At 37.7% G+C, this 72,089-nt stretch overlaps 1 protein-coding gene, 1 long non-coding RNA gene and 2 pseudogenes across 7 annotated transcripts, besides 1 other annotated feature; 2 read left to right on the top strand and 2 right to left on the bottom strand.

Moving 5' to 3' along the window:
• On the bottom strand, window positions 26,590-27,192 carry LOC100420289 (TBC1 domain family member 3C pseudogene; annotated as a pseudogene).
• On the top strand, window positions 30,840-31,037 carry YWHAEP4 (tyrosine 3-monooxygenase/tryptophan 5-monooxygenase activation protein epsilon pseudogene 4; annotated as a pseudogene).
• On the top strand, window positions 35,114-69,421 carry MAP9 (microtubule associated protein 9). Of its 6 annotated transcripts, none has more exons than NM_001039580.2 (14): window positions 35,114-35,308; window positions 36,165-36,303; window positions 37,058-37,142; window positions 38,623-38,943; window positions 43,267-43,493; window positions 49,938-50,031; window positions 51,664-51,911; window positions 54,560-54,630; window positions 56,195-56,363; window positions 56,919-57,008; window positions 58,739-58,900; window positions 59,022-59,167; window positions 59,351-59,483; window positions 64,174-69,421. In NM_001039580.2, the coding sequence occupies exons 2-14, from the start codon at window positions 36,229-36,231 to the stop codon at window positions 64,294-64,296; spliced, it is 1,944 nt and encodes a 647-aa protein (NP_001034669.1). In that variant the 5' UTR covers window positions 35,114-35,308; window positions 36,165-36,228; the 3' UTR covers window positions 64,297-69,421. The 6 variants fall into 6 exon arrangements, with proteins under 6 accessions (NP_001034669.1, XP_011530557.1, XP_011530556.1 ...); XM_011532254.2 differs by having other exon boundaries at window positions 35,209-35,520; XM_017008616.2 differs by having other exon boundaries at window positions 35,242-35,703; window positions 43,270-43,493.
• Window positions 35,232-35,661: an enhancer, noted in NCBI's record as "active region_22081". NCBI's record gives its function as "activates an Ori minimal core promoter by ATAC-STARR-seq in GM12878 lymphoblastoid cells {active_cell/tissue: GM12878}" and the evidence as "EXISTENCE:reporter gene assay evidence [ECO:0000049][PMID:35858748]".
• On the bottom strand, window positions 51,618-57,863 carry MAP9-AS1 (MAP9 antisense RNA 1). The gene is made up of 3 exons (NR_125937.1): window positions 57,706-57,863; window positions 54,877-54,990; window positions 51,618-51,794 (listed from the first exon to the last, which is right to left on the bottom strand). It is a non-coding gene; the product is annotated as an MAP9 antisense RNA 1 (long non-coding RNA).
• Window positions 69,422-72,089: the final 2,668 nt, after the last annotated feature.

Below are 72,089 nucleotides of genomic sequence, written 5' to 3'. Positions count from 1 at the left end.
CATTAGTGTTTTTTATCAATAATGTATTTTTTAAGGTATGTCCAGTTTTTTAGACAAAAAGCCATTTCACACTTAATAGACTACAATATAGTATAAATATAAGTTTTATATGCATTGGCAAGCCAAAAATCTTGTGTGACTCACTTAATTGTGACATTTCCTTTATTGTGGTGGTCTGAAACCAAATCCACTATATCTGAGTGTGCATGTGTTTTTGCTTTAAATGAATCCTCTATGTAAAAGCCAGGACTGTTAATAGTCTGTGAACATTAGCCAGTCTTTTTCAGCCACCACAGTGTTTGCCCAAAGGAATCCTGAATAAGTGGCTGTCGCAGCCAGGATGGAGGTTATGCATGAGCTAGCAAATTAAACTCACCTTCGTCATGGCTGATTTGACTATTTTTACTACTGAATGCCTAACCTTGCAACAGCAGACACTAACACCAAGTCTTTGCTAGGGCACCATATGCAGAGGTGACCAATTGGCCACCTTTATTCAGTATGGTTGTTTTGAATTGTACCCATCATGGAATGAGTTGATATTTGTGCTCAATAGAATATGCATATTTATTCTGTATCTGGATTTGTCTTCTCTGTTTAGATTCCTGTGTCAGCGTCACCACCCATTTGAGGAATTCCTTTTACAGAAGAAATCAGGGATGCACTGGCCTGACCCCATGAGATTCATGGTTGTATCATGAATCTCCTTACTGCAAAGCAACGTGCCTAATATTGCAATTGAATGTCTTATTGAAGATTCAATGGCTGCATTGATCAGGGCAGGGTGCTCGCCTACAAGAGGCAATGCATGCCGTGAACCAGTTCTGCTATCTATGGCTGATTCTCCCAGAGGTAAGTCAGGTTCAGGAAAAAAGGGTTGAAGTAGAAATGAATAAATAATCTGAACACTTTGTGCTTTCTGTATCTGAAACATTAGGTTCTGCTCATATGAAGATCTTGTTTCCTAAAGGATTAATGCTTGTATAACTAGACAAAACAATGGTTCCATTGAACTGGAAGCCGAGACTGTGACCTGGCCATTTTGGACTACTTTTGCCACCACAAAAACACTGGAGTGATTTATCTTAATTATCAAGGGGAGAAATAGGGTTGTTTCTACACAATAGAGACAGGGAGGGGTTCATCTGGAACCTACAGTATGTATTATATGACATAGAATAGGTGATTGACTATGTAATAAAAAACACATAAGGTATGTCACACATAAATATTTATTCACAAGTCCATAATACTCATTGACTCTTCATGCTATGCATCAGGGGAATGTGTTACACGTTTATCTCCTTTAACTTTTTGACACCAGTCAGAAACAGATATTTCCAATTTTTTTTTCTGTTTTGCAGAAGAGGACACTGAAGCTCAGAGAGGTTGAGTAACTTACCCAAAGTCACAAAGCTACATCATGGAAGAGCCAGGGTTTGAGCACAGGGTCCTGATCCTAAAGCCAAAATTTATTTAATACATTCACAAAAACGAAGTCTCACTATTTAAGACACACAAACACAGTGGCAACTTGCAACTTCTTGTTGAAATTCCAGATGTAAAGAAAAGTAATAATATAAAACAAGTATTTAAAAACAGAAATTATAAAACTATAATTTTATATATAGTCATAGAAATTACAAAAAGAAAAAACATCAGGAAAACAGTGGATTTAAATCTATTGAGATAATAGCAGAAATTAATGAATCAGGACCAAACATGACATAAATCTAAGATCTGGTTCTGTGAATAAATGAAATTTGATAAATTTAAATCTAGTTTTGACAAGGATCAAGAAAATTTATAAAACTGTCCACTGATTTAAGAACAAAACAGTTGGTGACAGAGCGACAGGTGTAGTGTAATCTGTACAATATTATTTCTGTTCATTGATTACAATTCTTCCATCTCTGACATTGATTTACAACCTTGCTTATTACCTTCCTTCTGATCTTTCCCTCTCTAAAATATAATTTAATTCATTTTTCTTGCAAAAATATATTTTCTTCTACTTAATGCCATAAACGTCCAACAATAAGAATATTCTAAACTTGAAGGGAACGTTAGTAATTCATGCCATCTTTGAAACACACACAAGACATTCTGTCTTGAGATCTCTCTTGGCTCCCTGAAAGAGTAATATTAGCACCTACAAATAAATAAGTAAAATCCAGAATACAGAAAGATAAGCAGAGGCAAGTTCACAGATTTTTAAATAATTCATGCTGAAAAAGATATGAAGTACAGATTACTGAAATAGGCATGGAGCTGATTGAAGAAATAGTCTGTTTCTTGAAGACAAAGTTAGCACCATTATTATCATTACCATAATCTAAAAGTACTTAAGCTCTCATAAATTCATTGCACTCTCCTGGGAAAAGACTGTTAAAGTTTACCCCTCTCCACTAAGAAATACAAAACTGAAAAGAAATACAAATCGTATATAAAGTAACATTTAACTAAAGAGACATGTAACTACCTAAGATTTACAGCACACATACACACCACACATACACACACACACACACACACACACACACACCAACACTCCACATAATATCACTTAATTACATCAAAGTTATATATAAGAATTATTTTGCCTTCCTCTATAAATGCCCCCATATATTAGAGATTAAATGATAGAATCTCTTTATTTTAAGATTAGGACAGCAAGGAATAAAGATGGATACACACAGAGAAATTATCATACCATATTGGGTTAATAATGAAAAGTTTCCTGGAGGATGAGAAATGGGAAAGGCTTTTGAATGATAGTATGTAGGAAGATTGGAATAAGAGATATTTCTCTTTAAAAAATGCTTCCAAAATGAAGTATATGTACAACAATAAAGCATAGATTGTCCAAAAAGAGTGAGACAGCAGGATCAGAAGCAGTTTTGCAGAGAGTTATATATTTCTTTTAATGTTCATTTACAATTTTATTACTATAATTTACATTGACTCATGGGAGATTAGTTATTTGTAATGTTTAGTCCATTTCCAGTTACAAGGTGTCACAGGAAATGAAATTGTCTTTTAGTAATAGTAGACAAATTAAGTATTATGGTGTTAGGGAAACTAGTTTTCAGGTTTCACAAAACCCCAGGAAATTACTTTAACTTTCTTTTTCTGTTCTCATTGAAAAGAGTAGTCTATATTCAACACCTCAGTGGCTATCAACATTTTTGTCACTGAATACTGTAAAAAATATATTTTATACCACAACCCAAGTGCACCTATATACATATACACATAAATGTATCTTATATATGCACGTAAATGTACATGATCTATTTTACATACACAGTTTATTTTTATATATGGAAACAAAGTCTTTCTGAAATGGTCCATACCTTTTCAATTTGTAATGCACTATTTTTGTATTAATCTAGTCTAGTTTATGCTAGAAACTTCTTTTTAATCATGATTCCAATTAAATAAGTGTGATGACACACTAGATGGCCCCCACTCTTAATTTGAAAGATGTTGCACCTCTTAGTACAGCACTCACTGGTTTAGTCTACAGCATTTTCTTTCCACCCTCGGTGCATTACTCTGCAGTTTTCAAGCTCTTCTTCTATCCGTACATATCCACATTGCTTCTGTTTTAAGTATACAGGTTAATCAATATCAAATCGGTTTGTTGAACATATGAGGTAATCATCAATTTTTCTTTTTTTGTATATAGTCTGACTGCTCAACTACACTGACTTTCTAGAGAGTAATAGCAACTGTATTACAGCTTTCACTGCATTGCTCCCAATTCTATTCATATTGAAAGTGTTAAAAATTTAAAGCACTCCATATATTTCCTTCTTTCAAGATTTAGACTTATTAGCCGGGTGTTGTGGCGGGCGCCTGTAGTCCCCGCTACTCGGGAGGCTGAGGCAGGAGAATGGCGTGAACCCGGGAGGCAGAGCTTTCAGTGAGCCGAGATCGCGCCACTGCACTCCAGCCTGAGGGACAGAGCGAGACTCTGTCTCAAAAAAAAAAAAAAAAAAAAAAGATTTAGACTTATTTTGACATGGATATAGAACATATGCTTGAGTTTTTATAGGAATAAATACAATAAAGGTAGTATAATAGAAACATGGCAAAATCTAATTCCAGAAAATAGAAAGCAATGCCTAAAGTGACAAATACTTTACATAGCAAGAGTAGAATCCTATTTAAAAACTGGTAAAGTTTTTCTGTGTGTGTAACAAAAGCATAATCATGAAATCAAGCAGAGATAAATATTCTCACCAATAACAAAATGTCTAAAGTTAAAAAATAAAATAAATGGGAACACATTTATTGGTGTTTCCTGTAATAGAAATGTAGTTTATTCTGGGATTTTGGATAATTCAGTATGTAATACTCCAAAAAAGAATGCTTACATTCCATGAAATTTAGTCAGCTAAGTCTATCACTGTCTCCTAATTAATCTTAAAACCATTCGGACTATTTCCTTTTGCACTTTTACTCCATGCCTAAATGCTTTATTTGCTAAAATAAAAGAAAATTATTCATGCCTTTTAATAGTTCAATTACTGAAATGTCTAGTAATAGTAACCTTTTGTAGTGCAATTCTGTCCTCCCCAAAAATACCTTAATCAAGTTTTAAATATAATAGAGTTCAGGAACTTTTAGAAAGAAAAAGCACCTTCCAAAAAATCACAGCAGAGAGTGGGCAGATCACCTCAGGTCAGGAGTTTGAGACCAGCCTGGCCAATATGGTGAAACTCCATCTCTGCTAAAAATACAAAAATTAACTGGGCATGGTGGCATGTGCCTGTAGTCTCAGCTACTCGGGAGGCTGAGGCAGGAGAATCACTTGAACCCTGGAGGCGGAGGTTGCAGTGAGCCAAGATTGCACCACTGCACTCTGGACTGGGCAACAGAGCGAGACTCTGTCTCAAAAAAAAAAAAAAAAAAAAAAGAAACCTCATCAAATAAGATGAGATTGTCTTCCTAAGAAAGAATTCTTCGCAATAGAAATTGAATCTATTTCTGAACCACAATCTATTCCTTCGTTCCCTTTGCAGCATAGCAATATCAAGGCTTACTTAGACTTGATTCTCTTTTCCTTCAGCAGCCATTGCCAAAGACAAGAGAACCAAGCCTAAGTAAGCCCTGATATTGCTATGCTGCCTTGGGAAAGAGGGAAAAGATTGTGGTTCAGAAATAGATTCAACTTTTCTAAAATTGTCCCACAGAAAATAGCAAAATCACCTTGCATTGAACCTGATTAGAAATGTACTCATGGATGTGGATAAATTAAATATCCTAATATTCTTTTTAGTAATGACTTGTATAAACACGTGCCAAGCAGATATACTTGTAACATTTAAATATGAAACTGAAAAATAGTATGTTGGATGATAAAATAGAACTCAATAAGTTACCTATAGATTGAAAGATTGAAAAAGAGATGTCCCAAATCAAAAACAGTCTTTAACACATTAAAATTTAAAATCCTACATTTGAGTTTAAAGAATATTTGAATCCTATGGGATCTGGATAGCTTTAGCATTTTGGTTGATTACACGTACACAAGGTAAACGAAGAGTGGAGCCTATCTGCCAGGAAGATGCTAATGTAAGCTCAGGCCATGTTAGCAGTGTCCATACCTAAAAAAGGGATTATTCCTTGTTCAGGTTAAATAATATCTGGGTTACTCTGTTTACCTTAAGGTACAACTCTTAAGGGATGAAATCAAATGGATTATCCAAAAAAGCACAACCAGGATGGTGATGGGTTTTGAAATTATGAGGAACATGAGAAACAGCAGTAAAGGAAAATGGTAAAGTGAGGGCAGTGTGCTAATAATTAACATAAATCTTTCCCCAAATGAAAGTTTTGTCATGTGAAAGGAAGATTAGATTTATTCTCTATGACCCTGCAAAACAAAACTATGGTCAGTGTACAGAAAAATGGAATGCATACTTTGATTAAGTATAAAGAATAAAATTGTGATAATTAGAGCTGTCCAATAATGGAACACGTGCGTCATACGCTGATGTATTCATTCCATGTCCTGCAAAGTATTCAAACAGGTCCCATAATATTATCCAAAGGATCCATGTACCAAGAATTACATTATTTCCATGGCATTCTAGGATTCTAACTACATACAAGTGAGTGTAGCATAGTTCATCTAGACAGTAGAACTCTCTAGCTGAGACATAATATTCTTGAATTGCTTTGTCTAAAACAAAATAGTCTAAAGCACATTTGAATATGACTGATGTTCATAAGCTAGATGCAAAATCATGTCTCATTACTTCATTGTCTAACTTCATTTAAAACAGTGAGTTTTTAAAATGTGGGTCCAAACTTTCAAAAGATTTGGCTTTTGAAATATAAACCCTCTCAAAAAAAATTTGTACTATCTATACCTTTTCAGATATTACAGATTTTTTTCTCAACACCTACCAATCTCAGACACATATCACTCCAAGTTTTAAAACAAAACAGAAAACATTAAAATAAAAAAAAAAAACAGAAAGAAGCAGATTTGCTGTTAGATAATAGGGAAAATTTGTCTTATCTAACAGATATAATATTGACTTTTCAAAAGAAAATATTCGTGGGCTTTAATCACAAAGAGAAGGAGACGTAATATATAATGCAGGAAAAATAAGTTTGTACAAAATTTTTACAGGGCACATTCTTTGTTCTTTGTCCATACTAGAAAAAATTAGTTGGCTATGAGTTGCAAAGAACATGCTGTTATAAAACGAAAAGTTGACATCTGGATCCAGCCCAAAGAATAAAAGCATCACCCTATAATATTTACTTAAGAATCACAGAAGTTCATTTTAAGGTTAAGAAACTTGCATAATAGAAAATTTTTATCAAAGTTTACTCAAGTTTGGCTACAGTGTATGTATATAAAATGCCTAAAATGGAGTACGTGATTGGGCAATGTAGTGCCTTTGAAGTTACATATTTAGTAATGCCTTAGCATTATTGCCTGTTTTAAATATAAAGAGCTTTCATGTTAGTTCCTGTGACCTAATGAATTTCCTCAAGAGTACTTTATTAAATCGTATCTTCCTAATGCTAGGAATAATAGCTACAGGAATAAATTAAATTTAAAATGATTTATTTTTGCCCACAAAAGAGCATTTCCCAGTTACACTTAAATAATGTCTTTTTTCTTTAATGTTTCACTTTGAAAACAAAATAAAATAACATTTTACTTTTATGTTTTTATTTCATATCTAGTTTTTACTTTGAGACAATAGATGAAAGGATGTTTAAAGGAGACAGTAAGTAGAGTTGCATAAAATAAAATGAGAATAAAATTTGGGAAATAAAATTCCATCTTCTAAGCGTGAAATAAGGGTATCTAATGAGTAAATTTAGGTAAAAAACCATTCTCATGATATTCACAGGAATGTATATTGTAAAGACTTTCCTGGAAGGCATTTTGGCAGGAAGGATAACTGCAGTTAATTTTCATATACTTTAACCTGATTATTCTACCTCTAGGATGTATTCTAAATAAACAACTACATGTACCACAAGGCTGCTCATGCAACCTGAAAACAACCATACTTATAAATATATACATAAAATTATATAACCATAAAATAATGCACAATTCAGTTTTTGATTAACATGGAAAGATTTTCAAATGGCAAGACCAGGTTATAGAATAATATATGTAATATGACCATTTTTGTGCATAGAGGATAAAAGTATGGGAAAGAACCCTAACTATGAACAATGATCCTGGTTGAGTTTGGGCGGGTGGGGAAAGGATTGGGAGGTGAGCAGCTTACATTAAGTCTTTTAAAAACATGGATTTAAACAATATTTTCTTGACACATTAAACTAGTAAATTTCTACTTTCTAATATAAAGAAAAAGCTAATCATTCAAAAAGCTTTATTAAATGATGTAAATAGCTTTGTTTCAATGTAACTTTTAATCACTATAAGCAAAATGAAGTATCTCAAGAATACTAATGATTACATTCATGTTTCCTCTGGATAGTAAATCCTTTGCTGCCATCTTCTGGAACTTGATTATTAACGTATACTCTGGGCTTCCCAGAAGAGACAAAAGAATAATTACATCCTTACATGAGCACAATGCTGACGCCAAATTAGCTGTATGCACGTGCTAAATCATTTCTTTTATTCTCATTAACCTACAGTCGGGCTCTGGACTTCCCTTGAGAATCCTGAATGGGATTATTTTTTTACAAAGAAATTCCCACTAAGTAATGCCTGGGCTTTCTTCAGTGCTGGATTTTAATTCCACAAAAACTCATAATCTTACAAATGCATATAATGATAACAGATAAAATAGAACAATTTGAATAAAGAGTAACGTGTAAATAAGTGATTAAAAAAACTTGAAACTATGTTTACCCTCCCCCCCCCTTTTTTTCAAACATTAGTTTGGGGCCCTTTATTTAGGAAATCTTAATCAGAAATCCAACATACAAACAAAGAGAACTGGGCATCCACTTGTATCCTTCTTCAAAAAAGTGCCTAAAAGTATATTTGCATTCGTGTGTGAAACTAGATTTGTCTTAAAGGGATCATGTACAAAGCAGGAAGGAGCCAAGCAATTCCAGAAAGGTGGATGAACAGAGGAGCTACACATGGGAGAAATGATGCAAAAAGACAGTGTGTGCTAATCGATCAGGAAAGAAGGAAAGCACTGGGTTAATTTCTTACATAACAATAATGTGGTTTTATATATGTGAGATGCCATTAAAAGTAAAGATTCCTTAAAACTTCAGTGATACAATAGAGGCTATATAATCAATCTTGTCTGGGACATTTCCAGGAAAAAGCAATGTTCTTTCAAACCTATCTGGGTCTTAAGATGTGACTGTACTGTGCGCTTTCCCTTCACCACTCACGTCTGGAAAGATAATGAACTCCCTCAGCCCCACTTCCTTATCTCCCATTCACTTGCAGACTTAATCAGTCATGCTTCAGCTTTCTTCTCTCCCAGTTGAAGCTGGTGAATGTTTAACTCTTGGGATGGGGAAGGATGTGAGAAGGGAACACCCTGATTTGTAGCATTGTAGCATTTGCTGATTTCAAGTAATTCCACCATCACTGATCTAAAGCTGATGTCATTGAATGCAGAGCTGGGCTTGGATGTGCACAAGAGACTCTCCTGAGTAGGTATGAGCTCCAGTGCACAAGGGCCTCTGCTGAGTAGGTGTGAGATCCAGCACACCTCTCTCTAATCCCTCTATTGAAACTGCTCTTACCTAGGCATGGTACAGATCCCAGTGACCTCCTAAGGAAAAATCTAGTTTGCTTCTCTACTTGACTAACAGGCAGCATGAGCCACTCCCTTATTGGTGAGCCATTCTCCTCTTTGGTTCTCTTCCTATTTCCCTGGCAATTTCTTGCCTTTCTGTGCTACGTACAACCTCTGCCCATAACTTGATAGATGCTTCCTAGGGTCCTATCCTCTGCTCCCTTCTGTATTCACTCCCCTTATAATCTCAGCCCCTCAACCACTCCCATATATCACAGGCACCTCCAACTCAGGGAGTCCCAGTCTGACATCATGCTGTCCCCTCTTCCTTTTTTACCTGCACCCGGCACACACTTCAATCGTACTATTTACCATAGTTTAAAAATGTATCTATTCCTCTCTATATTCACTGATATTGCCTAATTTCATCTGCATGTCATATCTCTCCTGAGCAAATGCCACAGCTTTTTGGGTGATTTTTTTTTGTCTACCCTCCTTTCAAATTCTTCTCCCCACAACCACCATTCATCTTCCAACTCAACTGTCAAAATTACACTTCTTTGGCACAGTCTAATTACATTTCCTGCTTTCTCCCATTTTTTCTCTAGGTTAAAATATTAATTGCACAGGCCATAATCAATCCTGCTTCCCTGCCATGTGTAGGAGGCACCAACAGAAATACAACTTATTAACATAAAGTTGTATGTTTTTCCCATTCTGAGCACCAGAATCTTGACTGAAAAAGTCAGGTATATGAAAATATAGTGTAGGGGTTATATGAATATCTGATTGCTGCCATAGTCATTTACTGTCTTACAACACCATCTCCAGACAGTTCTAGAGACCACAAGTCTGAAATGCATGAGCAGGGATGCACTCCTTCTAGAGGCTTTAGGGGAGAATCCGTTCCCTGCTCCTTCCTAGCTTCTAAGGGCCATGACCCTGCATCACCCCAACTTCTGCTTCCATCGTGGTCACACCTCCTCTCTGATTCTTACCCTCTTGTACTCCAATTGTATGGACCCCTGTGACTACACTGGGCCCACTCTGATAATCCATAATCTCCCCATTTTGAGATCTTTAATTTAATCACACCTGCAAAGTCTCTTTTGAAATGCAAGTTAACACATTCACAGGTTCTGGGAATTAGAACATGGACTTTTCTGAGAGTTAACTACAGGGGTTAGTTAAGAACGCTGGCTCTGGGTCCAATCCTGGTTCAATTAATTAAAAGCTACTTGCCTGGATTTGAGTGATCTGTCAGCCACAAGTTTACAGAACTGCCCCTTAGAGGTGGAGAAACTTTTTTTTTTGTTTTTAAGAGACAGAGTCTGGCTCTGTTGCCCAGGTTGCAGTGCAGGGGTGCAATCAAAGCTCACTGCAGCCTCAGACTCCTGGGCTCAAGCAATCCTCCTGCCTCAGCCTCCAAAGTAGCTAGAACTACAGATGCATGCCACCACATCTGACTAATTTGTAAATTTTTTGTGGCAACGATGTCTTGCTATGTAGCTTAGACTGGTCTCAAACTCCTGGCCTTGGCCTCACCCTCCCAAAAATGCCAGGATTACAGACACGAACCATGGCAACTGGCCAAAATAAGGATTCTTAAATAATCCCTTCATTCATCCTTTTAACACTCAGTAAGCATTCATTAAGTGCCGTTTACATGGCAGGCCCTATTCTAGGCTCTGGAAAAGAGTAGTGAACTAAATAAAGCTTCTTACCCTTAGAGAATTTATATTGTGGTGAGAGAAAACAGACAAATAGATAAACAGAATGCACAGTGTATCAAGTGCTATCAAGTGGCATGTCATTGAAGAGAAGGGAGACAGGGAATATGGCCTTTACAACTTTGAATGGAGCTATTTTAGAGAGTGGGGTTGTCAGCTCTGTCTCTGAATTGCTCTATGAACTTGGGCAAGTTTTATATGGCCTTGGGCAAATCTCCTAATCTGGTAGCACAGCTTCTTATGTGCAAGATGGTGATAATGTTTTATGAGGATGAACAGATTATATAATACAAAGTGATCATCATAAAATAAGCACTCAGCATATTTATTTATTTATTCGATAAATACTTACTATGTATTTACTTACACTGTTCCAAATGCTTATTAACTCGTTGAGCTATGTGTTACTTTGTTCTCCACCTTCCACCTAGAATGAATCTCTTCTAGTTAGATGAATTCATCTATTATGTGTTGATTCTTGGTTTCAACATCATCTCCAGGTTCTTGAGGCTGTTTCTGAGGCACTCCAGTAGAGAAAGTCTGCTTATTCCCTCCTTCCTCCCCTCTGCCTCAGGCACTTCCGTTAGTATTTCCAGCTTGTGTGCATCCAAACACCAACAGCAGTGGTGGGAGCATTTTCGTGCACAGGCCCGAGGAACATGAAAAGCTTACTCTGTGCCAGGCTGTGGGATAGGCTCAGACTGAAGGAAACTGAGTCCTTATCCATGTGGAACATACTTGGTTGAGGAGGGAGGACGGGAAAGTAAAGTCGACCAATAGATTACCAAAATAAACTGAGAATGATAAGTGCTATGAAGAGGGGAAAAAAAACAAATAGCTGAGAGTCTCTGAGAGCTAAGGTACTTCACTAGGTGAAGTGGTCTGAGAATTATTATCTGACCATTGAACTAAGACGTAAATAAAGAAAAGCAAGCCATGTGGAATGTTCCAGGAAAGGAGCATTTGGAGCAGTGGGAACATCGTGTGCAAAGGCCCTGAGGCAGGAGCAGCTTGGCACACTCCAGAAACAGAATGAAGGCCAGGGGAGCCACAGCAAGATGAGGGAGAGGAGCAAGGGCTGGACATGATGTGGGAGAGCTGGGCAAAGGCCAGATAAAGTAGGACATGGGAAGGAAGTTTGCATTTCTTTCTAAGTCTTTGTTACTCCTAATGTGGTCCAAGAGCAGCAGCAACTGCATTGCCTGGGAGCTTGTTGGAAATGCAGTCTTGAGCCCAACCCCAGATCAACTGAATCACAAACTTCATCTAAGCAAAATTCCCACATGACTCTGAAAATATATTAAATTTTTGGAAGCACAGTACTCTTAAGTTCATGGAAAGAAAGCCACATTCTTTGGAGATGGGGAGTTGCTTTTTTTGTTTTGTTTTGTTTTTTGTTTGTTTTGTTTTTTGAGGTGGAGTATTGCTCTTGTCACCCAGGCTAGAGTGCAATAGTGCAATCTCAGCTCACTGCAACCTCCACCTCTTGGTTTCAAGTGATTCTCCTGCCTCAGCCACCCCGGTAGCTGGGATTACAGGCATGCACCACCACGCCTGGCTAATTTTGTATTTTTAGTAGAGACGGGGTTTCTCCATGTTAGTCAGGCTGGTCTCAAACTCATGACCTCAGGTGATCTGCCCACCTTGGCCTCCCAAAGTGTTGGGACTGCAGGCATGAGCCACCGTGCCCAGCCCAGGTGGAGAGTTTTAAAGATCCCTCAGGCTGCCACATGAAGAGCAGATGGTAGAGATACAAGGGCAGAGCCAGCACTCTGGTTTTGAGATGGTGTGGTGGCCCAGGCCAGGTGGGAGAGCAGGAACCAGGTGGGAGTGGAGGAGATGGAGGAAATGGAGGGGACAGAGGTCATGTTTTGGAGACAGAGTCAACAGGACAAGCAATGGAAAAGGAAGAGATCCGGCCATCCTGGCAGTGTAGCCTCCACTCCTCCAAAGACACTGCAGGGCACTGCGGGAAGAGCCCTACCCTGCAGCCCGGTGTGGCCACACCCTCAGGTACCAAATCCACTCTCCCTTACCCCTCCGTACACCTAGCATCATCTCAGGACTCAGTGGATTTCTATTAGAGCCTGAAGCCGTGCAGGGGGAGCTTGGGGTTCATGGATTTCACCTTCAATTAAATCGGTCAAGAAATGCACGAAGTTGCCCTGGAGAGATACACTCTTTTTATTGTTATTACATGCACCTGTGCTCATTCATTCATTTACTTCTTCATTCATTCAACAAACATCTACTGAACCTCCAATATGTCCTCAGCACTGTGCCCTACTGGGAATACGGCAGTAAATAGCACATCATGTTATAGTCTATAAAAGGACTTTCCATCTATTTCAGCTCACAGTAACCCTGTGTTGTCTTCCTAAGGCCCATTCCATGTTGCTCCCAGCTAGAAAACCCATGGGTTCCCTGTCAACCTCAGAGTGAAGTATGAATTCCTGAATCGGGGTACAAGGTCCTGCATTCCAGGGCCCTGATGATGTCTCCAAGTTTATCTGCTACTCAAGGCTGTTTTGAGTGAATATCCCAGTTTTAAGAATCTGATGAAAATAAAAAGCCTCTCTCCAGAAAAAAAAATAGACATCCACAATTATGTTAAAACGTCTGGAGGTTTGTGGGCCCCCCTTGAGGCTGTCCATGAACCCCAGGCTTATAGACAATCTTGTCTCTGCCTTTAACTCAACAATCTTTGTTACACCATGGAGTTTCATGTAGTGGTGTCTTTGCTCAGGCTATCACTTCTGCCTGCGGTCCTTCCTCTCCATCTCCCCATGTAAATTTCTACTCATCCTGGGGGCCTAACACACATGCACAACACCACCTCTCCCACAACAGGAGTAATCTTTCTAACTTCCATATTCCTATACAATTCTGTACACCAACTTACTTTTTATTCTTTCCCTACCTGATTCTTTCCCTAACTGGATGGTGAGTCTCCCTGGACTCAGATAGACCCTATATGACCTCGGCAAAGGTTTTCAGCTCTCTGAGCTTTTATTTCCTCATCTGTAAAAATGAGTGTAATAATCCGTCTCCACATTGCTTGAGCCCAGGAGTTCAAGACCAGCCTGGGCAACATAGTGAGACCCCATCCCTACAAAATAAAAAGTAAAAATAAATAAAAAATGATAATTCTTCTCCCTCAGGGTGGCTGAGAAATGTAAGGAAAAGAAAGAAAATAGGCCTGTCACACAGCGATGTTTCACACATGTTTGAATAGACAAATGATGGAATGCATTTTACAGGAGAAGAAACCAAGGCTTCTCTCTAGGGACAAGACTCCCGTGTGGCCCATAGGTGCTTGTTCCAGAAGACACATCACTACCACCTGTGCAGTGCAGTCAGAACCAGGCTGTGGACCAGGCTGTAAGGAGGAACAAAGTCCAAAAATGGTCTGATCAGCCTTAAAACTGAAGCCACCAAAGTTGTCATGGGCTTTTTCAGGCAACCTGGCAATAGATAGAACGGCTCTGAGAGATGTAGGGGAGAAACATCCTGGGAAGGCCAGGAGGGGATGTGGGTACCCTCTTTTCATTCAGTTACCTTCTGAGCCATTTGTCTTCCTCCACTTTCAAAACCCATGCCCGTCTGTCGCCAACAGGGTACACCCTGTGCTCCCTCAGTTGCAGTTTCTTGCACTCATCTTCCAATCATCTCAACTCATTTATCATGGGCTCTAGCTTCCCCTCCACACCAGGCTTTATCAGAGCCTCCAATCCACTTTCAGTATCACCTTTTTCACTACCACACACTCATGTCCTCACTCCCCTCCTAACCTCATGTTGTTAAGTCGAACCATGGCAAATCAGAACTGTGTGTATGTATAGATCTATAGATAGATAGAATACAATAAAATTGATAAATTAGACTTCTTCAAAATTCAGAACTTTTGCACTTCCAAAGACACCATGAGGAAGTCAAATTGTCCCTGTTTGCAGATGATGTGATTGTATATTTAGAAAACCCCATTGTCTCAGCCTAAAATCTCCTTAAGCTGATAAGCAACTTCAGCAAAGTCTCAGGATACAAAATCAATGTGCAAAAATCACAAGCATTCCTATACACCATTAACAGACAAACAGAGAGGCAAATCATGAGTGAATTCCCATTCACAATTGCTACAAAGAGAATAAAATACCTAGGAATGCAACTTACAAGGGATGTGAAGGACCTCTTCAAAGAGAAGTACAAACCACTGCTCAAGGAAATAAAAGAAGACACAAATGGAAGAATATTCCATGCTCATGGATAGGAAGACTCCATATCATGAAAATGGCCATACTGTCCAAAGTAATTAATAGATTCAATGCCATCTCCATCAAGCTACCAATGACTTTCTTCACAGAATTCGAAAAAACTACTTTAAAGTTCATATGGAACCAAAAAAGAGCCTGCATTGCCAAGACAATCCTACGCAAGAAGAATAAAGCTGGAGGCTTCATGCTACCTGACTTCAAACTATACTACAAGGCTACAGTAACCAAAACAGCATGGTACTGGTACCAAAACAGAGATATAGACCAATGGAACAGAACAGAGGCCTCAGAAATAACAACACACATCTACAACCATCTGATATTTGACAAATCTGACAAAAACAAGAAATGGGAAAAGGATTCCCTATTTAATATATGGTGCTGGAAAAACTGGCTAGCCATATGTAGAAAGCTGAAACTGGATCCCTTCCTTACACCTTATACAAAAATTAATTCAAGATGGATAAAAGGGCCAGGTGTGGTGGCTCACACCTGTAATCCCAGCACTTTGCGAGGCCAAGGCAGGCAGATCACAAGGTCAGGAGATCGAGACCATCCTGGTTAACACGGTGAAACCCTGTCTCTACTGAAAATACAAAAAATTAGCCGGGCGTGGTGGCAGGTGCCTGTAGTCCCAGCTGCTCTGAAGGCTGAGGCAGCAGAATGGTGTGAATCTGGGAGGCGGAGCTTGCAGTGAGCTGAGATCGTGCCACTGCACTCCAGCCTGGGTGACGGAGCAAGACTCCATCTCAAAAAAAAAAAAAAAAAAAAAAAAAAAGATGAATTAAAGACTTAAATGTTAGACCTGAAACCATAAAAACCCCAGAAGAAAACCTAGGCAATAGCATTCAGGACATAGGCATGGGCAAAGACTTCAGGTCTAAGACACCAAAAGCAATGGCAACAAAAGCCAAAATAGACAAATGGGATCTTATTAAACTAAAGAGCTTCTGCATGGCAAAAGAAACTACCATCAAAGTGAACAGGCAACCTACAGAATGGGAGAAAATTTTTGCAATCTACCCATCTGTCAAAGGGCTAATATCCAGAATCTACAAAGAACTCAAATTTACAAGAAAAAACAAACAACCCCATCAAAAAGTGGGCAAAGGATATGTACAGACACTTCCCAAAAGAAGACATCTATGTAGCCAACAGACACATGAAAAAATGCTCATCATCACTGGTCATCAGAGAAATGCAAATCAAAACCACAATGAGATACCATCTCACACCAGTTAGAATGGCGGTCATTAAAAAGTCAGGAAACAACAGATGCTGGAGAAGATGTGGAGAAATAGGAACACTTTTACACTGTTGGTGGGAGTGTAAATTAGTTCAACCATTGTGGAAGACAGTGTGGCGATTCCTCAAGGATCTAGAACTAGAATTACCATTTGACCCAGCAATCTCATTACTGGGTATATACCCAAAGGATTATAAATCATGCTACTATAAAGACACATGAACACATATGTTTATTGTGGCACTATTCACAATAGCAAAGACTTGGAACCAACCGAAATGTCCATCAATGATAGACTGCATTAAGAAAATGTGGGCCAGGTGCAGTGGCTCACACCTGTAATCCCAGCACTTTGGGAGGCCAAGGTGGATGGATCACAAGGTCAGGAGATCGAGACCATCCTGGCTAACACGGTGAAACCCCGTCTCTACTAAAAATACAAAAAACTAGCTGGGCATGGTGGTGGGCGCCTGTAGTCCCAGCTACTCGGGAGGCTGAGGCAGGAGAATGGCGAGAACCCAGGAGGCGGAGCTTGCAGTGGGCCGAGATCGCGCCACTACAGTCCAGCCTGGGCGACAGAGTGAGACTCCGTCTCCAAAAAAAAAGAAATAAAGAAAGAAAATGTGGCACATATACACCATGAAATACAATGCAGCCATAACAAAGGATGAGTTTATGTCCTTTGCAGGGACATGGATGAAGCTGGAAACCATCATTCTCAGCAAACTATCACAAGGACAGAAAACCAAGCACCGCATGTTCTCACTCACAGGTGGGAATTGAACAATAATATCACTTGGACACAGGGCAGGGAACATCACACACCACACTGGGGCCTGTCCGGGGGTTGGGGGCTGGGGGAGAGATAGCATTAGGAGAAATACCTAATGTAAATGATGAGTTGATGGGTGCAGCAAACCAACATGGCACATGTAAACCTATGTATCAAAGCTGCACGTTGTGCACATGTACCCAGAACTTAAAGTATAATCATAATTAAAAAAAAAAAAAAAAGAAAGTGAAAAGAGGCTGGGTGCAGTGGCTCATGCCTGTGAACTCAGTACTTTGGAAGGCTGAGGCAGGCAGATCACTTGAACCCAGGAGTTTGAGATCAGCCTGGGCAACATTGTGAAATCTCATCTCTATAAAATATAAACAAAATTAGCTGGGCATGGTGGTTCATGCCTGCAGTCTCAGCTACTCAAGAGGCTGAGGTAGGAGGATGGCTTGAGGCTGGGAAACAGGCAGAGGTTGCAGTGAGCAGTGTTTGCGCCACTGCACTTCAGCCTGAGCAACAGAGCCAGACTTGGTCAAGAAAAAAAAAAAAAAAAGAAAGAAAGAAAAAGAAAGGAAGAAAGCATTCCCAGCCCTTGCCCTTCCTTTGAAGCTCTGCCGAATGCAGGTGATGGTGGCCACCTCCCTTTTATAGCAAACTGAATAACTGACTTTGTTTGTTCTCATTTGAGTGCTCTGTGTTTATTTCTGCACTTTGGACTAGGGGTGGCAAGAGTGATGGGGACAAGTGGACAAGTTGAGGTCTATTTTGGATATAAAACAGGCCAACCTTGATAATGGATTAGAAGGCAGAGGGGGATGCAGGAAAGAAAAGAGAGGCATCAAGAAGACTCCTTAAGACCAGGCATGGTGGCTCACGCCTGTAATCCCAGCACTTTGGGAGGCTGAGTACTCTTGAGGCTGGAGGTTTGAGAACAGCCTGGCCAGTATGGTAAAACCTCGTCTCTACTAAATATAAAAATTAAGTGGGCGTGGTGGCACACTCCTGTAATTCCAGCTACAAGGGAGGCTGAGGCAGGAGACTTGCTTGAACCCAGGAGGTGGAGGTTGCCTTCCAGCCTGGGCAATAGAGCTAGTCTTTGTCACAGAAATGAAAGTAAAGATAAAGAAGACTCCATAGGTGTCTGTTCCTGGCAAGTGGGTGGATGGTGGCATTGTTTACTGAGATGAAGGTCAGAAGAGGAGCAAGTTGGTGGGGTGGCTAAAAGCCAAAGTTAATTTTTTCATGTGAGATGACTATCAGATGAAGGTGCCAAGGAGAAAATTACATCCCTGAGTCTGTGCTCAGAGGGAAATCAAGCAGGAGAGAGGACATGGGAGTGGGCACACAAAGATGTTTTTTACAGCCAGGAATATGGATGATATCACAGAAGGAGACAGTGTAGACGAAGAAGAGATGAGGAAGTAGGACTGACTTTCAGCAGGATTGAATCTGTAGAAATCCAGTGTAAATATTTCTTTTCTTCTTCTTTTATTATTTTTTTGTTTTTGTTTTTGAGATAGGGTCTCACTCTGTCACCCTGGCTGGAGTGTAGTGGTGTGATCAAGGCTCACCGCAGACTTGACCTTCTGGGCTCAAGCGATCTTCCCACCTCAGCCTCCCGAGTAGCTGGGACCACAGGTGTGTGCCACCACACCTGGCTAATTTTTTATTTTTTGTAGAGACACATCTTGCTATGTTGCCCCAGCTGCTCTTCAACTCCTAGACTCAAGTGATCCTCCCATCTCAGCCTCCCAAAGTGCTAGGATTACAGGCATGAGCCAAAGTGCAGAGCTTGTAAATATTTATTGAGTGAATAAGACATTCTTCAGCCCTGAGTAAAGTTGATGGCCTCCCGAGGGATTAGATTAGAAATTCCCACACTCTGATGTGGGCAGAAAACGAGGAGGCAGCCTCAGAAACTGAGAGGAGCTGCCAGTGAGGACAAAGAAAACCTGCTGCCCCGGGATGAACCCCGCACTCCTCGGCACAGCGTGGGCTCACCTGGGCCACCTGCCTGCCGCCTTCCTCTTCAATATCATCTCTTCCTGCCATCCTTTTTGGACCAATTTTAGCATTTCCCTAAATGTATCCTATTGCTTCAGACCTTCGTATGTGCTGTCCTCTCTCTAGGATTACAAAAGTCATGTGAACTCATTATTAGTAAATCAAACACAAGGAAGCACATGACAGAGAGGGTAGAAGCTGCCCATCACCCCCAACTCTCCATTAGTAAGCATTTGTGCTATGTGTCTGCAGATGTGTTTTCTGTGCCTAATCTAATGCACTCTCTCTCACACACATTCACACCATATTTTCCTCCATGCATCCAAAATGGGAAATAACCTCATTTACCACATGCTTTTTCCTCTTAATACATGACGGACTCTTTTCATGTACATAGAGAGTACACACTTCCTTATATTTCAGTACAAATGTACATACAGTACATTTCAGTACGCAGAGAGGTGCCTCATTCTTTAAGACAGATGTTTATTAGAGTTTGATTGTATGAATTAATCACAATGTACTTAAGCAATCTGCATTAATGAAGCATTCCTCTCTCTCTTTTTCTTTCTTTCTTCTTTCTTCTCTTTCTTCCTTCCCTCCTTCCCTCCCTCCCTCCCTCCTTCCTTCCTTCCCTCCTTCCTCTTTCTCTCTCTGTCTCTCCCTCTCTCTCTCTCTCTCTGTCTCTCTGTCTCTCTCTCTCTCTCTCTTTCCCTCTCCCCCTCTCCCTCTCTCTCTGCCTCTCCCTCTCCCTCTGTCTCCCAGGCTGTGGTGCAGTGGTGTGATCACAGTTCATTACAACTTCAACCTCCCTGGCCCAAGTGATCCTTCCTCCTATCACCCAGGCTGTAGTGCAGTGGTGTGATCACAGATCACTGCAGCTTCAACCTCCCTGGCCCAAGTGATCCTCTCTCTTCAACCTCCTGAGTAGCAGAGATCACAGGTGAGCACCACCATGCTAAAGTTTTTGTAAAGACAAGATCTCACTATGTTGCCTAGGCTTTTTTCTTTGTAATTATAAATGTGGCAATGCTCTACTTTGTACAATCTGTACAAACGCATGCTCTTAGACAAATACATTCTTAGAAGTAGAGTTGTGAGGTTAAAAAAATGGTGAATGCTTTTAATTTAATAGATATTGCCAAACTGCACTCCAAAGAGTTCAGGACAATTTTTCCAACAAGTGTGAATTAAATTCCTAGTTTATCTACGCTCTTGTCAAGACTGGATATTGTCAATCATTCAACTCAGTCAATTTTATAGAAAAAAAGATATTGTATTATTGTTTTAATTTGAATTTCCTAGAATATAAATAAGGTTTCTAATAGTTTTTCACATTCTTTGCCCATTTTTATGTAGGCTTTTTAACCTTTTGATTTGTAAGGGTTCTTGGTATATTAGCTGTCTTATGTAAGTATTGCAAATACTGTTTTTTATTTAAATTTTTTTTTACTTTCTTTCTCTTTCTTTTCTTTTTTTTTTTTTTTTTTTAGAAACTGGGTCTTGATCTGTCACCTAGGCTGGAGTGCAGTGGTGTCATCACAGCTCATTGTATCCCAGACCTCCAGGCTCAAGCAATTCTCTCTCCTCATCCTCCTGAGTACACCTGGTACTACAAGCACACATCACTACACCCAGCTAATTTTTGCATTTTTTGTAGATACGGGGTCTCACTATGTTGCTAGGCTGTTCTCAAACTTCTAGGTTCAAGCGATCCTCCCACCTCAGCCTCCTAAAATGCTGAGATTACAAACAGGAGCCACCGCACTCAGCTGCAAATACTTTTTCTTTGTTTGTCTTAATTATTTTTTCAAATATAAATATAGATGGGCTCTATGCTGCCCAGGCTGAAATGCAGTGACTATTTACAGGTCTAATCAATCATGGTTCATTGCAGCCTTGAACTCATGGCCTCAAGCTGTCCTCCTGCCTCAGCTTCCTGAGTAGCTAGGACTACAGGTATACACCACCATGCCCAGCTAATTTTTGTTTGTTTGTTTGTTTGTTTGTTTTGTAGAGACAGAGTCTCACTATGTTGCCCAGGCTAGTCCCTGGCCTCAAGCAATCCTCCTACCTTAGTCTCCCAAAGTTCTAGTTTTACAGGCATGAGCCACCATGCCCGGCCAGCTTATTAATTTTTATTTTTGCTTTATAAAGGCTTAGAATTTTATGTGGTCATGCTTATGAAGACCCTTAATATTCCATTTTTTTTCTAAAATCTACTCATCTTTATTCTAGAAAGTTATTGATTTCATTCTCTTATATATAAGCATCTTTAAACCATCTGGAGTTATTTTGGTGTTGAAAGGGTAGGAATCCAGCTTCTCTTTGTAAATATTTATTGAATGAATGAATGAGACATTCTGCAGCCCTAAGTAAAGTTGATGGCCTCCTAAGGGATTAAATGGTTAATAATGTTGTTTGTTCACTCGACAAATATTTCTAAACCAAATGCCCGCATGGAAGAATGCAATGGTGAATAAAATCAGATATAGATCCCACCCTGTGGCTATCACATTTGATGGGACAGGCAGACATTGGCCAGATAACAGAAATAGATGTAAAACCTAGAAAGGAGATACGTGCTCTGAAAGAGCATATAATAAAGGAAACTACCCTAGCCTGGGAGGTCAAGAAGGTGTTACTGGCTAAGGAAGTTTCTTGGGAAGTGCCCTTAAGACCAGCACCTGTGAGAGGGTGAAGCTAGCAGGCCTCGGCAGGCAGAGAAAACCGCACTGGAGTTGCAACAAAGGTCTTAGCCAATCCCACAGGGAGTTTTAGATGGTAGATGACCCTTCAAAATTGCACTGAATTGAGGCGAGGGGTCTGAGCTTTTATTGCCCACCCCATCTCCCTCCTCCAGTGGACCAGGTAATGGATGCAGGCTGTCCCCAGGCAGCTTCTTTCAGCCACGGCATTTCCAGAGTGAGACTCATCTGCCAGCATCAGCCTCCAAGTCTCCCAGCAGCTGGGGAATGAGGGCCTGGTCCTGAAGTGACATCTGGGTGGCAGGTCACAGCATCCACTACAGAAGTCTTCCATAAAGAAGTTGGGGAGACCTTGAGTAGAGTACTGATGGGTAAGTGGAGATTAACTAGGCACAGAGAACGAAGACTTTTACTAGGAGCAGCATAATTTCTCCAGCACAATGCCATGGGAAGCCTTTGTACATCACAGGCAGGAAGGGAAGCAGGGAGACTATTTAGGAGGCTACTAAAGGAATAGGTTCGTATAATACATTAAAATCTGGATATGAACATATAAAAAACTAGAAAGACAGAAAAGGTAAGTCTCCTGATAACCGCAGTCCTCAGAGACAGCAACTATTAAAGGTTTTTGTGGTTTTGTTTGTTTGTTTGTTTCTGTTTTTTTTGTGGATGGAGTCTCACTCTGTCGCCCAGGCTGGAGTGCAGTGGTGAGATCTTGGCTCACCACAACCTCCGCTTCCTGTGTTCAAGCAATTCTGGACCAGCCTCCCGAGTAGCTGAGATTATAGGTGCACACCACCATGCCCGGAATTTTTTTTTTTTTTTTTTTTTTTTTTTTTTTTTTTTAGTAGAGATGGGGTTTTACCATGTTGGCCAGGCTGGTCTCAAACTCCTGACCTCAAGTGACCCACCTGTCTCAGCCTCCCAAAGTGCTGAGATTACAGGTGTGAGCCACCACACCCAGCCAACTATTAATGTTTTCATGCATTTCTATTTTAATATTTTTTATTTTATATTAAAAAAAGATGAGGTCTCACTATGATACTCAGGCTGGTCTCAAACTCCTGGCTTCAAGTGATCCTCCCACCTTGGCCTTTCAAAGTGCTGGGATTACAGGCATGAGCCGCCACACCTGGAGTACTGCATTCCTTTTCCATCTTTCTCCTCTGCACATTTTACTTAAAAGCTAGGATTTTATTGTAGATGTGATTTGGTTTTCTGCTTTTTTCTACACATTTTCTCTATACGTTTTCTGTTTCTAATTACAAAAGCAGTACATGCCAGTTACATAAACTCAGAAAGTACAAATTTTAAAAAAGAAATAAAGAATACTTCTGACCAGGCATGGTGGTTCACACCTGTAATCCGGTACCCCACAGTTTCCAGAGCTCCTATGTCCATGGTCCGGCTCAGCACCTGTCATGCTGAGAATACTTGGGAAATGCCAGCTAAGGACTGTCACCTCAGGAGGGTCTCTTCTCATCTCCAAAGCTGTCTTCTGCTTAGTGAGATGCACACAGACACTGGGCAAGTGTGTATTGAGCTGCTAATCTCTCCCACGCACTGGAGACACATCCCTAGACTGACAGAGTCCCTTCCCTTGTGCTGCTCTCCCCTTGATGAGACAGACCATGGAGACAGGTAAAAAGCTAAGACAACCTGAGCTGTGAAGGAGGCAAGCAGGGGCTGAGGGATGGAGGCAGCAGGGTAGGAACAGGTAGTGGTGGCCCGGATGTCTGGAGCCCATGGCCGGGGCAGGACCCTGCACTGCTCTGCTTGGGGAACTAGCTGGGCTCAAGTCATGAGGACAGACAGTGGGCAGGGTGAGGCTGGCACAATGCAGTCCCTTCCCCGCTGCTGAACACGTCACCTTCATGGGGTGGGAGCACAGATTTGGGGAAGTTGAGAGCCATCCTGATCCTACAGGTGGTTGTTTTTGAAAGCAAAAATCCAAGGCTTATGCTCCTGGGACAGGGGAACTCTGGGGCTTCGAGTCCTCCCCATGGCCTTCACATTGGGCAGTGAAGATGTCATCCTATTGAATCTGAGGGAGGGAGAAGTGTTGTCACTTGGGGTATCAGCTTTCATCTCACTTAGTCCTTAAAGCGGCCCTGCGAGGTAAGGACCACCATCAGCCCAATTTACAGATGAGGACACTGAGCACTGAGGCTCAGAGAAGTTACATGGCTTGCCCAAAGTGACACAGCTACTATGTGATTGAATGGGATTGAACTCAGGTCCTTCTTAGACAGCTCAAACTGTTGATGGAACACTCTGGCTCACAGATGAGCAGGTAAAGTGGAACAAACACTTTGATTTGGCAATATTCACCAAAGCTAAACATTTGCCTGCCACGAACTAGCAATTTCAACCCTGCACATGTACGTTACACAGATGTGTCTATATCTTCACTAAAATACAAGTGATACGGTTTGGCTGTGTGTCCCCACCCAAATCTCAATCTCATCTTGTAACTCCCATAATTCTCACGTGTGGTGGGAGGAGCTGGGTGGGAGATGATTGAATCATGTGAGTGAGTCTTTCCTGTGCTGTCCTCGTGATAGTGAATGGGTCGCATGAGATGTGATGGTTTTAAAAACAGGAGTTTCTGTGCACAAGCTCTCTCTTTGCCTGCTGCCATCCACATAAGATGTGACTTGCTCCTTCTTGCTTTCTGCCATATTAGTGAGGCCTCCCCAGCCATGTGGAACTGTAAGTCCAATAAACCTCTTTCTTCTGTAAATTGCCTGGTCTCGGGTATATCTTTATCAGCAGCGTGAAACGGACTAATACAACAAGTAAAACAACGTTCATAGCAGCACTATTTGTAATAACCTCAAACTAGAAACTTCCCAAATATCTCACAGAAGAATGGATAAAAAAAAAAAACCCATGGTACATTCGAGACTAGAATACTATACATCAAAGAAAATGAATAAATTATGGCTACAACATGAATGAATCTCACAACCTCATATTGAGTTAGACCTATAAGAATAGACAATATGTGATTCCATTTATGTAAAGTTATGGTCAGGCAAACTAATCTCCAGTGATAGAGTTTACCTGGGGGTAGGGATGCAGGGAATTGAGCCTTCTGTGTGGCCTGAAATGTTTACAGTTGTCCCTCGACGTTTGTGGGGAATCAGTTTCACTACCTTCCACAGATACCAAAATCCACAGATGCTCAAGTCCTGATATAAAATGGTGCAGTATTTGCATATAACCTAAGTATATCTTCTAGTATATTTTAAATCATCTCTAGACTACTTATGCAATCATGTGTCAGATAATACATTTCAGTCCATGCCAGAATGTATATAGGATGGTGCTTATAATCCCATAAGATTATAATGGAGCTGCCCTATACAGGTGTACCATTGCCAAAAATTGATATTTAAAAAGAGATGGGGTCTCTTTATGTTGTCCAGGCTAGTCTAGAAATCCTGGGCTCAAGTGATCCTCCTAACTTGGCCTCCCAAAGTACCGGGATTATAGGCATGAACCACCACAACTGGCCAGGTGTACCAGTTTTTAGTGTTTATACTGTATTTTTATGTGCCTTTTGTGTTTAGATACACAAATAGCCACTATTGTGTTACGATTTTCTACAGTTCTCAGTATGGTAACATGCTGCAGAGGTTTGGAGCCCAGGAGCAATCAGCTCTACCATTCAGCCCAGGTGTGTGTCTGGCTGTACTCTCTGGAGGAAGCTAAGGAGAAATGACCTAAAGGCAGAGGGTGAGTCCGAGGTGGGATCCCGGAACAGGTATGGGAAGTTGGGCAAAAACGGATGAAATCTGAAAAAATTTCACCATATTAACATAATTACTGCATTAATAACCTTAGATAATAGTTCACACTATCATGTAGTCAATAGGATTGCACCCATGTTAAGTTTCTTAATTTTTTAAAAGAGACAAAGTCTCACTCTGTCACCCAGGCTGGAGTGCAGTGGTGTGATCATAGCTCACTGCTTCCTGGAACTCTTGGGATCAAGCAATGCTCCCACTCAGCCTCCTGACTAGATGGGACTATAGGCACATGCCACCATGCCTAGCTAATTTCTTTTACTTTTCTCTAGAGACAGGGTCTATCCATATTGCCAAGGCGAGTCTCAAACTCCTGGGTTTAAGCAAACCTGAGCTTCCCGCCTCTACCTCTCAAATTGCTGAGATTACAAGTGCAAGCCACCACACCCAGCCTAAATTTCTTAGTTTTGACAAATGTGCCATGGTAATGCAAAATGTCATTATTAGGGGCAGCTGGATGGAAGGTGTATTTCTAAAATCATTTCAAAAGTAAACATTTATTTTAAAACAGGAAGGTGGTTATACTTCCATGAGTGTAAAGTACAAAAGGCAGGCTCACAATGCTGTCAGAATTCAGAACACTGGTTGCAGGACTAGGGGCACTGGGAGGGGCTGGGCATGGTTGGCTTTGTGATCTGGGGGCTGGTGTGTTCTATCTTTGAATGACTTTTGAGCTGAACACTTACATGCAGGGATGTAAGTCATATCTTAATAAATTTTCATAAGTTTAACAAAAAATAAAACGAGGATCGGAAGCTTGTTTGGGTTGTGGGACCTCGGGTGCTTATCCAACCATAAGCCCTGGCCCAGATGGTTCTAGAAGCCTGGAAGGAACTGAGAACATTCCAAGTAGAGGTGGCAGAGCCAAGGCTTCAAGGTGGGAGCACACTGCTGCACGTCCCTAGCTGTGAACGGGGTGCCCTGGTTGGAAGCAGTGCTGTGTGCACTGTAGGGCGAGCTAGTCCATGTCCACATTGTGGCTCAGTGCAGTGAAAGCCAATCTCAGCCCCTGCTGTGGCTATAGCAGTGGCTGCAAGGCTTCAGGATCTCACCCAGCTTCTGCGAGGTGAACTGTGACAATGACAGAGCTCCACAGTGCCAGGGTCCCCTGCATGGTCATGCTGACTGCAGCTGGGAGCCCACCACACCCCTAGTGCCCCTCTCTTCCCAGGGCCGGGGTCTAGGCCCTGGGAAGAGAGGGGCACAGTTTGGGACAGAGGCCCCAGGGCATGCTGCTGGCTGGCCGGGGCTGCAGGGATACCATGCTCACCTTTCTCTCTCATGGCCTTAATGAAACCAGCTTCCCATTGAACAGGATTTTCCAAGGTGTCTGGGGCTGCGGGGCAGCTGGTGGGGTGCTACCCTGGCTCCTTCCAGGCATGCCAGTCACTGGCCACCAACGGGGCCAGATGCAGGTGCCCATGTTGCAGCGGGGGTATCTCCCGACCTCCCTCTTAGTCATGATGGGTCTGGGCAGGGCCTGGTGTCGCGGTCCACATGGGCTTCCTGGGCAAGGCCTGTCCCAATGACAGCCCTAGCAAGCAAAGACAACAAAAAAGACTAGCTCATATGGTCCAGCTTTGGGGTCTTGGAAGAAGTTGCTACCAGTATGAGGGTGGGAGGTCAGTTTCCTCCAAGATCCAAAGAGCATGTCAGCCATCCTTGGGGTCAGGAAAGGAGCCCAGCCTCTCCACCAGCCAGACAGGCCTGCAGTAGGATGGGGCTGGGGCTGGCCATGTGGAGCACTTGGGCCGAATGAGGGGAAAAGGAAGACCATGGGGCAGAGGAAGAGCATGGGGGCAGCTGATGGCCCAAGGAGAAGACACTTCAGAGAAGGGGTCTGTATTAGTTTGTTTTCACACTGCTATAAAGAAATGCCTGAGACTGGGTAATTTATAAAGGAAAGAGGTTTAATTGACTCACAAGTCAGGAAATTTACATTCATGGCAGAAGGTGAAGAGGAAGCACCTTCTTCACAAGGCGGCAGGAGGCAGTGAGTGGAAAATGAGAAAGTGCCACATTTTAACACCATCAGCTCTCCTGAGAACTCACTCACTATCAGGGGGACAGCATGGGGGAAACTGCCTCCAAATCCAATCACCTCCCACTAGGTTCCTCCCTTGACACATGAGGATTACAATTCAAGATGGGATTTGGGTCAGGACACAGAGCCAAACCTATCGGGGTCTCAGTCTGTCTTGCAGCTCCCCTGGGGCTGGGCTGAGTGCAGATCTGCTGGCCCTGCTCTACAGCACGTGGGGGCTCTACCTGTACGCTACCATCTGTTGCTTCCTGGTGGTGGTGGCCTGCTTCCTCAAGAGGAGGGCAGATCTGCTCCTGCCAGCCCCCCACAGGACCCTGTGGAGCCCTGGCCATCCTTCCAGGATGAGGACATGAAACTGGCTCCTTGCCCTTCTTGCTGCTTGAGTGGCAAACCTCGGGTCATCCCTAGGTCTTGTCACTGCCCCTGCTTCTAAATGGAGAGTGTTTTGCCAAACCTTCCTGGGAGAGGCCCTTTATTTGTTCTATGCTGATAAAGCCAGATCAAGACATCTTGGCAAGCAGACAAGAGTGGCACCCAGGAAGGGTGAGTGTAGGGTGCTGGCCTTCGGGCTTGCCTGGAGCTGGGGATTACTAGAAAGCAGGGATGTCAGGGCTAAAGTCAGGAGAAGGTGGTTACGCTGGGGGTGTGTGGCTGGCTTGGGTCGGGGCATAAGTGAGAGCCAAGGTTTTTCAGCATGCAGCAGGGGCAGCTGACACCTGGCCTAGGGGCTGCAGAGCCCATGGGTTGCTCTTAGTTCCTGGATCCAGGGGGAATTCTGGAGCCGGGGTCTGGGGCTGCCTAGGGGTGGAGGTGGTGGGAGGCGGGGGGAGGGGCGGGAGAGGGGGCCTTGCATGGCAGGTGAAGGACAGGAAGCCGGCCAGGGGACAGTTTGCAGTGGTTGCTGCCATCCCCGCCTCTACCCCCGAACCCACCCCTACCCCCACCCTGGTGCAGGGTCCGGCCTGAGCATGTGTCCTCTGCTTTGACCTCAGCAGATCACAAGATGGAAGTCACAATTACAAGTGGAAGCACCCCGTCGGTGTGCCACTCGAGTCAGCAGTGACCTGCAGCTTCTGCTTCCTGGAGTGTGGGGTGCCCACCCAGGAGAGCATGGAAAGGCGCACACCCCTGACCTTGAGGGTGCTGGGAGATGGGGGCCAAGGTCCTGCTGCCCTGCAGGTACCCTGAAAGGTGGCCTAGGAGTCCTGCCTGAACAGCTGCAGAGAGGGAGAGGAGGAGGGAGACAGAAGTGGAGAAGAAGGAGACAGAAAGAGATGGGGAGAAGGGAGTGAGATAGAGAGAGAGGAAGAGAGATGGGGAGAGAGACAGAGGAGCCTGAGAGGAAGAGTAGGGAGAGAAATAGGAAGAGAGACTAAAAGGCAGAGAGAGACAGGGAGAGAGGTGCATGAGTAGGAGGTCGGGTCACTCGATCCCAGTTCGCAGTGAAAACCGTAGGTCACCATCGCCTAACCACACATGCAAGGAAGTCTTCTGCCTGCTGCTTGCAGTTCTTGAGAGTTCCTTCTAGAGAATAAAACCTTTGACTGCTGCCCTTCCTCAATGGATTTTGATCGTGTTTTCTGGTGAACGGTGATGTCTCGCCTATTGCCTTCCTGGGCTCAAGGATCCACCAAAAGCTGACACCTCTTCTGGGGAGGCTCTGCAGTGCCTTCATGTCACTAGGTTCCCCAGGAAGCTTGTGAACTTACATTATTATGTAAACTGAAATTATTCACCCTGCACCACCCAAAATTATCTTTCATACCTACATCCACCAAAGGGTCCCATAGCACACTTTGGGAACTGCAGACAGTAAGCCTGGAGCTCCATTGCGCACTCCATCTTTTCACCATCCGTGGGCTAACAGGCTGTGTTAGTTTGCTAGGGCTGTCTTACAGACTGGCCACAGACTAGGCACCTTCAACAACTGAATCTTACTGTCTCACATTACTGGAGGCCATGAGTCTAAGATCAAGTTGTCAGCAAGCGGGTCCCTTCTGAGGGCGGTGCAGGAAGGCTTTTTTCCAGGCCTGTCTCCTGAGGTGTGGGTGGCTGTCTTCTCCTTGTGACTCTTCATTAAGGGTGATTCTGGTGAGAGCTCAGATGAGGAGAGCTGGATAGAATGTTTGTAGAATATGGAGGGGGCTGGGTGTGGTGGCTCATGCCTGGAATCTTAGCACTTTGGGAGGCTGAGGCAGGAGGATTGCTTGAGGCCAAGAGTTCAAGACCAACCTGGCCAACATAGGGGAGACCCAGTCTCTTAAGAAAAAAAAGAATATGGAAAAGAAAGGTCATTCTGATAAGTCTCAGATGGAAATGAAGAACATGTTATTGGAAACTGGAGGAAAGGCGACATTTGTCACAAAGTGACAAAGAACTTGACTGCATTGTGTTCATGCCCAAGTGTTTTCTGGAAGGCAGAACTTATGAATAATGAGACTGAAATTTGCTAGAAGAAATATCTAAGCAAAGTATTGAAGGAGCAGCTTGATTCTCTTGAATGTGTATGGGAAAATGAAAGAAAAGAGGAATGATTTAGAGACAGAAGTTATCAAAAGGGAAGCAGAACTTAAAGATTTGGGAAATTTTTATTCTTCTCAGCCTGTCCATATTTTAACAAATAAAGTGTGGGAGAGAACACAAAGGTTGTGAATCAGGAGACATGGATCAGGACTGTACTCTTCACCAGGACAATGAAAGAGCAACCCGGAAGGTGTTTTGTAAATTGCTTGGGCTGCACTCTCATCACAGGACCATGTTGCCAGAGCATTGAGGGCAGTACAGTTTCCAAGGAAGGCCCTAGGGTGCCCTGGGGACCTTGGGGCTTGCTTCCCAGCAATCCCTGAAGTCACTGGTCCCCACATTCTGGTGTGGCACCCCTTGGTTGCTCCAAGTGTTGCTCAATGGGCCCTGGTGCAGTGGGGGATGTGATGTCACCTCTCCAGAGGGCACAGGCAGAAAACCCTTTGGCAGCATCTATGTGGCGCTAATTCTGCAGGTATGAAGATTTTGCCTTTTCCTTATAGAAACTGTGGAGGCAATGAAGAAAGTAGCAGGGGTGGATGTGTAGCTGTCAGTTGAAGAACCTCCTATCTGTTGATATAAGAATGTGATTGGAGCTAGAAGAGCCTCTTAGAGAATAATCAGCAGCATTGAACCAAAAGAAACAAACAAGGGAGGAGGAGAAAAGCTAAAACCGGTTCGGGAATATTGGCAAATGGTGAGATTGTTGTACAGTAGTCCCCCTTTATCCACAGTGTGAGTTACCTATGGTACGGTACAATAAGATATTTTGAGAGAAAAAGAGCTACATTCATATAACTTTTATTACAGTATGTTATAATTATTCTGTTATTTATCTTTTACTGAGCCTAGTTTATAAATTCAACTTTACCATGGGTATGTATGCATAGGACAAAACATAGTATATATGGGATTTGGTATTATCCATGGTTTCAGCACATGCACTGGGGGGGTCTCCAAATGGATCCCTCTTGGATAAGGAGGAACTATTGTACTTTCAGGAAAAATGATGAGTGTTTTTTTAAAAAAATGTTGAGTTTATTTGTCCCATTCCTCTTTTTATTGAAAGACTCAGCTTTTCTATCCAATGTTGTAGTTTTTAATCTTTGGGTTTTATACAACAGAAGTTATTTTAGGGAGGGGGGTAGTTGTTACATGAATATGTACTAATTTCTGCCTTTTATTTTTATAGTTTTAGAAAATGTCTCCAAGGAAAGGGAGGCTTATTTCTTCTGAGTGGCTGGCTTAAGTCACAGGCTTGTATCTGTCAGTAATTTGGCCATAGTCATTGGCATTTTAGGTCACTGCCTAGTGCACACATGATTATCTATGTAGTATATAATCATAAAATGATTATATGTTGTATATATATATGATTATATATACATATATATACACATATATAATCATATATACATATATATGTATACATATATACTACATTACATATGTAGTATATATATAATCAGTGTACATATATACTATGTACATATGTACAGTATACATATATACTATGTATACATCATATATGTATAATCAGTATACATATATACTACATTATATATGTAGTATATAAAAACATTTTATACCTTAGTAGATTTTTGCCTTTTGCTCACATTGATTAGGCTACAGAATATTTTAGAGCAAAGGCGAAGAACTTTTTCTCCTGGAAGCTGCCAAGGGTGGTGTTCAATTTTGAACACGGCACAACCAGAAAACAAATTGAATTTTTGTTTTTCTTCTGTTAACTAAAACTCTTTATTGACTACCAGAAATGATTATTCATTGCAATTTAACAAGTATTTGTGTTCCTCTTGTGTGCCACAAAATTTGCCTAGGTACTGTGAGTGTAAAGATGAAACAGATAAGATTACTATTCTTGTTGAGGCTCAGTCTAGTCATTGTTTTTTAAACAGAATAGAACATATCAGAGTGGGACACCGTAAGGGAAAGAATGATTTGATGAAGTTATTTCACATACTGTGTGTGTATATACATGTACAAAATGTTTCTTATTGTAGGTCTTGTTCAAAAAAGTTTGATAGCCATTACTCTAGTGCGGTGGTTTTCAATTGAGGTGATTTTGTCCTTCAGAGGATATTTGACAATGTCTAGAGATATTTTTGATTGTCACAGCTTGGAGGGTGCTACTGGCATCTAGTGGGGTGGAGAGTGGGATGCTGCTGACCATTCTACTATGCACAGGACAGCCCCCACAGCAAAGAATGATTCTGCTCAAACTGTCAATTTTGAGAAACTGCTGCTGTTAAGAAACTGATTCTAGTGGAAGAGACAGGCACGTAAACACATGAAAGAGAATAGGGACGGGAATTAGAGGGAAGGTGGAAGGTGAGCTTGGTAAGGAGAGGGAAAGCGGGGGAACCACAGTTACTGACTCACCAGCTCTACTGGGCACTGTCCTGAGTGGGGAAATAATTTTATCATATGTATTTGTGCAAAGTATTGTATGAAATCTTTAAAATGGCACTGGAAGGGGTTGGTATTATCCCAACCTATGAATGCACAAACTGGGGTTAGGAGTGTCTAAGTAACATACCTGAGGTCACACAGAAAGTTGCGAGCTGGGGCCGGGCATGGTGGCTCATGGCTGTAATCCCAGCACTTGGGGAGATGGAGGCAGGAGGATCGCTTGAGCCCAGTAGTGGGCAAAAAAAGTGAGATCCTGTCTCTAAAAATAAAATAAAATTGTAAGCTGGGATTGATGCACTATTACTCTGAAATACGTTGGGTCAAAGAATTTGGATGATCAATGGACAAGTTTTGTGTCCCAGAGGAATGATGAAGTGAGAAAGTTGAAAGTGCTGAAGAAAGAACTCCATAAGCTACATTGTGGGACTTGGGCTAGCTAGGAAAGGGAAGCAGGAAGCAAAGAGAGCAACTGATAAATTGGGGGAAGATGTGAAAAGCTCAAGAGTCTGGACATCTTAGATGAGATACATGCATTAAAAAAAAAAGAAAGAAAGAAAAAGTAAAAAAAAAAAAAAAGAGTCTAGATGTCTTGATGAGTTCCTAAATAGAAATAACAAGAGAAGAATAACTAAAAAAGGAAGCCATGGGCCTTTTGGAGTGGAGTATTACAGTTTAAGACTTCCAGTACGGAGCCCCACAATTAGGGGTATGGACAAGTGAAAGTCTTGGAGTATTGAGCAAAGAATTCTATTGAATGGAACATGGCCACACCATACCTTGGTGTGATCTCAGGTATTGGATAGGTTGGCTGTAGATATTCAGTGAATGTGGGAGAAGGGCCTATATATCTATTGATGACAGAAACTGAGAAATAGAACATAGAATATTGGCTTGTGAGGAGGAAGGGTTTGGAGTAATAGGAGAGCAGTCACTGAGTATGTGAGGACCTAGGAGAACTTAGAAATCTTCCTTCTACAGCAGTCCCTATTTGAAAAGCCCTCAGGGAGATAGTTTATTCAGAAAATAGTTTTGCTTAGCTAAGATAAGAATGCGATTATAGAGGAAAAAGTGAGAGAATGTTTTACAGTGGAAAGGAGGTTCCAGGAGCATGAGGTGAACCTGGAAGGGTTCAACAGTAGTGCCATGAGTTAATAGAAAATAGGGAGCATTTTCTATTCTGGGTATGTGTGTGTAGAGGTGGTGTACATTTTCAGCTTCATAAATGGATACAGATGAGTGGACATATATATATAATATATTATATAATATATATTATATATATAATATATTATATAATATATATAATATAATATATATATACTATTAGTTCTGTCCATCTAGAGAACCCTGATTAATACAGCATTGTATTTTACTAAATTTCTTATTTCTTGTTATGCACATTTAGTTTTTCAATACATTGATTTATTAAATTTCTATCTCAATGTGATTTGTTTATACAAAATTGAATTAGTGAAATATTAACATATTTTAGAGATGTGGAAAAAATACCAGGTATGAGTTTAATTACTAGTCAATGAATTCATTCAGATAATTCAACTAGGATTAAGCTTTTTAAAAATTAAAAATAGTAAAAATTCATATTATTTTAAAGACTTTCAATAAACGTTTTTGGTTTTTATTTGCTTTAAGAATTTCCTATGCGAATTAAATGATGTTGATTTTGTTTACTTTAGTAGCACATGCTCTTTTAGCCTAGTGGATCATTTTGTTTGGTTTGATTGGAATAAGATTACTCACTAAGTATACAAAGAGGGGGAGTTTTACATTCAAGTAAGATGTCAAATGGGCTTTCAGTTGTGTCCACAAGAGCTGAGGTCTCTCCAGGCCCTTTGCGGCTTAGTTGCATGAAGAGCATATCTAATATCGAATACAATTCCAGGCACTCTTCCAAGTGTTCCACTTGTATTATTTCATTCAATTTTACAGCAACCTTTCAGGTGTCTATTATTAGTACACTTTTGTTTTCCCCCAGAAGAAGAAACTGAGTCATAAAGACCTTAACTTGGGACAATCACGTGTGTAGGAAAGGGGTACCAGGATTCAAACCTGCAGTCGGAAACAGGGTTCTGCAAACTCACTACCGTACTATTCTGTCCCATCCACTGACACCGTACTTCGATTCAGAGAACTTCACGTCCTAACTGTGGCAAAACGACGAATGTGCTTTATTTGCAACACGTGCAGATAAGGACCCTTACTCTATTGGCAAGAGTAAGGCTATCTGGGTGGGAGTTGGGCGGGTCCTGTCTCCTAGGCAACAGCACATGCACACAAGCGACCAATAATGAGCCCCTCTCCAAAGACCCAGGAAGGTGATGTCACTTCCTTCGTCTGGGTGGTTGCCCCAGCGACACGTTGGGCCGAAGAGCGGTGTTGGGTACCCGAGAGACCCGGCGGTGGGGAAGTCACTTCCTCCCGAAGACGCTGTTTCCTAGCAACCGCCCTCCGCCTCTGTTATTAGCCCCTCCTCCTCGCTCGGTCCAGGACCGGCTCTGCGGGCGCCGCCAGGCCCAGACCAAGGTGAGCAGCTCCTACCCGATGCTTGGCTCTTGATTCTCAGGGTCGCGGAGAACTGGCCGCGGGCGTCCGGGGCCGGGAACAGAAAGCGGGACCTGGGGGCCATGGGGGATCCGGACAGAGACCGCGCTTGGACGTGCACGGGCCTGGCGTTCGCTGGTGCTCAGCATACGGCGCGGTGAGGAGCGGCGAGCACCCGGACGTCACCTGGCCTGGTAGGGAACGGAACCCGGGGCGCACAACGCTATGGGCGGCCCTGCCAGGCCTCTGCTCCGAGTACGGGAAACCGCGATTTTAATGCGGCTCATCGCGAAAGCTTCGTCGTTTTGTCTGGCTCTCTTTAACACTTTTGTGAGAGGAAAAATTGGCTTGCAATACATCTCGCTGGCTGTTTGCGGGTTAGCATTACGATCTTTTTCTTTGAATAGCGCTGTATGCAAATATATAGATACATTTTTTTTTTGGTGGTGGTGCTCATAATTTTTACGCCGACGATCCTTTTGATGGCCTTTTAAATAAGACGTGACTTATTTTGAAGGCAATGTTATACTTTAGAAGAGAGGTGAAAAATAAGGTGTTCTATTTTAATTGGCAGCATTTTGTCGTATTAACTTGTAATCATTTATTTGCAGACTTTTTAAGTAGTTGCAAAACTATTTTAGGATAACTTCCATTTGAATTTTTTTAAACAAGCTTGTTATGAGAATTTGCTATTTCTTTACAAGAACCTTTTTAAGTGAAGATGTAGCCCAATGTTCATATCAGATGCTTTTCTTTGACCTTTGTGGGGAGAGTAGAATCAAATGTAATAAAATAAATTCTGAAGCATGCGAAGTCTGATTTGTTTTGTATATTTCAGCTACTATCAGAAGTTGAATTCTAATAATTAGCTATTTTATAAAGGTAACGAGAAAAAATACACTATGTCTGATGAAGTTTTTAGCACCACTTTGGCATATACAAAGAGTCCAAAAGTTACCAAAAGAACTACTTTCCAGGTAAAGTATTTTTATTTGGAATCATTTCACAGTGTAAACACTGTATTAGATGGGTTGAAATTGGTGATTCTAGAACAGTCCTATATAAAGCAGGGGTAAATCTTATATTACTTTTGAGGTTTTGCACATGATCATGTTTGGGCTCCATCCAGTATTACAAACTCCCCTATATGGTTTTAAGACTACCAAAGTAGCCTCAATACTAGTTTCCTACTAAGTTAAAAGTTGAATCGCAACCTTAAATTGCCATTTTTATATAAAAACTTTTTTTTCTGTTGTAACATAATGTTTAAGTTTTTTTTTCTGTTGAGTCACTGCAATTTTGAACTCAGCCTCTAAGTTTGCAATATTGATTGCATCCATTTCTGAAATATGCCGAGACAAAAGCTCTTAAAAATACCAATTTCTTTCAAAATACCAGTTTTTAATAAATTATAATCTAAATTGAGCCCCTTCTTATTTGTTACCCTCCAGCTCTAATTATAACCTGCAATTAATTTGTTCCATAATGTGTGTCTCCTCTAGTTAAACTGCGAGCTCCATGAGGAAGGGCTCTTGTCTGTGATGCTCTGCATTGAGTATGAGGCGTAAAGTGGGTACATGGCATAAAGTGAGCTTGCAGGAAATATTTGTTAGATGAATGAAACCTAAGTTTGAAAGCAGTCGTTAATCAAGCATTGTTTGTTTAAAGAATTACTTGTGAATATGATACCTCCATGTTTGGATGGAAATTGATTTCAGTATCTCATTTCAGGATGAGCTAATAAGAGCAATTACAGCTCGCTCAGCCAGACAAAGGAGTTCTGAATACTCAGATGACTTTGACAGTGATGAGATTGGTATGTGACAGTATGGAAACGTGAACCACTTTTCTTCTTTTTGCTTCCTTAGTTTTGTATTTAGCCAGCCCCCCAACCACCCATCCCCTCAATCACGTATGTTAAAATAATACCTAAGCATTCACTAATTTTAGATTTTCAACTTTTTAATTAGTAGAAAGCCACTCTTAATTTTCAGGAAGTTGTATGATTTTCTTTTTTTATTGTTGTTTTGTTTTCTGAATGTGTATACGAAAATATAAATTAATTGATGGCAGGTTTGCAGTAAAAGGATGGCTGCCAGTGGTAAACCACATTGAAGAAGACAGGTTCATCTTTAAGATCAACCCTAGGAGGTGCTACAGCTAGTTAGTAACTAGTCCCACAGAACTAAACTTCGGTGCACATTAGAAGTGCTTTTATAAAGCTTGCTATAAATCAGATTTTTTTTGGCTGTGATAAGGGGTAAATTTAAAAACCACAGACTCTTCGTGTTTCATATATCAGTACTATTATAATTTGGTTTCTCTTAGCTATGTAAACATATTAACATTTTAGTTTCAGGTATAAGCATACAGAATTCTAAACTTGGTGTTTTTGTTTGTTTGTTTTTGTTTTTGAGATGGAGTCTCGCTCAGTTGCTCAAGCTGGAGTGCAGTGGTGCAATCTCGGCTCACTGCAACCTCCACCTCCCAGGTTCAAGTGATTCTCCTCCTTCAGCCTCCTGAGTAGCTGGGACTACAGGTGCCCGCCACCATGCCCGGCTAATTTTTGTATTTTTAGTAGAGATGGGGTTTCACCACATCGGCCAGGCTGGTCTCGAACTCCTGACCTTGTGATCCGCCCGCCTCAGCCTCCCAAAGTGCTGGGATTATAGGTGTGAGCCACCGCACCCGGCCTGGTGTTTTATTCTTTAAAATTTGGTGAATAATTGTAATTGATTTCTGTAAAACCAGTAATAACCACAGTTAAATCACTGCTGTATAGTTAACTTAGCATTTCTTATGATTCTTAGTAAATCTAATATTCTGGTGTGGATGGAATTGTAGTTCCAAAATTTTTATGGAAAAAATATAATTAGTAATTACTAATTAAATTCTTCCATTTACAAATGTTCTTGATTTTACATGAAGAAGTAATTTGCAAATAAAAGTTTTACAGTCCATAATCTAATTTAAATGCTACATGACTGATTGTTAGGGACCTTTGGATGGCTTTTTCCAGAGCAAACAGTGTTTGGTTGTTTGGTACCCTACAGACAACACAATAAATACATTTTGAATAAATTAATGAAATTGGAATTTTTATTTCATAAATGTTAATGAGACGTGCCTGAGTTAGCTGTGTTTTTAGAGCTGCAAGTCTATTTATAAAATACATTTGTGCCTATTCATTGTTAGAATTTTGTTTGTAGCTTTTAAGGTAAACTTTGATTAAGTTAACGTAACCTTGACAATTTTTAAAAATACTGTTGAAAACATTTTTCTTTTCCATTTTTCAGTTTCTTTAGGTGATTTTTCTGACACTTCAGCAGATGAAAATTCAGTTAATAAAAAAATGAATGACTTTCATATATCAGATGATGAAGAAAAGAATCCTTCAAAACTATTGTTTTTGAAAACCAATAAATCAAACGGTAACATAACCAAAGATGAGCCAGTGTGTGCCATCAAAAATGAAGAGGAAATGGCACCTGATGGGTGTGAAGACATTGTTGTAAAATCTTTCTCTGAATCTCAAAATAAGGATGAGGAATTTGAAAAAGACAAAATAAAAATGAAACCTAAACCCAGAATTCTTTCAATTAAAAGCACATCTTCAGGTAATTTGTTAGGATTACTGTAATTGCATTTCTTGGAAGTTTATTTTAAGATAATCAGTCCCAAAATTTTTATATGGTAGCTAGTATATATTTAAGAAAAAAAGACAGACTTAACTTCCATTTTACAGACCTGTTGTATTTTGTCTAACTTCAATTTTACAGACCTGTTGTATTTTGTCTAACTTCAATTTTACAGACCTGTTGTATTTTGTCTTGCATCTAGGCTGTTGCCTGATAGAAAGCCAAAGCACAAAGCCAAAGCACCTTTAGTCATCCATAGCATCCATAGCTGTGGATCTCCAGACACCTAGACCTGTGAGCTTCAGTTTTGTTTGTAGGTGTGGAACTGGAATGGAATGCTGTCTAATCCCTCTCACACTCCAAAGATTAGAGTTACAGCAATATTGAGACTAATCCTTCTAACAGTCTTTGCCATACCAACATTGTGCCAGAAAATTTTCTTGACATTTGTATATTTGAAGGATGAGTTATGTTATTGCTGCTGTTGTTTGTTGAAGCATCCAGGCACTCCTTAAGAGAATCTCCATTTGATCTCTGTATTGCCTATGAAAATCTACTAAGATTCAGTTTTCCAAAGGAAAGTTCCTGGTGTGATCTGGGATTACAGTTAGTTCTGCCCACAATTTTACTGAATTTTAAGCATAAAGGAACAAAGATAGAATGAAACGGAGACCAAGTCCTGTCACATACCCTGGGCCACCATTCATGAACTTGTATATGCAAGGTTAAGGATTTTTTGTTTTTCATTCTTTGTATTTTATAAAGGAATTATTAGTTGATGTTAACCTTCATAAAAATCTCCTTGCATATCATCAGTAAATACAGTGCTGGTAAATATTTCATACTTTGCATATTAGATACCAGTGGTAACGTCAGACAAAACTTTATTTCAGGCATGTATTGGGGAACTGCTCCTTTCTTCCTGACCCCACAATCTCATTAACTTTGAAATGAGCAAAGGATGTAAGCAGAGCAAAGAACACTAGAATAATATCCAGGACACTGGGGGAAAGGCCTCTGTATATTATATATGACTTCAGCAAATAAGTTAAGCTTCAGTATCCTCATGATGAGGAAGCTAAAAATAACCCTCTTTCTATTCCTGCAAAATTGTGAGAGTTTATTGAAGTGCATCTCATAAACTATAAAAAACTACAAAAATGCAAACAGATGCATAATGAAACAATTAACTTGTTAAAATGTACCTTCTAAGTATAGTGAGTGAAATCAATGCTGGAGAGAAGAGGAACATAATTGAACTTCGTTATTAAGAAAATGCGAGCATATATAGCAACTAAAAATTTGTCTGAGACAGGTGGATGTATATAATTAGAAGTTTATGGTAGATAATCAGGAAAGCAATAATCCACCTATTTCATACCTTAAAAAAAAAAAAAACCTGTGGTGGGTTACAATGAATAAGAAAATACTGTATTTTAACCACAAGGTGGCATCAGGATCCTAAATGCTCTACTTATATATGCAATGTTATATTCAGTACGTGTAATATAAAAATAATTACCTAAATAGGTAATTGTATACATTGATTACCAAAAAAAGCGCTTTTCTTAAAGTATAGGCATTTTTTTTTCTTTTTGGGAACTTGACAGTACTTCTGGAAGTGGAATTTTTGTAGAAAATATATTAAAGTTGTCATTCTCAGGTTCTTCAGGTTGAAAAGTAAAAATTGAGGCTAGTGTTCCTAAGATAATATCTGGCATATATAATAAGTATTTAAATGAATAAATTAATATATGAATGATTTATCTTTGAAAGAGGGAATATGGTTCATGAGTTTATCCTCTAAATTCTTTGACTTTTTTTTTTTCTGTACAGGTTTGGAACTCAATGTTTTTAATGTGGTGAGATATTGCTGAGTAGCAAGTAATGCTTTATGAAACTATTAGAGCTTGAAGGTTTTCTCTGTCCTTGCTTGTCTTTTGTAAAAAGTATAATAACCAGACTTTATAGTCACTACTGAAGTGACAGTTGCTCTATAAAGTGAAAGTATTTTTCACAGGATATGTTTTTATTTTAATACTAACATGACTGAAATCATGAACTTTGGAGTCAGGATGCTTCTCCTTTAATCTGAGATCTGCAGCCTGCTAGAGTTTGTGACTTTGGGCATGAGACCTCTTTGTTCTCATTTTATTCATCTTTAAAAACGGGATAATAGTTGCCTGCCTCTAGGAGTTTGAGGCAATTAAATGAGTTCACATATTTGAAGTGCTTAGAATAGTACTGGCATAAATTTAGCACTCTATAAATGTTCTGATTATTCATTTTATTATTTAGCGTTTGTTTATAAACATGCTCAGCAGGTATAAAGTATCAGTCATGCGGGATGCGTAAGTTCTAGAGATCTGCTGTACATTGTGCCTATAGTTAACAGTACTGTCTTTTGCACTGAATGTATTAAGAAGGTAGATCTCATGTTTGTTCTTACCACAATAATAAAAAAAATTGACTCAACACCTTCTTTCAGGCATTATATAATATTCTGCTTAAACTGAGGCTCAAAAGACATGCAAGCATTTGTCAGGAGGAGAAGCAGGAAGTGGATATTCTAGGCAGGGGGATCAGCTTAGGTAAAGGTATGGTAGCAGGAGGGATTGGAGGGATTGTGGTATGTGTGCATGACAACTGTTAGCCCAGCATTTCAGAAACACAGATGACAAAATGGCTGTAGATAAGGCAGTGAAGGACAAAACCATAAAATCCGTTTTATGTTGTTTAAAGGCAGTTAAGCTTTTATTCTGTAGGATTGGATCATGGGGAGCCATTGAATAATTTTGTAGAAAGGAGTGATGTGATCTGATTTGGATTTTGTAAATATCATGGAAGCAGTGATCTAGGAAAGAGTGGATAAGGACCCGACAGCAGGGATGTAGAAAGTGGAATAAATGAGATATTTGGCAATTAGAATTGATAGGATATATTGATACTCTGGATTTAGGGGATAATAGAGGGAGGAATCTAGAGCCCTTGGATTTGGGGTTGAACATTTGGCTGGAGTTTAGGATGTAGCTAAAATTGTCAGCTACTTATAATAATACCAATTTGGTATGGTTGTGGAATCTTCTGGCAGAATCCATAAGCCCATTTTTAGGTAAATGGGAGGAAGATGTTAATTAGACCAATTTTGAAGTTGAGAAAAATGCATTTGTAGAACAATAGAAACATAAATATGTATAGCAGGTAAAATGCAGGCAAAAAATATATACATGGAAAGTCTTCCCATTGTTTCGAATACTGGATGCAAATCAGCATTTGATTCTTGATTTAAACTTAGAAGTAATGGAAAGAGTGAAATTTTAATAAATGCTAAAGAAGTTTTATGGACTCAGAACAATTAACTCATAAAAGATTCCTTCCTCTAATGAGAGTTAGCACTCCTATCCCTTGAGTGCCAACATCATCATCTTTGTCCTTATAATAGCACTTATAATCTTAGTAATCTAGTCTTGTAATTTTGTTTAGAAAAATCAACCTGTAAAGTACCTGGACAGGTCCATTGCCGCTTTGTTGATTATGAGGTTTAGTAACGTGTACAGGGCTTGGTACTCAAAGGCTTGATGGATGAGCCTCCTCATTTTATAGTGGTAGAAACTGGGGCAAGATTTTGTTTTGTTTTTTTATTTTTAACATTTTTTTTTTAATATTATAAGAGTTCACAATGTTGAAGAGTTAACTTCTTGTGACTGGTTACTTTCAGGATGACAACTGTTTCTTTACTTTGTTTTTTTTTTGTTGTTGTTGTTGTTTGGTTTTTTTTTTTTTTTTAGATGGATTTTTGCTCTTATTACCCAGGCTGGAGTGCAGTGGTGTGATCTCGATCTCGGCTCACTGCAACCTCAGACTCCTGGGTTCAAGCAATCCTCCTGCCTCAGTCTCCTGAGTAGCTGGGATTACAGGCACGCGCTACTAAGCCCGGCTAATTTTTTTGTATTTTTAGTAGAGACAGGGTTTCACCGTGTTAGCCAGGCTGGTCTCGAACTCCTGACCTCATGATCTGCCCACCTCGGCCTCCCAACGTGCTGGGATTACAGGCGTGAGTCACCGCTCCCAACATGTCGGGATCACAGGCGTGAGCCACCGCGTCCGGCCTGATTATTAACCATCATTTATTTGTGCCTTACTAGAGCTCTGTATAGAGAAGAGTTGTGGGCTTCATCTGGACTCTTCAGGACAGAGAACAAAGGGGCATAGGCACAGGAGGGAAGTATGGTAGCACCCAGAGAGATAGATAAAGCCATGGTCATTTTTTTATACACACACTTTAAGCATTTTATTTTTCAGCAGAAAACAACAGCCTTGACACAGATGATCACTTTAAACCATCACCTCGGCCAAGGAGTATGTTGAAAAAGAAAAGTCACATGGAGGAGAAGGATGGACTAGAAGATAAAGAAACTGCCCTCAGTGAAGAATTGGAGTTACATTCTGCACCTTCTTCCCTTCCAACGCCGAATGGCATACAATTAGAAGCTGAGAAAAAAGCATTCTCTGAAAACCTTGATCCTGAGGTTAGCACTACCACTAAACTGTTGAATTGTGTTCTTGAATTTATGCTTTTTTATCTGATTATGAAAAAGAGAAGGAGAGAATGAATTTGTGTGCGTGTGTGTGTGTTTTACATACTTTCTTCTGCAACTGATAAGGAAATAATTTTTAAAAATACACTGTATTCCACCGAGTCTAAAACTGCATCAATTGTAAGACGTAGCATTATTTTACATACCACTAAGGAAGAAGGAAATGCATCCAATTAAACTATAACACACCAGTGATTGTAGAGTTTATCCAGTTTTAGAGAAAGTAAAATGTCAAAAAGTGTTGCTTTTCTGAATCTATATAATAGTGTTTATCTTTAATAATTTTTTAAATTTATGTATCTTTGAATTATGTAATTTATGGCTAAGAACAATATAGTCAGTGTCATTTTATTTATTTGATTTTATTCACTCAACAAATGTGTGTTGAATGTTCATGGCACTCTTCTGTGTTCTTTGGGTTATGTTCCAATAGCATTAAATGTGGCCTTTCAGGTTTCCATCAGGGAATTTACTATGCATTGTTATTAAGGGAGAACACTTCGTTTTTCTCTTTGTATTTCACTATGAGAAGCAAACTGTCCCTTCTGAACATTTCAGAAGGGAAAAGTACAGGAAGAACATTTCTTCCCCATAATCTGCTTGGGCAGATTAGGGAACTGCATGCCACCTGGCCAAGCTTCTTTCTTTTTCTCATCGCTTGTCTGCAGTGTTGGTGCTTAAGGATCTGCTCTCTGGGAGGTGAGGCAGAAGGTGCTGAGAGGAGCTCTTTTGTGCAATGACTAAATGGGGGAATCCCCCTAATTCAGACTGGAAGTATTAGGAAGCACAATAGGCTACCAATTCAAATCTTGTTCTGCAGTTGAGCTTTACCAGTAAAGCTGACAATTTGATATACGCCTAACTGACACCACCATGCTGTTTCTTAATTTGTTCTGAAAACCAGAAGAAGAAACCCAAGCAAATACTTTATATTTAAGAAAATTATCTGATCCATTGAATATTGTGCTAGTTTCTTGTAGCTGCTGTAACAAATTGCCACAAACTGGTTAACTTAAAACAACAGAAATGTATTCTCTTAGTTCTGGAGGTCAGAAGTCCAAGATCAAGGTGTTTGCAGGGCCATTTTCCTCTGAAGGCATCACGGAAGAATCCTTCCTTGCCTCTTCCAGCTTCTTTCTAGTGGTTGCCAGCAGTCCATGGCATTCCTTGGCTTGTAGCTGGCTTGTAGCTGCATCATTCCCTTCTCTGCCTTCATCCCATGTGGCCTTCTTCCCTGTGTTTTCTCTGCATGTCTGTGTCTCTTCTTTCTCTTAAAAAAAGACACCAGGCATTGGATTTAGGGCCCACCCTAATTGAGTGTGTCCTCATCTTATCTATTTAAAGCTGTAAACACCTTATTTCCTAAGAAAGTCGTATTTTGAGGTTCTGGATGAACATGAATTTTGGGGCATTAATGTTCGTATGTTAAACCTAGCATTCCCGGGATAAACTCTGGTTAGTCATGGTGTGATATTTTATTGTGGGATGTGATTTGTTAAAATTGTGTTAAGGTTTGCATCTATATTTATGAAGTCTATTGGTCTGTAATTTTTTTCTTATAATGTTACCATCAGGCTTGGGTATCAAATGAGTTGGGGAGTGTCTTTTCTTCATTTTATAAAAGTTTGGTATCATTATTTTCTTAAATGAGAGGATTCACCAGTACAATTATCTGGGCCTGGAATTTTCTGTGTGGAGACATCTTTGGCATTACATTTGATTTTTTAAATAGGTATTTCAGTACTCACATTTTCTGTTTTGCCAGTTTGGTAATTGTGTCTATCAAGAAGTTTGTCCATTTCATCTGATATGTTGAGTTTATAAACAGAGTTGTTCACGATAGTCCCTCATTCTTTTGATGACTAGGATTATCATGACATTTCATTTTTATTTCTAACATATATAATTTGTGTTTTGTGTCTTTCGTGCTAAATCTTGATAGGCATTGCTTAGTTTTATTAAACGTTTTTAAGAACCACTTCGGCTTTGTCATATGTTGGTGCAAAAGTAATTGCAGTTTTGGCCATTACTTTCAATGACAAAAACCGCAATCATTTTGCACCAACCTAATAATTTTCTCTATTGTTTGTTTAATTGATTTTCAGTATTATTTCAGTATTATTCAGTATTATTTCTTTTACTTTCTTTTTTTTTTTTTGAGACAGAGTCTCGTTCTATCGCCCAGGCTGGAGTGCAGTGGTGCAATCCCAGCTCACTGCAAGCTCTGCCTCCCAGGTTCACTCCATTCTCCTGCTTCAGCCTCCCGAGTAGCTGGGACTACAGGCACCCACCACCATGCCTGGCTAATTTTTGTATTTTTAGTAGAGACGGGGTTTCACCGCGTTAGCCAGGATGGTCTCGATCTCCTGACATCGTGATCCACCCACCTCGGCCTCCCAAGGTGTTGGGATTACAGGCGTGAGCCACGGCGCCTGGCCTCTTTTACTTTCTTTTGGTTTAATTTGCTTATCTTTAGATTTGAAAATTTTCTCATTCATTTTTAAGATTTTCGTGATTTCTGCTAAACCTGTTGAAAGGTGTAAACTTTCTTCTTTGTACTGCTTTAGTGGCCCCGATTTTTTGATGCCTTTTATTTTTATTATCATTTCTTTAAATATATATTTTAACTTCCCTTGTGATCTCCTGTTTTAAAAATTTATTTTTTTAGTTGAAAAATAATAATTGTACATGGGGTACATAGTGATTTTTCGATACATATAATATATAGTGATCATTGTGATCTCTTTTTTGACCAGTTGGTTATTTTATGGTGATTTATTTTATTTTCAAATACTTGTTTTTTCTCTAGATATACTTTTGATGTTAATTATAAGTTAATTTTGTTGTAGTCTAGAGAATGTATCTTACATGATTTCAAATTTTTAAAAATTATTATTATTATTTCTAAATGGCCCAGCTTTAGTGTATCTTGTGAAAGTCTCATTTGCATCTGCAAAGTAGATGTGTTCTCCAGGTGTTGAATATAATGTTGTATAATTTAAGTTTGGTCAACATGGTTGGTAATATCATTCAGATCTTCTTTATCCTTACTGATTTTTCATCCAATTTGTTTACCCGTTACCAACTTAGGGGTATTAAAATATCCAGTTATGTTTGTGGGTTTGTTTATACTTCTCTTTAGTTCTGTCAGTATTTTATAACTTTGTTATCAGGCACATACACATTTATTATTATTATGTTTTGAGCATTATGAAACGTCTCTACCTCTGGTAATATTCCTTTCCTTATCTTATAGATTGTTTTGTGTAATACTTCAGCTTTCTTATGACAAGTGTTTCCATGGTATATGCTTTCTATCTTTTTTCTTTCAAACTAATTCTGTCTTTTCATGTAAGTGAATCTCTTACAATAAGAGTTTGGTGTCACTTTTTTATTAAGTCTGACAATCTATGCCTTTTAATGTAGTGTTTAGTCCATTTATGAATGTTTTGTCCATTTAATGTAAATACTGCTATGATTGGATTTAGGAGCAATTTGTTGCTCTTTATTTTCTATTTATCTGTTTTTTAAAATTATTGTTTTTATTGTTGTTTCTCTGTTACTCCTTTCTTGCCTTTTTTTGAGGAGATAATCATGAATCTTTTAGTTTTTTATTATTATTGACCTTTTATCTATATTTGTTTGCATTGTATTTCTCAGAGTTGATCAGTGGATTACAGAATATATCTGAAAATTATCACAATCTATTTAGAATTGATATTGTATTGTTTCACATTTGATCTAGAAACCTTGGAATAATATAGTTCCATATACTCCCTCATCCATTGTGCTATTGTCATATATTATATCTACATATCCTATAATCCCCACAATAGAGTTATAACTTTTTCTTAAAGAGCCCTTTCAGTTTTTTGTATTAGACTTTTAAAAAATTAAAGAAGGCTAGAATAAATATATATTATATATCTACTGTATTATATATTGTATATATTATAGATAACATTCTATTGCTAAATATAGATAATATATATTTGTAGACAATATCTATATATAGGTAATATATATTCTATTCTTATATATTATATAGATATATAACATCTATATAATCTATTTATAGATATTACATATCTATAAATACATATACAATTTCTAGGGATCTTCATTTCTTCCTGTAGATTCAGATTACCATTTTGTGTCCTGTCAGTCTTACAAACTTATTTTACATTTCTTGTAATACAGGTTTACTAGTGATGGATTTTTCTCAGTCTTTGCTTTTCTAAAAGTATTTGTCTCATCTTTGTTTTCAAATGGTGGTTGATGTGATTGTATTCTTCTTGTCTAACAGTTGCCTTCTTCTACCTCCAGCTCTTTATAGGTTTCCATTTTTATTGGCCTCTCTTGTAATCATTCATTTCATTGTCCTCTCTATATAATGTGTTGATTTTGTCTGAATGCTGTCAGGAATTTTACTCAAGATTGTGGTTTTTATCTTTTGATTACAGCAATTTGACTGCATGGTGCCTGGGTCTAGCTTTCTTTATGTTTATTCTGCTTGACGTTTGTTGAGCTTTCCAAACCTATAAGCTGATACTGTCTGTGAAATGGGAAGATTGTTATTTCCCACCCTATTTTTCATCCTCTCCTTTTGGTACTGTAGTTACACATGCATTGAAATTTGTGCTATATCTCACTGATCTCTGAGATTCTGTTTATATTTCTTAAATCTTTTTTCCTCTTTGTTTTTAAGATTGAATAACTTGTATTACTTAGTCTTCACGTTTACAGATTGTGGTCCGGAGAATGTATCTTTTATGATTTCAAATTGTATTAAATTATTTTGTTTTGTTTTAATGGCCCAGCAAAAGGGTATGTCGTGAGAGTTCCATTTGCAGTTGCAAAGTATGTGTGTTTTCCAGGTGAATTTTTTATTTCACTTATTGTGGTGTTCAACTTCAGATTTTCTATTGGTATTTTTTCTGTTTTTTAATATAAAATCCCCCATCTTTTCAGCCATCATGCATATATTTTCCCCAAAGTGCTTGAACATATTTATATTAGCTATTTTAAAGTCCTTGTCTGCTAACTCTAAAACGTGAGTCATCTCTGGGTTGGTTCCTATTGACCATTCTCTGTTTTTTTATTTTGTTTTTTAAATAAGTGTCACCATTTTCTGTTTCTTTAGTGACTTTTGATTGAATACCGGGTGTTCTGAATGATATTTTGTAGAGATTCTGTATTCTTTTATGTCCCTTCAAACATATTTTCTAGCAAGTGGATATCATGGCTGGACACAAATTCCCAATCCTGTTTCTCCTGCAGTGGATATCAGCTGAAATTTCTGCTTAATTCTTTTCAGTTTCTAGCTTCTATGCTTTTACAGGATCCTCTGAGGTCTCCCTTATGCCACAAATAGAGGTGGTAAAGGTTTTTGGTGAATTTCATATGCAGATTTTGTGGTCACTGTCCTCTGCTATTTTCCACATACTTATTGGCTGATCTGATGGTCCTAGACTCAGTCCCCTGTTCCCTCAAGTCATTCCACCAAGGCTGTAGCCTTCTATTACTTGAGCTGCATAGACTGGAGAATGCCTTCTGGCAAAAAGCTACTAATTTGCAGATCTCCTCAGGTGAAGCTTTATCTTTCAGGGTAGACTCCAGTGTCTCAGCACTTCTTCCATTTTCTCAAATGTTTTCTCTCCATTGCTTTTGACATATAATTTCCTTTGCACCCATAAAATACTGCGGAGAAAGAAAATTAAAGTATTTGTACAACAAAGTTGAACTTCCTACATTGTAATATCATTACCTTTAGGCTAGATGATTCTATGAAGAAATGTTTACCTTAGATAGACAAATATAATTATTTCATATCAGATAGAATTTTCAGAATTTTGAGGAAAACTCAAGTGCATGCAATCTATGTGCTTTTCCTATCTAAAATATTTGGAAGTAGCGGCTTACTTGATTTTATTAAATGCTTTCATTTGGATAACTAGTAATATTTGCTTGGAACTAAAGTATTTTACCTGTCTTCTTTATGCTTTCCTTCAAAGGATAATTGTAGGAAGAGCTATCAAAATCAAATCTTGGCCTTAAATATTTATAAGAAATGTGATTATTAAGTAATAGGAGTTTTGAAAATTGGTAAAAAATAAATAGAGAGGTGGTGGTAGTTAAAGAACTTGAATAACTCTTTCAGTGACCCCTTTTAATGACCAAGACATCAAGGCTTGAAAGTAAAGCATGCTTACCTCCATTGGCTTGTCACACTTTGCGTTTCAGCAACAAATGCCTAAATAATGCAGATTTCAGAGTTATGCACTATTTCAATTTGTAGTTTTAATAATGCTATTGTTCCCATAAATGTTAATTATTAAACTTATGTGGCAAATGTATTTTTTTTTGCGAAAACAGGATTCATGCTTAACAAGTCTAGCATCATCATCACTTAAACAAATTCTTGGAGATTCTTTTTCACCAGGATCTGAGGGAAACGCATCTGGAAAAGGTGGTTATATCTAATAATTATATCTTATATGTGAACTCTGTACTACTTAGACTCCTGTTTGTAAGAGAAATAATACTTTGTATAGTTATAAGAGAAATATATGTTTTTATGTGTTTGAGTTTTAATCCTGACTATGTAGTTAACTAACTGTGATTTTGGATGCAGAACTTAATCTCTCAGTGCCTCAATTTCCCTAAGTTATATTATTTGTCTCATAAGGTTATTGTGAAAATTAAGTGATATAGTGCATTTTAGCCATTAGCCTAGTTAATAGCCCAAGTGGAGTGAGCACTTAAGGTAAACTACTGTTATGTATGTGTTGCTGTGATATTCTGCAGGACAACATAATAGCTAGGTGGAATTTTAAAGTGAGACTAAGCTAGATTCCAATACAGGCACAATTACATAAGCAAAGTAACTAACCTTTCTGACCCTGTATGTTGATCTTTAAAATGGGTAAAATAAGAGTAATTTGCCTTATAGGGTGTTGTAAGAATTAAACATGTAAAGCATTTACAGCAATACCATAGTAAGCACTTGGTGTGATATGTGAATTGTTAACATAATTTCTTTTCTTAGTGATACGTAGCTTAATGAAACCTAAAAGACATAGCTATTTCTAGGTCTGAGATGTGTAATGAACATTTTAGTGCTTACTATGTAGTATCATTTTTGTCATTTTACAGATGAGAAAAGCTGAAGTGCAGTGACTTAGGGAAACATACCCAAGGTCAGTGATGGAACCATAGTTAAATCTTGAGTTCCAAAGTTCTTGTTCTTTTCACTGAACAGATTAACAGCTCCAAAGAATCCAATAGTGAATTGAGTGATTTTAAGCCCATGTTACCTCAAAACAAATTCCAAAAAAATGGTCATAATGAAACCAACAGAATTAAGACTTTTCACAGTAAAGATTCAGGTTTAGCTGCAAGGTGGACGTTGGTAGAACTGAAAGTTGGTGATCCCATTCCAAAATGTGGTAAAATCAGAATAGTAGAAGCAATTCTATAAATGCAAAACTGAATCTTCTTATGCCAGAGCTTGAGCCTGTTTCTTGGAGCACTGAGAGGATAAGCAATAGGCTTGTCTTTATTGCCCCTTATGGTATCAGAGGAAGTACTACATCTTGGTGAGATGAAACTCACTAGAGACTGTGTAAAATTGCATTAATTCTTGGTTCTTTCTGCAGCTATACAATTCAACAATTGTACTACTAGTAACTGTAGTAGCCTAGAGAGGTGTGACACCTTCTTATGCAGCGTGTTGTTCCAGCTAAGAAACTCAGGCTTTAGAGTTAAACAAATATTGTCATCTCACTTACTTGGTTTGTATATCAACAAGCTCTTTTGACATGTCGTTGTTTTAGGGTAGTTATTCCATTCTGTTTATTAATATGCTATTTTTCTAAGTACTAGATTTGTTAAGTGCTTCATTAGTTAAGCCTAGACTATTTTTTTTTGTAAATCACTTTCGAAAAGAGTTTATGCAAGTTTAATATGATAACTTTTCTTCATATTTTGCAAGAAAAAAGAGTTTATAGATAGTCCTCATTTAAAAGAAAGCAAATGAATCAAGTATTTACCTTATTAATTCAGAAGGGGGTTTTAATGCTATTACTCTGTCTCAAAATAGATCCAAATGAAGAAATCACTGAAAACCATAATTCCTTGAAATCAGATGAAAATAAAGAGAATTCATTTTCAGCAGACCATGTGACTACTGCAGTTGAGAAATCCAAGGAAAGTCAAGTGACTGCTGATGACCTTGAAGAAGAAAAGGCAAAAGCGGAACTGATTATGGATGATGACAGAACAGTTGATCCACTACTATCTAAATCTCAGAGTATCTTAATATCTACCAGTGCAACAGCATCTTCAAAGGTATTTGTAAAAATTCATACTTTTCATACTACAGCTTAAAACTTGAAATAGAACTTTAAGAAATTTTATCTTCTGTGTTATATACTTCTGAATTACCAGTGGAAAATTTATCTTTTGATAGTGATATTGTATTGTCACATGGTTCTTACTTAATCCAATAAAATTTAACTTTAAGGAAAGTTTGTAGTGAATATAATGAAACCCAGTGTTTAAAAATTATCAGAGGTGTGTGATCATAATATACTTTTAAATGTCTCAGAAATGCATACTCATAGTGTATATATTTCCATAGGTCTTCATATTTTAAAAATATAACTGTCTGGAATAATTTCTGAGATTTTAAATTAGAGTTATGTTTTTGGATATTGTTTTAAAACGTGTTAACAATTTTAACAAAAATCTTAAAGAAATGTTTATCAACAGTTTATCAACATCTGTGCTTCTTTAAAATAGATGGTTATCATCAGGAACATTAGTATTATTATTCGTATTTGATCCTTTGCCTTTATTTCCTAATTTTCAAAATAATGAACTGGTGCCCTGGCAACCTCCAGAGGTGATGAAGTTGCTTTGTTTTTTCTTTTTTCAATTCATGTAAATTTAATGGTTACAAGTGCTTTTTTGTTACATGGATATATTGTGTAGTGGTAAAGTCAGACTTTTAGTATAAACTAAAATGTACATTGTACCCATTAAGTAATTTCTCATCCCGCACCTCCCTCTCACCTTTCCTAGTCTCCATTATCTATTATTCCATACCCTATATACATGTGTACACATTATTTAGCTCTGACTTGTAAGTGAGAACATGTACCATTTGACTTTCTGTTTCTGATTTATTTCACTTAAGGTAATAGCCTCCAGTTCCATCCATGTTGTAAAAGATATTATTTCTTTTCTGTGTGGCTGAATAGTATTCCTGTGTGTGTGTGTGTGTGTGTGTGTGTGTGTGTGTGTATACACATTTTCTTTATACAATCATATGTTGATGTACACTTAGGTTGATTCCATATCTTTGCTATTGTGACTAGTGGTGTGATAAACATGAGTGCAGGTATCTTTTTTATATAATGATTTATTTTCCTTTTGGCAGATACTCACAGTGGGGTTGCTGGATTGAGTGGTAGTTCTATATTTAGTTCCTTAAGAAATCCCCAAACTATTTTCCATAAAGATTGTACTAATTTACATTCTTACCAAGAGTATACAAGCATTCCCTTTTCTCTGTGTTCTCACCAACATCTGTTACTTTTTTAACTTTTTAATAATAGCTAAATATTCTGACTAGTATAATATATCTCACTGTGGTTTTAATTTGTGTTTCTCTGATGATTAGTGATGGTGAACATTTTTTTTCATGTTTCTTGGCCACTTGTATGTCTTCTTTTCAAAAAGTCTATTCATGTTTTTTGCCCTCTTTTTAGTGGGGTTATTTGTTTTTTGTTGTTGTTGTTGAGGGGAACATTATTATTATAACCTTAAGAAACAGATATGTAATATGTAGGATTACTTGTCCCTACATTAAATTGTGCCTGAGTGCTATACTTTAAAAATTTATGGTGTAGCATTTTCAGTCTTTGTTTCTCCTGAATTTGTCATTATCTCTTGTAGCTGCAATTAGCTAGCAGCTCTGTGTGTTTATTATCAGCGGAAGAAAACAGGGCTAGCTGAAAATTTGTGTTTGAGCAATACTTTTATAACATAAAATACAAGCTTTTCTTAAAATTGATGAAGGAGGTTCATTAAGCCATGTTCCAGGTATATCATCCTTAGCTAATTTCTTTAGGAAAAAAACACTACTGCTAAGTTAGGGATGTGTTTATTATGTCTGTGCTCTCACTTTACCACTAGCACCCATCAGTCTGTGTAAAGTAGAAAAGTTGTTCCTTAAAAGAAGAAAGGATATTCCGGAGTTTATAGACAGGATTGTAGAATGTCTAATAGAGGCAATTCTAAATTAGAACAGGCATTTCATATGTAACAAGTAAGGTTGTAACTTGTTTCTTTTGACTGGACCCTTGGCCTCATTCTTACTCTCTACTGAATGACCTTTTCTAAACAGAAATATAATCATTCTCCATTAAAGTCTTTTTGTTGGTTTCTCATCACAAGAATTCCATCCAGACTCCTCATCGCTGCCTAGTGATCTCACCTGGTTCTTCCCTGACCACGTCTTCCTCCGCTTTCCCTGCCATTCACTATGCTTCAGCTCCATTCACCTCTTTCTGTTTTTCAGAGATAACAGGTTCCGTCCCTTCTCAGGCTTTTACCCACTTGCTGTTTCTTTCTTTCATAGACCTTTCGGTGGGCCCTTTGCACTCTTAGCTCTGATGTCAGCCCCTCAGGACAGCCTTCCCTGACCAACTTCTTTAAAGCAGCTCCTCAGCCCCACTCTAGTCATTCTCTGTCACTGCACACTATTTTATGTCCTTCATGAGCCATGTTTGCTTATATATTTATTTTTGGTCATCCGTCTCTAGAATTTAATATTCTTAAGGGCATTTTATTCACTGATTTGCTCCCAATTTCTACTGTGTTTGACACATAGTAGATGCTTAAAGAATAGTGATTTACTGGCAGTTTGGCTTCTAAGCCTAAAAAGGATAGTTGTCATGAATAAATCATCTTTGGCATTTTCTGTTTAATAGAAAACAATTGAAGATAGAAATATAAAGAATAAAAAGTCAACAAATAATAGAGCATCCAGTGCATCTGCCAGGTAATAAAGTTACCAATATTTGTCATTTATGGGCTTGCATTCTAGCAAAGCTAGTTTTAATTTAACTTTCATAAAGTAAATTTCATTTGGTGTTACTGTATTTTCTTTTTATTTCCATTTCATAAAATGAAAGTAGTTAACTTCATGATAAAACCCCTTGGTTGATGATATTATTTGAAATAAAGTAATTTATAAAAAGTAAGTCTATTACTGATTGTTTTAGTGCCTGGAATGTTTATGCAATACCTTTGCTCTCCAGGATCGTCCTAGGAATATTTTTCTTCTTTCTTAATGTCAGTGATTAGGGATTCTTTGTGCTCCAGACTGCTTCTGGAATAGAGCTTCTTTCTCCTACTTTTCCTGAGACAAGCAATATAAAATGGTAATAAAGCTGAAGTCTAGCAATGATACTTATTCATTATCAAGTATCATTGTCTAACATGAGAAATTGTACTGAAAGCCTTCAGAATCTATGAACTAAGTAGGTTTATTAAAATGATTATCTGTATAGCTTCATTCACACCAATGATAATGAATGCCTAACTCATAAGTGCTAATCAAAAACCTTCTGAATCTTTAAAATTATCGTTAGTCAAATTATCATTAATCAAATAAAACAGAGCTAGCAAGCTTTTTCTGTAAATGGCCAGTTAGTGCATATTTTAGGCTTTGTAGGCGATACAGTCTGTATTGGAACTACTCATTTCTGCTATTTTAACAGGAAAGCAGCCACAGGCAAAACTTAACATGAATGATTACAGCTATGGTGCAATAAACTTTGTATATCAAAACCAATGGCTGGCCAAATTTTCCCACCAATCCCTGATATAGATAGTACTATTCTTTCTAATTTTATATTTGGAATGCTTCATGTAACAAAATGATGAAAGAAAATATTAAAAGAGTGATTATAACCTACTGTATTGTTTTTTCCATGTAACTTGAGAAGTGGTCCATATTTCTTAAGTTTCTAATTACAAATATTTAAAAAGAGCAATCATTTTAAAGCTATATAACTTAAAGTTATAAAATTTAAATTATGTTGAAGGGGACATATTTAAGTTATGTCCCCTTCTACATAATTTAATATTCTTTGTATACTAAGACTGTACATTTTACCTACATCATTTTCAAAGTAATTATAATTTGTTAAATTATAATGTAGTTTCCAATTTTTTTTTTGAGATGGAGTCTCACTCTGTTGCTCAGGCTGGAGTTCAGTGGCATGATCTCTGCTCACTGCAACCTCTGCCTCCTGGGCTCAAGCTATCCTCCCACCTCAGCCTCCAGGGTAGCTATGACTACAGGCATGTGCCACCACGCCAGCTAATTTTTTGTATTTTTGGTAGAGACAGGGTTTCACCATGTTGCCCAGGCTGGTCAACAGCCCAACAGGATGAGCTCAAGTCATCCACCCACTTTGGCCTTCCAAAGTGCTGGGATTACAGGTGTGAGCCATCATGCCTGGCCAGTTTTCAAATATTATACGTGCATATTCTAACAGATCTCTCTTCTACCAAATGCAATTGTAATATTTTGTCTTGATTCATTTGGATCTTTTCAGATTAATGACCTCTGAGTTTTTGAAGAAATCTAGTTCTAAAAGGAGAACTCCATCGACAACTACCTCTTCTCACTATTTAGGGACTTTAAAAGTCTTGGACCAAAAACCTTCACAGAAACAGAGCATAGAACCTGATAGAGCAGATAACATAAGGGCAGCTGTTTATCAGGTAAAAAAGGAAAATATTTTTAAGAGAAGAAGAATGATCACTTTCATAAGCCTACACTGTTTATAAAGAATAAAGTAATCCTGATAGAAAATGATGGTTTAATACTTAAATTTATTGAGAAAGAGTTTCCTTTTAATACATGAGTAATCATATTTTACTAAATTATTTGCTTCCACACTTTGCATAACTGACCATAGTTGTTTTTAAAGAAAGAATATGCCATTGCAATTTATAGAAATACAGCACAAGCCAAAACATTGTAAAGTCTATATATGTTTTCATTTTTTTCTTCTTGAAGTTTATATGAACAAAAGGAGTTATTATGAACAAAAAGTTATTAAATTTTTTCTTTCCTGAGATGTTGTTAGGCGTACATAGGAAAAAGATTGTATTAATTTATTCACAATTCTAAAAGTCTTTTTTTGTCTTTTTTAGAGTAGAATAGTATACTTTAGAAAATTGTACATGTGAATTTCAGAGAAAATGTTAATATAAAGAATTCTAATTCACTTAAGAAATTTTAAATATTATATGACCTTTTTCTTGTTCTTATAGGAGTGGTTAGAAAAGAAAAATGTGTATTTACATGAAATGCACAGAATAAAAAGAATTGAAAGTGAAAACTTAAGGATCCAAAATGAACAGGTATTCTGACATATAGAAGTAAAAATGTTTTGGATTTTTATTTCAGTAAAATATCCCTGAATATATAACTTTTCTAAATCAGCTTTTTAAATGGCAAAATAACTTGTATATTAAAGAAATGATTTCCGGTTTTACTTCTGTTTTACTTTATACATTTTAGTTTGATATAACTGTTTTACATGAAAACAGATTTTAATTTTGTATATGTATAGGATAGCTTTGTTCCTGCTGATTATGAAGTTATTATTGTTTATGAGCACCTAATTCACTTTTAAAAGTTGATTTCATTTAGAACTTAACCAAGAAGGCCAGGTACTGTGGCTCATGCCTGTAATCCCAGCACTTTGGGAGGCCAAGGCAGATGGGATTCCTTGAGGTCTGGAGTTCGACACCAGCCTGGGCAATGTGGTGAAACCCCATCTCTACTAAAAATACAAAAATTAGCCAGGGATGGTGGTGGGCACCTGTAATCCCAGCTACTCAGGAGGCTGAGGTGGCAGGATCACTTGAACCCGGGAGGCGGAGGTTGCAGTTAGCTGAGATCGTGCCACTGTACTCCAGCCTAGGTGACAGAGACTCTGTCTCAAAAAAAAAAAAAAAGGCACGACAAGATAAAGGATCATTAGACACTAGTTAGCCTTCAATTTTCCTCTTTTCTCTCTTGAATTTTATAAGTATCTTCAAGTCCAACCCCTACCTGAACTCTTGATCTGTATCCTTTCCCATTGAATGGAGGTGAACTTTTGTTCCTGTCTCTTCTGTACTGAGTCTCTTCCTCTAACTCCTGCTTGTAATACGCTCAGTTATTTCTTATCTTCTAAAGTCAAACTTCTGGACAAAAACTCCAGTGTGCTGTTCAATACTAAAAATAGATTTAGAAGAAAAATATTTTCCAAGGTGAACTGCACGATAATGCGTCAGTAGTGAAGGGAGCAGCCCTCCAGGGGGCGTGCCTGTCTATCTGTTAACCACGTTCATAGCAGTATGCTGCTGTGGTCAGTGCCATACCCCTTCTCATTTGATTTTCGTAGCTCTGTGAGGTAGATAGTACTTTGACCTCTAAATTATGTTACCCCAATATTAAGGTTTTATGTCATTTAATATTGAACAATAAAGCAAACATAGAATATTATGGGATTAGATTGAAGGAAGTAAAATAATAACATAACTTGCTATACAGTCTCCAACCTATTTTTCAGTCGAGCACATACTTTCAACATTTGGAATACATTTGTGCAGTAAGAACTTTATGTTTTGATACTATTCAAAATTAAGATTTAAACCAAAAATCTGCATCTTACTGCATGGCTTGGCCAATTTGCCTTACTCTAACTTACTTTATAAGCCCATAACTTTACTGATTTTTTTTTCAAATATTTTATTATGAAAATTTTACTATACCACTTAGCCTATTACAGTTTATTTTGATATAATTTGTTTAGTACACTTTCAAAAATAATAGTTGACATCTTTCTCATTAATAGGTCAATATGTGATAAATGTTTTTAGAAAAGGACGTTTTAAAACCAATGAATAATTCAGATAACATTCTTTGTAAATTATCTAAGCCATTCTAAATAAATTACCTACTTTGAAAGTTAATTTCTAAGTATAATGAATATCAGAGGACTAAAGATAAATGTATATGTGTATATTTATATCTAGCCATATTTGTGTCTATGTATATATACATATATATGTATATCACTCTATTATTTTTTCCACTGTAGAAAAAAGCTGCTAAAAGAGAAGAAGCATTAGCATCATTTGAGGCCTGGAAGGCTATGAAAGAAAAGGAAGCAAAGAAAATAGCTGCCAAAAAGAGGCTTGAAGAAAAAAACAAGAAGAAAACTGAAGAAGAAAATGCTGCAAGAAAAGGAGAAGCACTACAAGTATTCAGAACTTTGCACATCTTAATTATTTTAAAACATTTGAAATCCAAATTAATGATTAACCATATTTTTATTTATTTTCAAATATTCACAGTAAGAAAATTATTCTGAACTTTTTCAGGCTTTTGAAAAATGGAAAGAGAAAAAGATGGAATATCTTAAAGAGAAAAATAGAAAGGAGAGAGAATATGAAAGAGCAAAGAAACAGAAAGAGGAGGAAACTGTTGCCGAGAAAAAGAAAGATAATTTAACTGCTGTTGAGAAATGGTAATCCAAAATCATAAATATTTTGATATATTTTAAATTATAGTAACACTTCAGGATTTTATAAAATTTATTTACTTGAAATTTAGTAATGCATTTCAATTTCATTACTGTCAAAGATGTACTAGGGAATCTTTATTATGTATTTTCCTTTAACTCTCCAGTGTTTTATACTATGCTCTATAGGAATGAAAAAAAGGAAGCTTTTTTCAAGCAAAAGGAAAAAGAAAAAATAAATGAGAAAAGAAAGGAAGAACTGAAAAGAGCTGAGAAAAAAGATAAAGATAAACAAGCTATTAATGAATATGAAAAATGGCTGGTAGGTATTATTTGTCAATGCACTTTCGTCTTTTTCATGTACCTTTTGTGTCTTTTCTGTCCCTAATTCTAATTCTATTTGCTCCAGACCTACTGATCATTTCTACCTGGAATCTGCTTTGTTGAATTCAAGCTCTCCTCCTGCATATAGCATATTTTCTTTGACTTAGTCATTTCTATTAATGTTTCTACTATTCCCTCAAACACCCAGGCTGAAAACTTGTTATAATCTTCTTCCTTACCTGCATCCCCACATTTACCATTTACTATTCATGCCCATTCTTCCTTTGCTGTGATTCTCACATCTAACATAGAAAGAAGACAAGTTTACTATTGAGGGTACTACGTGGTGGAACTTGGTCATGACAAAAAGTAACACTGAACTTAATAGTGAGAAAATTATTCCATCTTTTATTCTCTTTTGATGTTTCTGATGACCTCAAGGAGAATCTCTTATTTAGGAATTTTTAATGAAAGAGAGCAGGTTTGAGGTTTAGGAGGAGCAATAGCTAGCTGAACCAGATATGTGTATATATTTGATTTCACTTTACTTATCTTTATAAAAGTTACTTTTTGTTGATGTCAAGCAAAATATTATTTTCCATTTTAGAATATCAATATAAATATGCATTTTGTCCATGTTTATATAAGTAATACATTACTATGAATAAATACTTTACATAAGTAGGTAACACATTCATATGAATAGTTAACATATTCATATGATTCAGCAACCAAAATTATAGTATTTTTGCACTAGAAGTCTATCCAGTCAGGTTTCCTATCAAACTTTAAAACAACTCATACCAATCAACTAAATCATCCAGGTTGTTTTTGATTTGCATTTCTCTGGTTAGAATTGAGCTTGAATATCTTTTCATTTGTATACAGGCCATTTATCTATTATTTTCTCTGTAAATTGTCATTTCATAGACTTTGCACACTTTTCTATTAGATTGTTGGTTTTTTTTCCTTACTGGTTTCTAGAATCTTTTGTTTTGTACTGGGGAAATTAGCCTATCATTTTTTATATGGGTTGCAAATATTTACCCCCACTATATTGTTGGTTTCCCGGCTTTCCTTATAGTATCTCATGCCATGAAGAATTTAAATTTTAGGTGTCAGATTTCTGTTTTTTTTTTTTGGCTTTTGATTTTCAAGCATAGTTGAAAAGACCTACACAATTTGAGATTAAACAGAATTATCTTATTTTTCTTCTAACAACTTTGTGACTTTAATATCTTAATGTTTTAACATTTGTTCTGCTTGGAATTTGCCCTGATACATGGTGGGAAATATGATTTCAACTTTAGTTTTTCCAAATGTATCCTTTATAAAGTAGCCCATTTTTACCCATTGATTTGAGGTGCTACTTCTGTTATATGATACCTTCTCATGTTTTCGGGTCTGTTTCTTAACTTTCTGTTCCATTGGTCAGTCTCGTGATTCCAGTGCCACACTTCCATTATTAGGCTTGATATGTCTAAATATCTGCTTGGATTCATCTCCCTTTATAGTTCTTCTTTCACAGTCTTTCTGACCAGTCTTGTTTATTTATTTTTTCCATAAACTTAAGAATCAGCAGTAGTTAGAAAGGTACATGGGACCAAAATGAGCGATTTAAAGATAGGATAAAAAGATAAAACAATAATAAACTTAAGAAACATGCCAGACCAACATAAAGAAAATTGTAGAACTCTCCTGAACAACACAAATGAAGACTTGAGAAAATGGATCAGAATTGCCCATGCACAGAAACACACTTAACCTTATAATGATGTTATAAGGATGTCAGCTCTCCCTGAAGTCATTTAATGCAATCTTAACAAAAGCCAACAGGATTTACTCTGTGTGTTGAGTTTAGTACTGCTATATGCTAATTCGATGCAGAGAAATAGTAATAAAATAAGGTAATCAAAATTGGTTCAATTTTGAATGAAAAAGGTAGTGTTTCATGATGATTTCCTTAAGTTAATCTGTTAAATAATGCTATGTTCTAAAAAAAAATTTAAAGTCCACTTATATTAAGAAGATGTACACTGACTGCTAGTATCAATTAGGGAAATTAAATGTAAACATTTGAGTTTTCCATTTTAATTCCATATCTTCATGAAAATGGAATAGAATTTCTTTAATAAGTCACATTTAGGTATACTGTTTTTAATTATAGCACTTAATTACATTGTCATTCTTATCAGTCCTCTGAAGAACAAGAATTCCTCAAAGACCAAAGACAAAATAACATGTTTGATATCTAGTAAAATGTCTGCAAATATAGTACACCTATAAACACATAAACATACATGTTACAGATCGGTTCTCCTTCTTACCAAATTCTTATTGAAATTTGTTTGCAGATAGAATAGAAAAATTGCCCCTGTATAGGAGTCTAATGACTTCAGTTTTCATGGAAAACAACATCTCAAGCTTTTTATATACAAACTAGTTTGAACAGTAAGCATTTGGTGGGTAATTGCTTTAGGGGAAAGTTAATAGCCAAAGATCAGGTAAGACTAAAATATTTTTCTTGCCAATTACCAGATTAATTCATCATTACCTTTAGTAAGAAAATAAGCAAAAAGCTCAGTTTTCCACAAATAAATGTCTGAAGGACTTTTTAACAAGGTTCTTTTAATTACTATCAAGGTGACTATTGATTCTTTTGAACTGATATTACAGTTAATATAATTGTCTATTTGCTACCCTGGCTTTACAGCTCCCTGCTAGTAAGATGAAGCATATTTCAAGTTACTGCCCCCTCATGTTAAGTGAAATTACAAAAAGAGATTTATTCAGTCAATTTCTGTGGACACAGTCTGGTCACTGCTTTTCTTCCGCCTAGCTAGATGGTCTGTCTCTAAAATATTAAAATGATTGAAGATGATCTAATTACAGCTTTGCTTTTCTCAATTAAAATTCTGAAAGGAAGTTTCCTCTTTGCCTTATTAGAAATAGCAAGCAAACAAACATGCAAGCATTCTTATGACATGGAATGAGGATATGGGTGTTAACATTGACAAAAAACAAACAAACCTCCCACTTCACTTTGTTTGTTACATGTGAATGGAAAGCTTGTCCTGTATTGCCATATTATTCTTGTGGCATTTATATATATACTGATGAAAAGATGCATACATACCTAATCATTTTCCATAATGCCTTTCCTCCCAAGCCATCAACCTGCAGAGGCAGGTTTCACTAAGGGTTTTCCTGCTCCTTGAGGAATATGAGAAAAATACCAAGATGAAGAAACCACCAAACCTTATAGTGTTAGCAGAGACATAAAGGGACACCTGGTGCCCCTCTTCCATTTCTTGTCTCCTGCCTTCTGCCAAGCCTTAGTCACAATGGATATTTTTGTTTCCTCCCACAGCACACATTTTTTTTCCCACTCTCAGAGCCCTCACCACTACTGTTTGCAAGCAAAGCTCTTCCCCGATATTTATCACGAGTGGCTTCTCTTATCCATCATGTCACACTTCAAAGGGACTTTCCCTGAGTCCATTTTTTGTTGAAAGTAAATACTCTTTTTTATTCCTTCTCATAGTTTTAAAACATGTTTCAGAGAAATTCACACAATTTGGAATTATCTGTTGTTTATTTTCTTTGTTTCTGTCCATTTTGAAAGTTCCCTGGGGGACAGGGACCATATCTGTGTGTTGGGATTTTAAAAAATTATTTTTATTTGCAAATGACACATAAAAAGTGCACATATTTATGGAATACAGTGTGATGTTTCCATCTACATTGTATACATTGTGTAACAATCAGAAATGACTCACAAAGGTAGGCAAAATGTTTGATGCAAAGATATCATTAATATTTATTATAGGAAAGTACACAAATTACTAAAAATTAAAGGCAAATACCATACATTTAAATGGGCCAAATAATTGAGCAGAAAATTTACAAAAGGCTAAAGAAATGTTTGAAAATGTGCTCAAGTTCAATAATAAAGAAACATGAGGCAGAATTTTTAACTATTTGTAAAAAATTTGAAGTATCTCATACTGTCATGACATATTGAAACTTTGCACCCAGTAAACTTACTTCTGAGAATTTGTTCTCACGAAGTCACCACCAACTTATAACAGTTACTATATTTGAGTTATAATTATAGGTCTTTTTTTCTATTTTATACAATTCTTTTTTAATGTTTTCACTTTTAAAGTTTAAAAAATTAAGTGATATTAGTACTTGCAAATTGACAATGTTTACTAATTTTTTTCTTGTTTCCATTTTTTGTTTGTTTGTTTTTTTGAGACAGGGTCTCACTCTGTTGCCCAGGCTGGAGTGCAGTGGTGCAATCTCGGCTCACTGCAACCTCCACCTCCCAGGCTCAAGCAATCCTCCCATCTCAGCCTCCTAAGTAGGTGGGACTATAGGCATGCACCGCCACACCTGGCTAATTTTTGTGTTGTTTTGTAGAGATGATGTTTCACCATGTTTCCCAGGCTGGTCTCGAACTCCCAGGCTCAAACAATCCACCCACCTTAGTCTCCTAAAGTTCTGGGATTACTGGCATGAGCCACCATGCCTGGCCCTACCTGTTATTTCTTTATGATCTGTTAAACTAGGAAGTGATATATAAATATCCTATAATGGATTATTTTGTTCTTCAGCAAGCAACCTGATTTGAAAATAATAATCATATATGTACATAAATTTATAGTGTTCTATTTTCTCTTTAGGAAAATAAGGAAAAACAAGAAAGAATTGAACGAAAACAGAAGAAACGTCATTCCTTTCTTGAAAGTGAGGCACTTCCTCCGTGGAGCCCTCCAAGCAGAACTGTGTTCGCAAAAGTGTTTTGATAATTCTAGTTCTTACATTATTTGGTTATTTATCGGTTTGCCAATATTAGCCATAGATTTAAAACCATTCAATTATTTATAGTTAGAGGAATATATTTTAATTAAATGCCAGACACTCCTGCTGACAATGAAAGAAATACTTTGGAATGTAATCAGTGAAAGCATTTTTTTGAACTGTAGATAAACTGCCTCAAACAAAGACCTAATAATCAGATTGTTTTTACCATTAAGATACATAAGATTTTATCATGTCCTGATAATTCTTATGGTGGAGTGATTCATGATCTTTTTCATTAAGCTCTGTATGTTATTTAAGTATATTTAATTCCAGTAATAAAAAGGAAATCATCTAGGTACCATAATGATAGAAATTATTCCTTTTGTGGATGATTGTGAATCTAGATTCAGGTTTTTAAATGAAGGGTCGCTGGGAAGTGCGCATATATTATTCCTTCTGAAACTGATGTTTAGCTCAAAGCAGTTGCATTTGTACTGTGCTAGTTAGAATTTTCATCAGTTGAGGCAGTAGCTCAGTAGAACTCTAATCATCAAGGCTTTTTATTTAAGAATTTTGCCTTATGTTTTAATATGAGTGTACTTTATCTGTTCCAGGCTTATGTGATAATCATAGGTACTTTATAATGAGTCCACCTCTGAAATTTTTCTTTCTGAATTCTATCTCACTTTATTATTTCAGTGATACCAAAAGACATCAATGTCACAGTAGTGATATACTTATGTATTAGTTATGGAAATTCCACAGGAGTTCAAGGTCATTATCACTATAATTATTTTCCTGACTAAAGCCATAAAGGTGATTTAGGCAATTATTGTCATCTTAGCTAGTCCTGTTTTATAGCTTATATTCAGCAGACAGCTGTATGGGAAGGTAAATATGTTGACAATGTCCACAAAGCCTTTATTTATTTATTTATTTGATCTCTGCATGTCCTCGTAGTAACTGGTCTCATACTTGACCTGGTCATCTGGTTTAAGACAGACCAAGTGTATGCTCACGGAGCTGAAATGCATTAGTCAGTTGTGCAATGAGGAGATGATGGATGAGAATATATAGTTCCTATTTATTGAGCATCTAATATATAATCTCTACTGGACCTTTACAAATGTATTTAACATCTTTACAACAACTTTTCAGGGTAGGTGTTACCGGCTTCATCTTACATATAAAAATACTGGCGCTCAGATAAACCAAGTAACTTACCGTCCATCTGGAGTGTGCCTGAGTTGAGATCAAACGGGATTCAGTACGTCTGACTGAATCTGCCTCCTTCTGAAATCTCTATGCTCTTTTTCACACTTCTCTGTAGCCTCAGAGACTGCCAAGTTCTGTCAAGACCTCTGCATAATATCAACGTTACAAACACGTTTTAACTTTTAGAGCCTAAAATCATGTATTGTTATCCAAAGATGATCTTTCTCTACAGAAATAGCTGCTTGTTCTTAGAGATGGTGGAGGTCATTAAATCTATAAAGTGAGATAAAAATCCATAAGATTTCATGAGTTACTCAGGCATCTTATAACTACTATCAGAATATCAGAAAACTCAGCAAGTTATGTGACAAAGGCTTTGAGATGATCACTCCAGACGTTCCACATACTGAGCATCAGCCTTCTTGCTGCAGTGCATGTGCAAGATAAGATGTCATAGGCAGCTTTGTAAGATTGTATCAGTGCTATAGACAATTAAGAGAAATTTCATAGATAAAACTAGAACCCTTTCTATATGGCCAGAACTGTAATACTTTATGAAATTGATCTGATTATCAGCAATATGTAGTATCAGCATGGAATTTAGGACCTCTCTTACTCATTCCTGTGTCCCCCATAGTACCAAAAACAGTGCCTGCCAAAATAGATTAAAAGTGTTTATTGTATTAGCTGTTTAGAGCTGAAAAGATATTTACAAATTCCAGGGAAGTAAAAGGAAAAAAACTGAAAAAGGTACAGCTACTTTTGGGGATGTGAGATCATGGATGTGTATCTTATAGATTTCACATTATTTATTTACTTTCCATTATTTTCTTCTACATTATCATATTTAGTGGCTAACCATTATTACTTCTTAGGTTGTTGTGAGAACCGAGTTAATTAATGTAAACTATTTGACACATAATAAGGACTTAAATGTTCATTGTTGTCATTATTGATTTATTACCATGAGCCCTACATTTCCCCATTCATGAGTGTGCGAACATTAACATAGATAGGGTTGATAATGGTTATTTGACATTACACATTTTTAGGAAGAAGAAATTTCTGTCTTGCTGGCCAGTCCAGGCTGTAACACTCAAAAAAACAAAACAAAACAAAACAAAACAAAAAAACAGAAAGATGCCTTGTATTAGGGCCTTCCTAAAAAGAAAGCTAAGTAAGTATTAATTTCTTAGGATTGCTTCTGAGGTAGGATGAGGTGTTTGCATAGACCCAACAAGTCATTCACTTCAAATTTTTTTTGTCTTACTATGATAAATAACATATTATTTCCTGTTTACAGCAACCTGCACTGAAATTAACTAGTTGAATAAAATCACCTCTTCTAGCACAAATAAAGCTGAGTTCGGGGAGGTGGGTGAAAATACAGTACTGTTGTTTACTTCCTAAGATCCAAGGGAGAGAATCAAGCTTGGTAATATTCTCTTGAATATACATTTACCTATTTAAAAGGTATGATTTTCCCATATTTCCTTAGGAAGTATGTCATGTCAATATAGATATTTACTCATTAGGTTTACATTAATTTGTATTATAAGGGAATGTTTAATTCAAATTAAGGACATTAAAAGTATATAGACTTTCATATAAAAGTTCCGGTTTTATAAATTGCGTTGATCACTTAAAGAATGCAGAGATCTCAAAGTAAAGAAAACAAATTTTATGAATATTTTAAAACATTACTTAAAACAAGTTTCCTTAGAAAGCACATTTGTGGATAAATTTAAATATTAATACTAAATAATAAAGTAGTATACAGAATTTAAATTTCATAATAATGAAGAAAGTGGTAATGCTATTTAACTTAAAAGATGCAATATGGCATTTTAGATCAAGAGGTTAAAGTTTTCTTAATGAAAGAAAGTAACGATTTATGGGATAAAAATATTCCAGTGGTTTGTATTTGCTTCATACTTCAAAAGTGTTAGTCCATTTATTGTTTAAAGTTATATTGAAACTGATATTTTCACTGCTGCCAAAGCAGTACCTGACAGTAGATAGGTATCCACAGTCTTATGTTCCTTAGAGTTATAGAACTATGCCTCTGAAAGGGGTTTTAATACTTTAATAAACCTGGCCTAAACTGTTTTATTTCTAAGTTGAAGAAACTGATTGTCAAGTACTTTGACTTGTCCAATCTCATACAACTAACTATGGTACATCTAGAGTTAGATCTCAGTATCAGGGGTCCCAGTTGTATTCTGCTCACCATTCCACAATTTCGATATTGATAAAACTTTCACACTAACTTTTGAACTGTGGTTATTATTAATTTAGTTGATTCATGTCCTCTTATTTATCTCCTTACTCCTCCACTGCTGCCTTCATAACTGTCCACCAGATCAAAGCTATTTGGGTACCTACACTTTAAAGTGAGGGGAAATAATGAAGTTTCTTAAATCCTGTGTCATGGACTAAGATACAATAAAGAAAAGGAATTTCACAAAGTAGGGGAAATTACGTGTTAGTTATAATCATTCCCAAGAATAAACTAGTAAAAGAAACTTAGATTTCCCTAATTTAATCTTGACTCCGATTTTGATAGTGCTATATAAAAAGGTATTTAAACCCATATGCTTCCTTTTACATAAAAGAAAGATATCAACTTTCCTAGTTTGCATTTACACTGGCTAATAGGATAATAAAATGCTGTGTAAATGTTAAACTGGAAGTTTCTCTGAGTTATTTTTACTTTAAAATTTCATGTGATTATGCCATTTTGAATATGTATATTACATGTAATTGTATAATGTTAACTCGGGTAGGCAAAATTCTTGGTATTAAATTTAGGATGTTTTAAAAATTATTAAGAAGATATTAATGTCTGCTTTTTGATAGCATATATTTTCATGTAATGTTTAGTGTATTAAAATCAACCATTCAAGATTTATTTTATTGGGTGACACTATTGACTGTGTTCCAAAATGCCCATAGTGTTAGGAAATGTGGTGTGAGTTTTATTTGTGGGCTAAGGATAAAATAATCATATGCTAATATACCTTTTATTATAAATGACTAAAAATTTGGATATAAAACTGATGTTTTACTACACAAATTACAGAGAGAGATAATATAATTATATAATTATTAAATAATTAGAAAATGCAAATAAGCAAAAGTCACCCATGTTCCCAGTTCTCATCTCCTGAAGATAGTTATAACTAACATATTATTTTGTACTCTTCCTGTTAATTAGTTTCTAGTGTACTTTCTCCTGTAGCTGAAATTAAGCTGAGAAAAAAGGAAGAGATAGTTCCTCCCTCCTCTTTCTCTCTCCCACTCTGTCTCTCTCCTGTGCTATCTGTGTGTATATACAAATATGTATGCATATATATATAATGATGTACATAATATATATAAAATACAAATACTAATGTGCATATTTTCAAACATACACATATTTTTTATTATTTGAAATAAGAATGAGTCAGACTACATATTTGGTAGCCAGATTTTTTTCACTCAGTGATATATCATGAACATATTTCCATGCTAATATAATTTTCTAATAATTTTAGATGCTGTAACTACAATTTCATTGTTAATGGGCAATTTGTTGCTTTACAAATGGTAAATTATATGATAAATAATATGATCATTATTCTTGTAGCCAATATCATTATTAGAAATGATGGACCGCATTAAAGCTATAAAATTAAATAAGAATTTATAAATGTAAGGAGTTATTCAGACATCTTGTATCTAGTATTACAATATCAGAAAACTCAGCAGGTTATATGACATATACACTTTGAGATAGTCACTCAGAGGTTTTCACATACAGGATTAACCTTGCTGCAGTGCGTGTGCAAGATTAAAAAAGATGTCACGGGTCACTTTGTAATGTCATATCGTTGCTGTTGATAAATAAAGGAAATGTTATAAATAAAACTAGATGCCTTTTTATGTTTCCAGAACTATAAGACATAGAAGGTGAGTTGTTTAATGGGTATAGAATTTCAGTTTTTGCAGGATGAAGAGAGTTCTGGAGAGCACTTGCACGTCAGTGAGAATGTATGTAACACTACTGAACCCTACACTTAAAAATGGTTAAGATGGTAAATTTTACATATATTTGCCCACAGTTTCGAAACCACAAAGCAATAATAATAATGCTTACTTACTTGCTCATATAAGAGAGATATAGAGAAGACTTCTCCCCTGATTATAGAATGTCTTTTGTTTGGTCTGACTGGACCAACTTGCTCATCTCAGATGAGTCATCATTGATTCAATTACAGTTGCCAGGAGAATGTCAGATGCTGAAGGACTTAAACCTGGACTGAATACTGAGTAAGAAAGTAACAGTTCAAGTAAATCTCCTAGTAACTCTTCATTTCAGATTTTGTTCTTGAACCCACTTTATTTTTGACATAAGCTTTAGGGTTCTTGTTATGCTTTTAAAACCAAATCATATTATGATTTCTGGGAGACTTGTAGTAACCATACACAATAATGGAATCCATTCACTTGAAGTAGATATGATGAAATGACTCCCCATCTAGAGGTTGAGTTCAGTTATATTTCTGTATGCATGGCCATATAACTTTTAAAAATAACTCCATGGTGTTCATGGATCCCCTTTGAGGAAAGTGTACTGTGATTCCTACCCATCCCACACACAGTGTAACTTACTCTTCTCTACACTGTTTCCCTACCCTAAATAACTGTTATTGAAAGCCACACCTTTTAAAGTGTATACGTCTATTTTCCAACTTGAACGAGAGCTTTATGAGGACAGGAACTATATTTTCCGCATTTTGACATTTCTAGTTTATCAGTTGGTTCTGGATAATCTTTGGCTGATAGAATAGTAAGTTAAAAGTAAAATATAAAAATAGTGCATGAATATGGCCAGGTGCGGTGGCTTACACCTGTAATCCTAGCATTTTGGGAGGCCTAGGCAGGCGTATCACCTAAGGTCGGGAGTTGGAGACCAGCCTGACCAACATGGAGAAACTCCATCTCTACTAAAAATACAAAATTAGCCAGGTGTGGTGGCACTTGCCTGTAATCCCAGCTACTAGGGAGGCTGAGGCAAGGAGAATCACTTGAGCCTGGGAGGTGGAGGTTGCGGTGAGCAAGATCGCGCCATTGCACTCCAGCCTGGGCAACAAGAGTGAAACTCTGTCTCAAAAAATAAAAAATAGTGCATGAATGTTTGTGATGCGTGTATATTATATATATGAACAGGACTTTATAGATAAAATTTTAGAAGTTTTATGAGTATTAAAATAGAATTATAAATTATGAGTATTATAACTTACAGATAGAAATTTGACTTAAATATTACATTAATTTTTCAGTTTCAACAAAATAATCCTTTAATTGAAAAACCGCATATGTGTGTATCATTGCATTAAGTTGGGAAAGAAAATAAGCTCACCTATATTCTAATATTTACAATTAAGTAGATTAAGCCCCATCCAGAGCACTATTTTTTTTCTGTCTTGGTGTCCTTCCTGTGGCAATATTAAATTCAAAAAAAAAGAAACAAGCCCAGTGTTTACTGGTTCATTCAGTCTAAAAAATGAATCCCAGATAGAACTATCTTTTGAATGGAGCTGTAATTCAGATATACCCAAGCGTGGATGCTGAAGTCAAGGTCTACAGTGATGCTTCAATCCTGGTGAACGGATTGCATGGTTGCTTGTGGCTACTTTTTTCTAATTTTTACTTCAGGGGCTCTTCCCACACCCTGAGCTATTTTTCTTAAAATATGAATTTGTTTCTAACACCAGATTTTTCATTTTAACAGACACAATTAAAAGAAATATTTGACTTTTTTCTGATTCTACCACCAGAAAAATAATTGTGTATTGATAAACGTGTAAGGACAAATGACCTCAGTATTGAAGAGGCAAAATGGAGGGGCAAAGGTGATGATGAACTGGGGATACAGAGCCTACCTCTTCCTCAATAACAGCCAATAGTTGCCTTGACAGAATTTGTATTTTAAAATATCAGTGTCCATGTCAACTAAACAAACAAAACTCTTAAAGTGAACACTGCAAGGTCCAAATGAAACAGATCCGCAAGCCTTCCTGGTTATGTTTTCTTCTCCAGAAATTTCCAACTGGTGTGCTGAAGCACATACATGAGCTAAAGTGCACTGATAAACTACAAACGCTGGGGGTGGGGGGTGGGGGGCGCTCCTGTCAGGGAGTTACAGAAGCTCGGGACAGAGCCCAAGTTGAGTTTGTCCCCTCTGGCTCAAACTGCTTCATATAGGCTTCTAGGAGGGTGCCATATGGAGACTCGGGCTTACTGGTGTGCCATTTTGTACTTGCAGGTTACTACAAAGCGAGGGACATGGGCAGTCATTGCTCTACCTCGGCCATGAAGATCCTCAGTCATATGAAATCCATTTCAGTAGCCAGCTGTGGAGTAGGCTACTTCCCATGGATAGGGGCCTGTGGGCTGCTGAAGGGGTTAATTTCTCAGATGCCCAAAAAACATCACTGTAGGGGATCAATCGGTGTGGTTGGAAAAATTATAGGAAATAGACACAAACCTTCTTGGAAGGCCAGGGGGCTTGCATAGCTTCAGTCAAAGATTT

This window comes from Homo sapiens, chromosome 4 (genome assembly GCF_000001405.40).
Source record: "Homo sapiens chromosome 4, GRCh38.p14 Primary Assembly".
Classification (NCBI taxonomy): Eukaryota; Metazoa; Chordata; class Mammalia; order Primates; family Hominidae; genus Homo; species Homo sapiens.
Note: the sequence above shows the minus strand (reverse complement) of the source record. Positions and strands in the feature narration are given on the sequence as shown.

Excerpts from the sequence above, each read along its gene's own strand:
- MAP9 (NM_001039580.2), top strand. The coding sequence starts at position 36,229 with ATGTCTGATGAAGTTTTTAGCACCACTTTGGCATATACAAAGAGTCCA. Across the intron at positions 57,009-58,738 it reads TAAGGATCCAAAATGAACAG|AAAAAAGCTGCTAAAAGAGA; the intron begins GTATTCTGACAT and ends TTTCCACTGTAG. Across the intron at positions 59,484-64,173 it reads ATGAATATGAAAAATGGCTG|GAAAATAAGGAAAAACAAGA; the intron begins GTAGGTATTATT and ends TTTTCTCTTTAG.